At 49.8% G+C, this 70,486-nt stretch overlaps 1 protein-coding gene across 2 annotated transcripts; it reads left to right on the forward strand.

The window, feature by feature from the left end:
- Positions 1-9,475: 9,475 nt before the first annotated feature.
- On the forward strand, positions 9,476-53,931 carry MAPKAPK2 (MAPK activated protein kinase 2). 2 transcript variants are annotated; one of them, XM_028530857.2, is made up of 10 exons: positions 9,477-10,080; positions 48,583-48,722; positions 48,920-48,984; positions 49,289-49,368; positions 49,847-49,973; positions 50,540-50,615; positions 51,025-51,149; positions 51,492-51,577; positions 51,694-51,774; positions 52,311-53,931. In XM_028530857.2, exons 1-10 carry the CDS (start codon positions 9,820-9,822, stop codon positions 52,452-52,454), a joined length of 1,185 nt encoding a protein of 394 aa, XP_028386658.1. In that variant the 5' UTR covers positions 9,477-9,819; the 3' UTR covers positions 52,455-53,931. The 2 variants fall into 2 exon arrangements, with proteins under 2 accessions (XP_035871444.1, XP_028386658.1); XM_036015551.1 differs by lacking the exon at positions 51,694-51,774 and having other exon boundaries at positions 9,476-10,080.
- The last annotated feature ends 16,555 nt before the right edge of the window (positions 53,932-70,486 follow it).

A 70,486-nucleotide genomic window follows, 5' to 3' on the forward strand; every position in this document is an offset into this window, starting at 1 on the left:
TCCCCCCACAGCCCCCTTTGCTACCTTTCCAGCACTCTCTGCCTGAGCTACAGGAGCCTTTGCACCAACCGGCTCTGCAGACGCATGTGAGCAGCCAGATTCAGCCCTCTGATTCACACACTCACAACCAGGGATCATGTGCCCTCATCTCTCCTTTTTTTAAGGATTTGTCACACTGTCTTCCCTATTCATGGATCCAGTTCCCACCCTTGGCTGTCATCCCCGAGTCCCTATTGTTCCAGGAGGAATTATATGCTCTTCTCACCGGTGCCACGGGAAGCGCCACACTCCTGGGAGGACACCTGGATCCCAGGCACTCAAGAGCAAAGGCTGAACTGGAGGTTGGCGCTGGCCAAAGGGCTGCCCAAGCTCTGACTTCCCATGGCCTGGCTGGTCCGGGGCTTTCCTCCTAACAGCATCACTCCTGACTTGAGAATCTGATATCCTGGGATTTGGCGCAAACAAGTCCCTGCTACTTGCTAGGTGAAAGGTTGCACTGACTGGGACACCTCTAGAAGGCTACGTGGGAAACTGGGTGGGAGGCAGCAGTTTACTGGATCTCCTTTCAAGCTATTGCATTTTGTACTGTGTGACTGTATTAAAGGTAAAAAAAAAAGAATTTGTGGCTTTGTAAATCTCCTCTATGTTAAATTAGAGTACAGCCCTTTCCTCCTCCCTTTATGGCGGAAGGGACAGGGAGATGTCCACACTGGGGAGGCCTCACTTGGGCCTGATTTCAGGCTTAGAAGAGGCTGTCAGAGGCAGGTGGCTGCTCAGGGTTGCAATTTCCCCAGAGTTTGGCATCAGAAGGGGACACATTGGTGAGTGTCATGGTCCAGGAGGAGCAGGATGGACCTGACGCCCTCCTGGGGTCCCTCTGGCCTGGATGTTAGGACTCTCCCATGTAATGGACAGCAGGAGGCCTGCCACCCCCACCCTGCCCCAAACACACAGTGAAGAAGTCAACAGGGGCAAGTCACCTGTGCTGTTGGTTACCTGTGCACTTGGGAGCCAAAGGGAAGGAAATGAGCCAGGGTCAGGACCCTGGGGACCCAGCGTCCTCCCTGAGACGTGCCAGAAGCTGCCTCCATTTTCCAGGCATTGTGTATTAGTCTTTAGTACCTTTCTTTCCTTAAAAAACGTTTCTCTCTTTTTTGTTCTAAATTCTTACATTTATCAACTATGTTGAAGCTTGCCAGGCACTTTCACATGCATTACCAATGGCTCCCCATTGCGCAGAGTCCAGAGCCTTGGTGGCATTTCTAGTCCTTACAATCTGCTTCTTGCCTCACATCTTGACACCTTTCTCCACACACCCTGCATTCCTTCCTATGCTGCCTACTCACTGCTTCTAAGCAGGCCATGCAGTTTCTCATCTGTCTCCATTCCATTGCTCAGTGTTACCTCTCTCTCCTATGTTGTTTTCTTCCTCTCTCTGGAGAGTTTGTGTTCATCTTTGGATGCCTAAGTCGAATGTCACCTCTTCAGTGAGGACCAGCCTTTCTGGATGAATCTCCCCTGTTGGTGAGCCCTGGAGCACTGTGCTTAAACCCTCTCAGGGCTACACCCGTTAGGACTATTACCAAAACCAACAAACGTCCAAATTTGGAAATCACAAGTGTGAGCTAAAATTTGGAGAAACTGGAACCCTTGTGCATTGCTGGTGGGAATGTAGAATGATGCAGCTGCTATGGAAGACAGAATGGCAGTCCGTGAAAAAGTTAGACACAGAATTACCATACGATCCAGCAATCTCACTTGTGGGTAGATACCCAAAAGAATTGAAAGTAGTGACTCAACAGATATTTGTACACCCATATCCATAGAAACGTTACTCACAATTGCCAGAGGGCAGAAGTAAACCAAGTATCTATGGAGAGATGATGGGTAAACAAAAGGAGGTATCCACACAGTGTGTACACCTGCACTTCGGCCTTCAACAAAGAAGGATGTTCTGACACATGCTACAACACAGATGAACCCTGAAGACATCACGCTAAGTGCAATAAGCTGGTCACAAAAGAACAAATACTGTATGACTCCCCTTACATGAGTTTTTTAGAGGATTCAAATTTAATATGACAGAAAGTAGAATGGTGGCTGCCAAGGGGTGGGGGTAGGGGTGGGGAGTGGAGGGTGGGAGTGGGGAGTTATTGTTTAATGGGTACAGAGTATCAGTTTGGGAAGATGAAAAGTTCTAGAGTTGGATGGTGGTGGTGTGCTTAATGCCACTGACCTGTATACATTTAAAACATGGTTAAAAAGACAAATTTTACATTATGTATATACATGATTATCATAATCTATACATATACTTTTCAAGGCACTCAAGCCCAGGGAACCTTGGGTATTCCCATACCCAGCACAACACTTGGCACTACCTGGTGCTCAGTTCGTGTTTGTTGATATGAAAGGGGGCACAAAGTTGAAGGTGAAGGGGGGGCATGTGCACATCTCAGGCTGGCCCACATACCAACTTCTCTCTTCCAACACATCCAATTTCCCATATACCTACTGCTCCCCTGGAGGGGGGCTCAAACATTTATCCGTGGGTTGACCCCTCCCTAGCCTCACTGAGTAAGCCTCCAGAAAGACAGGGGCTTGCCTGCAATGTGTGCTATATGGGTCACACAAAAGGAAGAACTTCCTCTTGTGGTTGAGGCACTTGAACTTCTGAGAGTCTCAAGTTTTTAAGGTCACACACCTACCCATATGATGATGTAGCTGTGATCTTTGGAGAAGAGAGCAAGATCAGGTGATTTGCAATATTATCGTTTTCACAACCTAATGAGAAACATAGGGGAGAGATTAGCTCCTACCTCTGTCATGGAAAGGGCAAAAAACAAAAAATGTAGTATATACCACATAGACCTTCTATATTTAGGTCTGTTCCTCAAAAGCTTATGCATGCTAGGATGCCAAAGTTATTAATGCTAAAATAATTTCAGTCATTGCCTTTAACTCCCTTAGAGGGAGAGCCTTTGGAATCTAAGTTGCAGATCCCAGATGGTGTGTCCTTCCCTTCAGCCATGCACACAGGCTGAGGTGGCTTTGTACAAGGGCACTCAGAAATATGGACTCTGATGTGTATGCAAAAAAGCCAGGGTCTGAGTTCTGGCTTGTCCCATTCTAGTGATGACTTCGCCCAGTAATGCAGCCTTTCTGAGCCAGAGTGTTTTCAATGAACAAAATAGCGGAAATAATACTGCTTATAGCCTTGTTGAGAAGATTGAAGAAAACGATTGGTATGAAAGTACCTACTGTATAACAACAGCTCACATTTATAGATGTAAATTACTACATATCATTAACAGTTCAAACTGTTGCATGTGTATTTAATCTAGAGAATATCATCATCCCCTTCATTATAGAAAGAGGCTTCTGAGGTGCAGTTAATATAGTAGTAAGTGGTGGTAGTGGAATTTGAACTCTAGATTTGATTTCAACATGCTTTGCTGCCTCCAAATTTTTTTCTCCTGTGAAGCTATTTATCATTATACCCTTAGGGAATCATTACCCATTCACCACACACCCCCATACACACACACACCCCTTCTCTCCATCTTTCCTATCCTCCCACTTCCATTTACTTAAGTGATGGAGGAAAAAAAAATCCAGGGATCACCAGGCAAAAACCCAATGACACTTCCCCTCAACACACCCTGGTTGTGTGCCTAGAGGCAAATCCCCTTTCGCTTTCTCCCTTCCCCAATTCACTCTCCAGGCTGAATAGAACCTGAGTTGCAATTGACGTGGCAGCTACAGGCTAGACTGGAGGGGCAAAGCTTTTAAACAGGGACAACAGCCTTGTGCTAGCTTGAATATGGGGGAGTACTTACCATTTCCCCTCTATTTCCCAAACTAAGCTGAAGAATTTATAACTATGCATGTTACAGTCTTAACTAGTCCCATTTGTAGTGCCTTTGGACCATGTTATGTCTGTGGATGCGCTGAAGCTAAGTTTTCTGTTCTCCTTTGGGTACTTCCTTCTTTCTCTTTCCATCCCCGTTCTTTCCCACTGCTCCAGCTGTTCCCCGCTGTGGTATGAAACTGTCAAAGGATGGGCTGCAGGAAGGGCACCGAGGACTGGGGAGCAGAGCACTAGTCCTCTGGGTGGTGCACTGCTGCCAGCACCTGAGTTGGGTAGAATTTCTTCCTATGGATCGGACCTGAAATTTTTGTGGCCAATGATTCTGACAGAGCTGTCATTCTTGTTTTAGAGAAGTTCTCATCTTATGAAAGACTTATTAGCCTATGACCTGAAGACTGCTTCTCTCTCCCTGGCTAAAGCCATGTCTCTTTCCAAGAGTGAGTTTTCAGTAGACAGACTTTCCCTGTGACTCATGTTCCCTTCTGCATTGTTTTGTCTGATGTACTAACAGACAACAGATACAAAGGCCACTTTGCGTGTGCATATGCATGTCCAACAGCCAATGGAAGAGCCTGTCTCCTCAAGAGCACATCACCTGAAAACTTCCAAGTTCACCTCAGTAGATTTCTATCCTCTGTCATTCATTTATAATGGCACATCCTAGTTAAACAGAGAATTTTCACTTCCTGATGGTGTGAAGGCAGGGTGGGGGAAGCTTGGAGGATGGACATTGTCATAGATTCATGATTTGTCCTATAACATAACCCAGACATGCAAATTAACACAGGCTTATACTTGAAGATTAGGAAATTGGAATGAAGGAGATTTAAAGTTCATCTAAAATGTAAGCATACCTCATAGCTCTTTAGGCCATTCCTGCCCAGAAATGGCACATATGTATTCCTGACATCAAGAAGAATACGTGGGTATATGCCTGCTCAGGATTCAGAGTGGGGAGTATGAATGGACTTTGGGTCAGAAAGACCTGAGTTCTGTCCTTTGCTAGGTGTGTGACCCTAGGAAAATTATTTAATTTTTCTAAGACTCAGTTTTCTCATTTATGAAATAAATAAGGATAACAGTACATGCTTGGATGGAGCGTGGGCTGGGAACCAAAGTGTCCCAGGTTTGATTCCCAGCCAGGGTACATGCCTGGGTTGCAGGCCATAATCCCTGGCAACCGCACATTGATGTTTCTCTCTCTCTCTCTATCTCTCTCCCTTCCCTCTCTAAAAATAAATAAATAAAATCTTAAAAAAAATTAGTAAATTGAAAAATAAAATTAAAAAATTTATAAAAAAAACAAACAGTACATACTTCATAAGGTTGTGTAATAGTTAGAATAAGGTTTGGCTATGAATGATAGAAAACAGTATATCAGTTACTGTAACAAGGAGAACATTTATTTCTCTTTAAGCCTGGGTAAGTGGTTTAGAGCTGTTAAGATGAATCCCTGCTCTTTGAGAATAGGTTCCTTCTATCATTTTACTCTGTCATCCTCAACTTGTGGCTTCCACTTCATAAACCAAGATAGCTGCTCAAGCTCCAGCCATTAAATTTTCATTCCAGCCATCAGGAAAGAGAAAAGAGGATGTAAAGAAGGAACTAATTCTTCCCTTCAACTACTTTCATTTATAAGCCATTAGCTCAAATTCAATCTCAAGAACACAGCCAGCTGAAATAGAGGCTGGGAAATGTAATTTTTATTCCGGGTAGTCACATGCTTAGCTACATATTGAAGGTTCTTTACTATCACAGAGGGGAAAATGAGTATTGGCCCAAGCAGGTAGCAATCTGCCACAGATCTTTTGAGATGATGCATATGGAGGGCTGAACACAGTTCTGGCTGCAGGGTTAGCACTCAGTGGTCATGGACACCATCACCATCACCGCCACCGTGAGAAGGTGGGGGTATAATGACAAGATACTTCCTTATTTGAACCTCATCTTGCTGATCAAGTCACCCTTATCCTTCTCCCCTTTAAGACACTCTGAGATTTATCTATGTCTCTAATGTGTCCTTACAAAATAAGACTAGATAAAAGGAAGGTAAGGGAATCATTACCCTTGGACTCAGAATAACTGTTATCTTTGGGGAAGCAGGTAGGTTGGAGGAGGATGGAGAGACCACCTAGTTAGATGTATGTTATTGTCAAGGTCGAGTTTTAATTTTGGGTAATGGATTGGTAGACGCTTCTTGCATTATTAAAAATAATAATTAAATAAAAGCAATGATACATGGGTCAATGATCCAATGATGAGGGTGTGTCATGAATCAAGGATTATAATTAATCTAATACTATGCACTTGAGGTCTTTAAGTTGCCTTTCCATGTACAATGTTGCATGACATATGTGTTTGCATGTAAATAATAGACAAAGATAGTACTTCCTATTTTTATAGACTTCACTTTTAAAGGGCTTCTGCACATCCAGAAAAACTGTTTAAGTACTTCATTACAGATGATTAAGTTTGATGTTATGGGACCTCTGACTTCTCTGTCCTAAGGGAAAATATTTTATTTTATCCCTCTTAATTTATCCTTATTTAATTTTTTTACAGATGAGAAAGAGGGAACTGAGTGGGCAAGGGACTTTTGTGAGGTCATATGGCTAGTGAGTACTGGAATGGAACTTAAGACTGCCTCTCTTGCCCAGTGCTTCTGTCTTTAGCCCGTCTCACTCCCCAGTTATTCATCCACGAGGCATTTATTCCGTGTCTGTTGCATGTCAGTAATATTGTGCTTATATGTGTGTTCACATGCGTGTGTGTTTCCTGGGTCTTATGTGCAGTTTATGTAATCTCTATACACTGTGTATAAGCCCTCAGAGAGAGTCCTTGTGTGCCCCCAGGCCTAACGGACATGTAACTCCAGGAGGAATCCCCAGCTGGGTTTCAGCTGTCTCATTTTTCCTGTCCCTGAGCTTCAGCACTTTCCCAGAGCCCCAGCTAGGCGGGCAGGAGGATTTGGTATCAGGACAGATCCCCAGGCAGTGGGCACAAAGAAGAGGGGCAAGCCAGCAATGCCTCAATAATGATAACATTGACTGTTTCATGATAATTTATTCTTTATAATTCATAGTTTTTTAAACGATTTTATTTATTTATATTTAGAGAGGGGAGAAGGGAGGGAGAAAGAGAGGGAGGGAAACATCAATGTGTGAGGAATACATCCATCAGTTGCCTCTCACACACTGCCAACTGGGGACCTGGCCCACAACCCAGGCTTGTGTCCTGACTAGGAATTGAACTGACAACCTTTTGGTTTGCAGGCTGGCACTCAATCCACTGAGCCACACCAGCCAGGGCTGAAGAGTTCTTATAAAACCATCTCATTTAATTCTCACTCAGCCCTGAAAGTAGATTTTATTATTTTTCTCATTTTTTTTCAAGTGCAAAAAGAGGACAAATGGCTTGCTTAAGGCAACTCAATTTGAAGACAGACTTGAATTCAAGTCATTTGTCTCTAAATTCCATTCTCTTTCCATGGTTCCTAGCTACCTCTGAAAGGGCTAACAGAGCTTATTGTCTTTCTAGCCTTGTGGATAGAAGCAGGAGACAGCTCAGTGTCAGGCAGTAGGAAGCCCCCAGTGACACTCTGCAGAGGAAAAAAGACCAACTCAGAGCCCTGAGCAGCCCCAGACCCTGACCTCCTATCACCTGAGAAAGACAATGAGCAGCCAGAGCTTCCCCACCACCCAAACTCCCCACCCTATCACGGACTCCTTATCTCAGTCTGTGGGTATCTCCCACGCATGCCTGAGGAGGTGACAGCAACACTATGGAACTGGTGAGGTAAAGGTGTCTTCGATCTCTGTGGCCTCTGGCAGTCTCTTTGTCTTTGAAGGTCAGGATTTTGGGGAACTGCATTTAGCCTCTAGTGTGGGCAGAAGCTCTGGTTCCTGCTGCCAGCGGTGGATCCCTCTGCCCTGCCTCCCAGACCTGTGTCTGTGCCATTCTCCCAAAGCTGTCCACGTCCACCTGTCTGTCTTCTTCCCCACAGAACAACGCCATCCACCACCACAAGGCTGAGCACGGCACCTTGTACTCAGTGAATGTGTGCACTAAATTCTGCTTGAAAAAAGCAAATATTTGTGTCAGGGGAACTATTTCTCTCTTTGGCCCCTGGACTGAGCCCTGCCCGTCCTGGGAAGGGATGTGCTGGGAGGGTAACTTCCGCTTTTCGTTCTGCCTCCTCACTCCCTACCTGCTCTGCCTCAGTCCCGGAGGGCCCCACCCCTTGGATAGTCTTCTCTCTTTCTTCCTAAGCTGCGTCTCCCTGGACAAGGGGCTCTGCAGTGCTGGGGGGATATATTAGGGGCCATGTGTGGCCATAGGTCATGCCCCATTCTCTAATTTGGCATTATCAGTACTTAAGATGAGGTTTTGTCTTCACCTGTCTGGTTCCTTTGTCTTATTTCTCAATTGCTCTGCTAGTGGGGGAGGGGGGAGCAGGTCAGCAGGGATGTATTTAATGATCATCCCCAAACCCAACAGAAATGTGTATAGAGGACTTCTACAGCATATACTTACGGCCTCTCCAGTCCCCTCCTCTGATGTAGGCTGCCGCTATAGGTCCAGCTAGATCCTTAGTATCTTCTTCAGAGCGGGGCTAACTTGGACTGGAACGCCACCTCTTCAAAAATACCCACTTCTGCGCTGGCTGGTGTGGCTCAGTGGATTGAGCGCCAGCCTGTGAACCAGGGGGTCACTGGTTTGATTCCTGGTCAGGGCACATGCCTGGGTTGTGGGCCAGGTCCCCAGTTGCGGGAGCACAAGAGGCAACCACACATTGATGTTCTCTCCCTCTCTTAATAATAATAATAATAATAATAAAAATACCTATTTCTCCTCATGGCTGCAGGTTCAGGGTCTAACTTCTCCACATTGGAAATCAGAAACTATTCACCAGACCTTCCTGTTTGTTACATTGTCTTACCTAATTCTCTCAGCAACCCTGTGAAAAGGTATTGCTGTTCTTCCACTGAGAGAGAGGCTTGCTCAGGATCACAGGCTCCCCGAATTCAGGCCATCTGAACGTCAATCCATCCTCTTCCCACCCTGTATCCTTTTTGAAAGCTAATTTATGTGAAAAAAATGTTCAAAGGTATAATCACTCAATTGTTCAAAGTTAAACAAGTCTTTACTGAAAGACAATAAATACATGAGAAAAGAAATGCAAACGTCAGGAAAATGCAAAAGAAATGAAAAAGTCGGAGCTAATATTTGCTTCACACCTGTCTAGCTACACCCTGAGGTCTCATTCAGCCCATATTTCCTAGTCATTCATCCTCCTTCAAAATACACCTTCATCTCCCAATGGGTCGCTGCTAAGAACTAGACAATTGGAGAAAAGCGGATTTTCTATCTGAACTATGTAGCTACTTTCATACGCCTCCCCCTTTCCTTTGCGTGGGCCTAATTAAGAACCGGGATTTCTCGGCCTTTCCTCCGGGTCCCCTGCCCCGCCCTCCACGCTCCATTGGCCTCTTGTCCTTCCCTTTAAGGCCAGCCCCTCCCCCACGCCCCCGCCTCCCGCCGGCCCCGCCCCTCCTCCACAAGCCCTGCCCCCTCCGACCCTCCCCTTTAAGGACCAGCCCCGGACGCAGACAAGGCTGTGACGCGGCCGCCGGCCCCGGGGCTGGGTAGTTTGTCGCGCGGCCGCTTCCCCCCCGGCTGGGCCCCCGCCATCCAGCGTTCCACCGAGCGCCAGGCCCCCGGGGGGAGGGTGGAAGGGAGAGAGCAGGGCCGGTGGGCGCCAGCGGCGCACGGCGGGACCCACGGAGCCCCGCGACCCGCCGAGCCTGGAGCCGGGCCCGGCTGGGGAAGCCGGCTCCAGCCCGGAGCAAACTTCGTCGCCGGGCGGGGGGTGGCGGGGACCCCGTCCGGAGCCGGAGGAGGGGGCGGCCGGGGGCCCTCCCACCTCTGCTCCCGCGTCTCCGGGCACCATGCTGTCCAACTCCCAGGGCCAGACCCCGCCGGTGCTATTCCCCACCCCGCCGCCGCCGCCGCAGCCCCCGGCCCCGTCCCAGCCGCCGCCGCAGCCCCCGCAGCAGTTCCCCCAGTTCCATGTCAAGTCAAGCCTACAGATCAAGAAGAACGCCATCATCGACGACTACAAGGTCACCACCCAGGTCCTGGGGCTGGGCATCAACGGGAAAGTTTTGCAGATCTTCAACAAGAGGACCCAGGAAAAATTCGCCCTAAAAGTAGGTTTGGGGGCCGGGGAAGGGATGGACGGGCAGAGGGGAGCACCCAGGGACGAACCCCGGGCGCTCTAGAGCGGCCCGCGCGCACTGTCGTTCGACGACCGCGCCGACCCTTTGGTGGGACCCAGCTCCCGGCCGCGGCGGGGCGGTGGGTCTGAGCTGGGAGGGTGCCTAGTGTGCGGCGGGGGCGGGGGCAGAGGGAAGGTCAGGTAGGAACCGACCACGCCGCGGAGACTGCGTTTCCGGTCACCTCAGGTGTGAGTGGCAGGGACCCGAGAGGACTCCTGGGGACTCTGCCATTTTGGGGTTTGAGCGGGATCCAGCCGAGTCTGAACGGTTGGCTCCGGGACCACTTCTGCTAATTTCACCGCGTCTCAAGGAAGTGATTTTCCGGGGTTGTGGTTCCCCATCCTCTCCTCCCTCCTTCCTTTCTTTCTGTGGGCACAAAAGGCCCATTACTCATTGAGCTGGTTGGTCGGTTGGTTTGGAGAAGTCGGATCTCAGAGGTTTATTTAGCCTCGCTCCTTATTTGGGAGCCGGAATGTGTGATTTCACTTCCCTGGGCCTCGCGAGTGCGGCTGGGCCGCCTAGGCGCGCGCCGGCGCCGGAGGTAGGTGCAAGCCTGGGGATTCCGCGGGGCCACCGCCCCCTCCGGGGGAAGGAGGGATTGTTTTGATCTGAGAGCAGGCGCCCTCCCACCTTCCGTGCTTGTGAGGCTCCAGATGGGAGGGCAGCAGGCTCCGGCGAGGCGTCTGCTGTTTCCATAGCGTCATTGATCTTTGTAAACTGGGTCTGGAAACCACGCTTGCCCCAGCGCTAATTCCGCAGATCGGGGGTGGCCATTTGAGCCTGGACATGGGCCGCTGGTGGACAGTGGGAAGGAGCGTTATCTTTGATTTGAGGAAGTCCCCCTCCCCTTTGTTGTAGGGGGAGAATGGGGATTTCAGTGAGCATACCTACTTCAGAAGTTAAACAGCATAGACTTGGAGGTATGATGAGATGGATGGGTCCCCAGTGCAGTGGGAGCCGGTGTTCAGAATCACAGAAAGGTTTTCCCTTCAGAGGGTTTTCATATCAAACCGTATCTCTAAAGGTGACACATCACCCCTGTTCCCCCTGGGGTGTCTTAATGATTGGAGGATAAAATTACTTCCTGTGTTGTATTTCTTTCTTCTTTCACAGCCCCCACTGCTAGCTGCATTTCAGCTATTAATACAACACTCACATATGTGTAATGGGTGGGACTGTTGGAATATATAATTAGATGTAATAAAACCCTGGTATGTACTTCAGGGTTGTAGAGGGCAAGAATGTCCAATTTCCAGATTTTAGGCCTCCATAAATTACTTTTTCTTGCAGCTTTCATCCTCTCTTTTGGGGGAGAACTTTCAACTCACCCCAACACTGTCAGATGTCTTTGGTTTCTACTTAAAGGTGTTGCTGTGGGCTTTTGATTGTTGTTTAGTGTTGGACTGTTGCAGAGGGAATATATCAGTATCTTGAACACTTTTAATACTTTTTGCACTTTAGATCACTCTTTCCGTACTCATAACTGGGGGCTTAGAGGTGGGGTGGTTGTTTGATCATGGCCCTGACCTTGGGGAGTAGAGTGGAGGGAATACTGTTTGACCACAGTTAACCTTAGCGTTGAGGAAGTGACAGACGTTTCTTTCCAGGAGACTTCTCTGTCTCCTCTGAGACACCATCTGCCTTCATCCATCTGCAGTTTGGGGACACTGGCTGCTCATTTTCTTGAAAAGTTGGAATATTGTGTAAAGACTTAAGAACAAAAGCTCTCAACTTCTGCTCCTTATTCTATTTAACAGGTACACAAAACCACCCTCTAAAATGCTTTTGGGTGGCAATTAAGATGTCTGTTGTAATTAATAGAAGAGAGATTTGGATAATTTCCCCCTTTGAATAGTTCTGAAAGGGAAATCCAGCAGTATTTTAAATAACACTCACAGTTTATCCGTCTCAGGTTAGCAGCAGGCAAAGATTGAAGTCAGAGTCTGCTTTGACAGGCAGCCTTGCTTCCAGATCTTCCAAGTTGACTCAACTGTTAAATTGTAGATTTCCCACACATTTTTGTGTGAAAAGGAAATAATAGGGGAAGTAAGAAGGGATGAGGCATTCAGAGACTGACGGCAGTGTGAATAGCTCTTCCACGTCCAAAATATTGGCTAACACGTAATTACAGCCGTGGGGGGAGTCTGCTTCAAAGAATCTTGTTCCAGACATACACCAAAGAGTTGCTAGATCTTGAATCTTGATTAACTTGACCTTAGGTGCTGAGTAGTGAAGTGATTTTCAAAATCTGGAGTGTTCGGATTATAAAGCAAGGGAGGAAGCTGAGGGTGGAGTAGGAGGGGTCGACCCATCATGAAGTTGCCTGGAGAAAAAGGGAAAACTCTCTCCCCTGCACAGTGTGTCTTGCTGTTCCTGGGGCCTTGGGGCAGAGACCAGGACCCTGATGGGGGTTCTGATATACCTGCTGTTTCACAGCTCGGAGCACTGATGGGAGGTGGAGGCTGCCCAGATGCCCTACTCCCTGTTAATGGTCTGGGACCTCTTAGCCTATAAGGTAAAATCAGTGCTTAAAAAAACAATCTCACCTTGCTCTCTCTGCTGCTTCTCTACCTCCACTGAGATCTCGACCATGTAAATGCTTTTGGTAGGTGCTCTGACCTCACCTTACCATTTCTCCTGGCTGCTTCTGTTGGTTTCTGAGTCACTTTCATACTTCAGTCAGAAGGGACTTCAGAGTTCATCTCATCTAACGCCCTCATTTTGCAGATGAGAAAAGTAAGGCCCAGAGCAAAGACTTGCTTGCAGCAACATAGCCATGCACTTGGCAGAGGCAGGATTAGAACCCAGGACACCCGACTTTGGGTCTCAGGCCTCTTCACATTTCGTAGCTGCAGTGTCATCAGCAGGCTGCTGCTTGGGACTGGCTGCTGCTCCAGAACCCCTCAAGCCCAATGAGGAGCGACACTGTCTCGCCACAGGCCCTTCTGGACTTGGGTGAGGGGTGCTGGGTGGGTATTTATCAGCATTTCAGCAGTAATCCCTGAAGTTGGAGGGGCAGTTTATGAACCAACTCAGCCGCTCAATGAGTTTCGAATCTATGGTAACAAGCTTTTTTTCCTTTTTTTTTTTTAACCATTCCCCCTTTCCCATTAGGAAGTGTTTGATAGAAATCTTATCTGTTATTAGTTTTTGTACAAGAATATGGGAATTCTATTAACTATTTCTTTGACAGGGATGCCTAGTCTCAACCCACTTGAGTAGTAATTGGTTATATTCCCTGTGGGTTCCTCAGCTGCTTCCTGCTTCACTGTGACATGGTGACTCTTCGGTATTGGCTGAACAAATCTAATTAAAGCTGGCATCGTTGTCCGTCTCTGCTGTGCGACTCTCATTAGGTGAAACATGTTACTGCTTTCAAAAAAATACAGAATGTGATCTTCACTTACCTCTGTTTATTTTTCCAGTGCATGGATTAGAGAAAACAAGGTCCTGTGCATTCTTCTGCTTTCCTTTCTCCAGCGGTCCTTTCTCCCCAGATCACACCGTGTCCCTGCAGTGTGCCTTCCTTTGGTGTTCTGAAGAGGATCTGATTGGAACCTCTCATGGCTCATCTGGACACTGTCAGAGGGAATGCCAGAGCTCCCACATTCCCATAGTACAAGCAGCATGTTATCCAGCACACCCCATGTGTACCTGTTGGGGAGCGAGATTGGTAGTGTGGCTGAGTGACAGGCCGTGTTCCAGATTGGGGTTTGCTGGACGGAGCCACATGGTGAGGAAAGTTTCGCTGACCGAACCAGCCTCTTTATATCCACTGTGGTTACAGGTGGTTAATAGTTTGCCGAGGATCCTGCCATATGTTGTTGTGTGGAGGATGCACACACATAAAGTTTGGCCTTAAAATTTGGGAGGGGTGTCAAGAAACTGATTTGGAGGTGAAATTATCAAATGTAGTCTAGGGCTGCACTGTGCAGTGTGGTAACCAATAGCCATGCATGGTTCTTTAAATTAAAATTAATTGAATTAAACTAAATTAAAAATCAGTTGCTAGCAACATTTCATGTATTCAGTAGCTGCATGTGGCTAATGGCTACTGAAATGAACCATGCAGAAGAACAGTTTCATCCTTGTAGAAAGTTCTATGGAACTTTGCTGGATTAGGGGGTTAAATCGTGTGCTTGGGAATAGAGGAGCTTTGAGACGGGAAAATCTGTGAGGATTGCAGGAGCTGAGAACAGCTCCTTGCTGGGCCTCTGAGGAGCAAGCTGATCTGCAGGAGGCGATGGTGCTGTTGGCCCTGGGCAGCAGAGAGGAGGGCAGAGCAAGAGATCAGTGGGTAGGGAGCAAGTGGGGCTGGTGGCTCAGAATCGAGCCTAAGCCATCTTTGTACTAAAGGCAGCTTTTCAAGTGTTTGAGGGTCGTGAAGTAAGTGAACAGGATGTTGTAAAGAAAGGTTATAAATTGCTGAGGTCGGGGCTTACGGTTTTTGAGGGAAGGCAGCAGAGACCCTGTCCCTCTCCTGGGGCCCTGGCCCCTGTGTCCTGCAGCAGGGCTGTTGCGTCCATTGCGGCAGGATCAAAGCCGGGCTGGCTTGCGGTCCCTTTCCACTTGTGAATTCTGGGACTTCGATAGAGCTTGAAAAAAATCTCTAAGATCTGGGATCAGTGGCTTACAGGAGGTAGGGGTGGAGAAAAGCAGCCCCAGGCCTTGGGACCAGATAGGGGTGGGTGTCTGGGAAATGAGGGGGCTCTTCTTCAGGAGGGTGAAGGTGCTGGTATCCCTGATAACAGTGTTTTGACTGTTTGGGACCTGAGAAGTTGGGTCATCATCAGTTGGTGGTTTTACTTAAGAACTAGGTGCAGGGGATTCAGGTTGATGCCTGGAGGAGCCACGCTTCAGGGCTGCTGGAGGCTAACTGGCCAAATCTTGGGGTTCGGGAGGGGGCTGAGGCTTCTGTCACCCACTTGCTGTGGAGCCTGTGCCAGGAGGAATGTCATCCACAACAGGAGGGACAGGGCATGGGTATCTGCTTCTGAGCCATTTAACAGTTCCCAGGTGACCCTCCGGTGCTCTGATTCAGGATTCTCCCCTGTGGTTTGATGTCTGTGGCACTGGATTCGTGCTTTTCTGCTTCCTCTCCTCTATTTCAGGCCCTTCCAAGGGTCACGTGAGCTCTCTTTTCCCCTCACCCCTATGCTGCGTCTTTCCGGGTGTCCCAGAGAGAGGGGGACAGGCAGGCAGAATTGTTCTTTGTGTTTGAAGGGGCTGCCGTTGCTCTTAGCAGTGATTTAAGGCCTGGTGGTAAAGGGACCATGCCTCATAGCACCTCAGAGCTGACCATTCTCCCTGTCATCTTTCTTGACTCCTTTCATCTCGCCGAGGAAAAGGCTGGGCCGGTGCAGAAGGGTTGAGTGGTATGTCCAGGGTCTTACCAGGTGCCAGCATAAGAGCCACGCCTTGGGACCTGCTTCCTCTCGGCCTGGGATCCTTTGGCTGTTTGGTTGCTGGAGGTGGTAGCACTGGGGCTGCAGACCTGACAGTGCAGACTGAGCTGCACGAACTGGTCACTGGGATTTTTCTTATAAATGGGGATGCTGGTAAAGAGAAGGGACCACGCCACTGTGACCGGCATGTAACCCAAATCAGATTTTTCTAGTTTTTAGGGGAGTGCTGAAATTTTGTATTTTAAGATATGTATGGCTAGAAATATCTAGAGGTGAGCCTGTTGCAATGGGTTATGTGCTAGATTAGAAAGAAAAAAAAAGGTTTGATATTTGTGCCCTGCTAGCCAGCGTGTGACCTTGAGCAGGTCAGTTACACCTCCCAGGCCTTAGTGCACACATCAGAGTGTCCAGCGGTCAGTGGCTCCTTGAGCTCCGGCAGTGTGGGACAGTGGAAGGCTGCCCTGGAAGCAAGAGGCCGAGGACGGGATAGCATGTCCACTTGCTCTGTGTCTGACCGTCAGCAGTATCTGGGCCAGCATGGATGCCCTTTTTTTTTTTTTTTTTTTTTTTTTGATGGGCTTACTGCTGGGCTCCAGGGCAGCATGTGTCCAGTTAGCTGTCATCACTGCCCAGCCGGTGAAGGGACCCATACCTTGCAGCATGAACACTCAGGAAGTGTTTCCATTAGCAGAGAGGGTGGGCTGTGTCACTCCATGGGCTGTGGATCTACGTCCCTTGAAATCTGAAGGATCTTATCTTAGTGCAGCGGTGGCTCAAGGTAGAGATGGGGAATTCTTTATCTTCCCGTCCGAAATGCTTTTCCCATTTGAAGTCATGGGTCAAACATGGCCCCTGTGATTGGCGGTGCAGGCTGTGCCCTGCACAGGGCGCCTGCTGAGCGAGGAAGCGAGGGAGTGAGGGCTGCCAGGTTGTCAGGTTGTCAGGCTTTGCCTCGGTGTGTGGCCGCGTCCATCCACGGGGGTGTCTTCTTCTGTTTCACTCACAGATGCAGCATGGGCCAGGGCCTGTTCTGAGGTGAGAGTTGGAGACTGATTCCCAGAGCTGACGGGAGATTAGGGCTTCCATCCAGGCGCCGCTTCTTTCCTGTAGGACTGGGTACGAGGGATCTCAGGAGTCTGAAGAAGCAAGAGAAGGTGGGATGCCTGGTGATGTGGGTCCTCTTTTCTCTTACTCCTGCCCATTCAAGGCAAAAGCCTTGGAGCTCTGAACTTTCGAGCCCTGTGTGCCGGGCCATCAGACCTGATTGGCAGTGTAGAGTTCTCGGGGTCTTGATTCTCTGTGCCATCCAGCAGGTCAGTCCCTATCTGTGATGAATGTCCCCTCCAAGACCAGCCAGGCTGTGTGTTTATTCTGGCAGGAACCTGAGCTGTCCCAAAGAGTCATAAGAAAGGGCATCTTACTCTTAAGGGATATTTCCAGCAATCTCCATGGCCAGTGTTCCTCTGGGAGTTGCCTGGGAGGTGAGGAGTGGTGACCAAAGGCGTAAGCTTCGTGGCCACCTCGGCAGCCTTTTCATCTCAGAGAACACGAGGAGGACAAAGGGCACCGTTCTGTCCAGGCCTTCTCTCTGTTTGGCTTTTCTCTATGAAGATTCTTTTCTTTTAATTAAAATCTGGTTTTAATTTATTGATTGATTTTTTAGGAAGAGGGAAGGAGGGAGGGAAGGAGGATGGGAGAGAGACAGACAGACAGACAGACAGACATCAGTTTGTTGTTCCACTTATTTATGCATTCATTGGTTGATTCTTGCGTGTGCCCTGACTGGGGATCAAGTCTGCATCCCTGGGGTATTGGGTCGATGCTCTGACCAACTGAGCTACCCAGCCAGGGCTGAAGATTCTTCTTTTGAACCAGAAGCAAAGGTGAAATCTTTGCAGCCCCGGGTAGGGGAGGGGACTAAGAGGAGACCTACTGACAGTACACCCTCCAGCTCTTCCACCCTCGTGCTCCGCCTGACCTCCAGCAGCACCTCCACAGGCAGATGACTGCGTCAGTCACTTTGTTACCGTTGTGATTATCCATATTGTTCCAAGGCTGCCAGCCCACCCTAGGCACTTGCAACCTGGTCTCCTGCCCAGGGTCCTGAACTGTTACTCAGCCCCTGTCCCAACAGCTAAAAATAAACCTGCCACTGCTGAAGTCTCACCTCACTGCCTGGCCCTGGTATCTGTCCCTGGCCTTCCCGCCACACCGCTGAACTTCTCTCTTTTTCCTCCCCATTTGCCCTTTGCTTCCAGCCTGAGCTTGGTAGGTGTTTTGGGACCAGTTTGTTTTCTGGGTGCTGGGAGTGAGCTGTGGCAGGTGCTTGTCCAGGTAGCAAGCTGCATGTGCACAAAGGCTCTGGGGAGCTGCTTTGTGGATTCCCCACTGGGGAACGGGGAGACAGGGAGGAGGGTGAACAGTTCATCCGAGTTTTCTAGACTTTCTTGGCTGTGCTTGCTCCAGCTGCCTCCAGTCTCCATCTGCAAGTGGGCCTTCCTGCCAGAAAGTGTGGGGACAAGGAGGAGAGCCCTGCCTGCTGCTGTCCCAGGCCCTCACCCCAGCTGCCCTGTGACTGAGCATGCTACCTGCCCTAGGACTCCTGCCCCTGTTGCCAAGCAATACTCTCCACCTCTGCAGCACGGGGCTTCGGGTTACCACATTCACCAGCGTGACCTCATCTCGTTGGCTTCCAAGAATAACTGGGCCCTGGCTGGGCCTCCTTCCTGAGTCAGGCCATGGCCCCTCTGGCCCTCCCAGCTCAGCTACCTGCAGGGTGTCACAGACAGCATGGGTCTGATCTACCTCCTGGCTGTGGGGACAGGGTGATTGGTGATCTGTGTCCATTGAGGTCCATTAAGGTGACCTCTTCCCTTGCCAGCCATGGATCTTGGGGACCTAGAGAAGAAGGTGAGGAAAGGGGCTCAGGTAGCTGGGACACCTGCTCAATGGGTGATTCTGGGCAGAATATTTTTTTTTTAGTTTGACTGGCATTCTCTTTTTTTTTTTGCTTTTTCCAATCCTTGGACAGGTGTTGGTACTAACCACAACCCAGGAGGGGAGGGTTCTGTGTCGGTGTTCTGGGACGAGGGTTTGTTTGGGAGGAGCAGCGTGTGGGGAGAGTGATAGAAGCCAAGGGGGGACCTGAGAGCTCCTTTGTCTCTGCTGGAGTTACATACCCAGACCATGTCTCCCCGCCTGCCTTCTCCCGTCTGTCCTCCTTTCCTCTGCAGGGGGGGATTTATTTGCCAAGGCCCATTGGCCTCTGTAGGGAGGAGTTGGGTGTAAATTGCTAAGAGTTTATTTTTAACTCTAACAGAAGGAGCTCCTGTCCTTGGGTAGCCATGCTCTTCCTCGTCTGCCCCTACCCTGGGCCTCCTTCCCTGGCATCTGTAATTCTTCGAGGAGGGCTGGTAGGATTCTGAAGGCCAGGCTTCACAGGAGCCGGGAAGGGAAGCTTCTCTAAGTGAAGAATCTGCAGATGGGTTGTCAAACCTGACTTCTGCAGAGCTCAAGGGGTCATGGCGGCTGGGGAGGGAGAGGGGTAGCCCCGTGCATTTGAGGCCATGTGCGGAACTTCGAGTATTCTAGGAATGCGGGTGGGCTGATGAAGAGACCGTGTCTTAGAGCATGGGGCTCTCTGCTTGCCGGTGTTGGGGAGGGCAGCAGTGGGTCGTCCTACTTCTCTCTTTACAGGCTCCCAGATCTAAAGGCAGAAGGCCACAGGCACTAAATGAGCTTGCATTGTAACCTGCTTTGTAAATGCTCCTGCTTATAGAAATGCTGAGTTTTAGTATTCCCTTTGGCTGCCAGGCTCGCAAGCATCATGTTCTCTCCACAGGTCCTATGGGGTTCTCAGGGACTTCATGCCCTTGTGTTCCCTACCTTTGCACTTTTAGGGAGGAGGAGCAAGAGGAGCATGGGTGCCCCTTTGCATGTGTCTCCTGATTTCATGTAATTGTTTTGGTTACCTTACCTTGCCTTAGGTGTTTTCAAAAGAGCATAAAATTGGGTTTGAGCCATAACTAGAGAAAGAAGGAATACAGAATAGGAGTGGGGGCCTGGGAAGCAGAAATGTGTTGCTGACTCTGAGACTCTCAGCCACAGAGGGAAGGTTTCAGCCCTCAATTGCTTGGAGTACATGGGGGGTTAGTTTGCTGAAATTCTGCCTCTGATTATGTGACTTACCAGCTTAAACCCTTCAGTGCGTTCCCTCTGCCTGCGGAATACAAGAGAATTCCAAACCATTCCCTGATTTGACCTCTTTTATTTATTTTTTTTAATCCTCACACAAGGACATACTTACTGACTTTAGGGAGATGAAGTGGGGAGTTGTGGGGGGAGAGAGAAAGAGAGACAGATATCGAGAAGCATCAGTTGGTTGCCTATTGTTCACACCCTGTCCAGGGGCTGAACCCGAAACTTAGGCATGTGCCCTGACTCGAATTGAACCCACGACCTCTGTTTATGGCACAGTGCTCCAACCAACTGAGCCACACTGGCCAGGGCTGACCTCAATTAAAAAAAAATGCATGCTATGTTTCATTTTAAGTGGTTTAACTGTACCGTTTCCTTAACAGGACTCCACTTTCCCAGCCCCTCACCTTTGCCATGGCATGCATCTCACCTGCCCATCTGTAGCTTCTTTGACTCTGCACCCCAGCTCTGTCTGTACCTACCTGTTCTACCTGTGCAAATGCTGCTGCTTTCATGAAGCCTTTCACACCAGAAGCTGGTTCCGCATTCCCTCCCTGTCAAACTTGCCGAGACACTGCCACCTTTTATTCCACATTTTAAATGTCTTTCTCCATGTGCAAGGTGCTCCCCTAGATATTGGAGTCTGAGTTCCTGGAGTCCGCCGTGTTTATTACTTTTGTATCCTCTATGAAATTTGTGGAGTACTTTGGCACTGTGCACTATACCTAGCTGCCTAAAAAAAGGTGTGATATTGCAACTGACTAATCGTGGATGCTCCCCACATAAATATTATAGAGTACTAGCAGTGATCCTCAGGGTTGAGGGGGAGGTTCTGGGAGATGGACAATAGTGAGCTGGACTCTCTGTGACTGACCCAGGTGTATATGAAGTGTCTGCCCTCTAAGTGTCTATCCTTGTTATTCCTCCTTTCTGCTAAAAAGCCATTCTCAGAAGAATCTTTTGGGCATTTCTCTCCTCCACCATTCATTTGGATCTGCTGACTCAAGCTGGTACCTTCTGTTTCTGCTAACGGAGTTCTCTTTCTTATAAGGGCCTTGACCACAGTTTCCCATTGATGCCTCTTCTTCTCCTCCCTGTTCCAGAGCCCCTCCTTTACCTGTTCTGCTATGGAGATGACCCTTCTGCCTCTCGGAAAACTTTGAGGGAGGGACAGATGTGGCACTTGCCAGCTTTCCTACAGCTCTTGGCAACGTCTAGTTAGTTCCAGAAACGTCAGAGACACACGGATGCTCTCCAAGGTGATCTGTCTGCTGGCCTTTCTCCTGTGTGTTGCAAGAGGACCAGTGTTGCACACCAACTTGCTAGGAATGAGGTCAGAGGTTTGAAGCTCAGGGGGCCACTTAACTCCTTACCACAGATATCCATGGGAAACAGAACTGAGACCTGGCTGTGGGGTCCTCAGCAAGTGCTGGAACCTGTCTGGGCCTCCCTCAGTTCCTCATTTGTAAGTCAGAGGGCTTAGACTTGATCTAGAAGGACTGCAAATGGAAGGGCTTTCTTTTTTTTATTTTGTTGCAACCCCACCTTTGGAAAACAACCAGATGCTGGGAAAGAGGTGGTCAGCCCGGGTTCCAGGGAGCCTGGGGACTGGGAGCCATCCTCTCTGTCTTCACTGTGTGCAGGTCAGTGTTCTTTCACCCTCCTAGCAGTACTATTTTTATCCATTCAGCCATTCAACCAATGTTTATAAATGTTTATTCTCCTCCATGCCTGCCTCCTTTCTTCCCTGCTGGCTGGCTATCAGGAGCTCAGATGGCAGGATTGGCCTAGGATGATCGCCTAAGCCTGATCTGGGCCATCCCCTTGGGTTTAGGCCCCTTGAATGCTTCTGCTACATGCCCTGAGAGGAATTTCGAACAATGAGGGTTGATTTCTAGCAGTTTAGGCTAGACCCCTGCCTTTATAAATAGGATTTGCCTTAAGGTGCTTTCTGTCCCTTGGAGATCCAAAGCAACTTATTACTCAAGAAAATCAATTAAGTAGAGCCAAGACTGACTTCTGCATCCTCCCTAAGGATAAAATCAGAACAGCAGATTGAATTTGATACATACAGCAATCTTCTATCTTCTGCCTCATTCAGATCACTGTTGAAAGTTTAGCAACACTGTGAAGGTTTCCTAAATTAATAACAAGTCTTCATTGATCAGATACTATGTATCAGGCATTGTGCTAGGTGTTTTACTTACTCTCCTTTTTAATCCTTAAAATAATACTGCAGAATAAAAGTCCTCATGTTATGGAAGAGGAAACACGTTCAGACATGTTCAGAATAATTCATTCATTAACAATTATTTGCTGAGCATCTACTAAGTACTAAGTATTATTTTTGGCTCTGGAGACGCAGCATTATACAAAACAGACCAGAAAAACAAAACAAAACAAATCCTGCCTGCATGGAATTTATCTTGTAGCAGAGAGAGATGACAAAACGTAGTTAGTGCAGTGGTACAGTTTATTGGATGGCGGTAGGTATAAAGGAGAAGATAGAGCAGAGGAGGCCCTGGAATGCTGTGTGTATGTGTGTGTGGTGCGTGGTGCTGACATTTTAAATAGGGGCTCACTCAGGGCTCCACTACAAAACTCACATTTGGGTGACCCTTGGAAATGTTTGGAGGGGGAGGGGCAGCAGGCTGACAATAGCGAGTGCAGAGCCTGAGGCTGTGACTGATGGGAATACAGGAACTCGGAAACCTGGGCTCCTTACAGCTTGCAATACTGCCTCTCTCATAGTTCTTCTGTGACTGCATTATAATTCAGTACTTAGATGACCTAGCAATTTAGGTTTTATCATCAAGTATTTATGGAATGCTGATTTTGTGTAAATTGCTACAGTGGTAAGATGTAGGCCCTCTCTTTGCACACTTAAAGTTTAGAGGAGGCGTGAACACCTGTGTGTGTCTAAACAGTGAAAGGAATGAGAAAAGACGGCCTCCTAAATCCGGACTGTGCCCTTTCACACATATTCCCACTTGACACTCTGAGAGGTAGGACAGCGGGTGCTTGAGTAGCAGTGCCGGTTCATTGTAACACTGACGAGATGCTGCTGTGGGAATTTGGCCTAGGGTAAAACTGGTTTCATGACGCAGTGTTTCACTGAAAGTCACAGAACCTAACCTATTGACAGTGTTAAGTGAGGACTTACTGTACCTCTCTGACCGGCGGGCCAGGTGGTTTGCTCCCTGGTTTTACACACGAAGAGCAAGTTCAGGGAGGTGGTGCTGGGTAATGAGGGGGTCAGGCAAGAGAGTGGCCACCAAGGATACAGAGGCATGGGATGGGCTCCCTAGGGCCGGAGGGGGCTAGGGGTTGTGATCACTTTTGCCTGGCACTGACAGGGACATTTCATGGGCTCAACCCTGTACTGACACACCCAGGGGACCGTGCAGACAAAAGTTGGGTGGACAGAGGAACTTCACTGGGTGTTCTCACCTTCTGTGTGGCCAAGGGGAACGAGGCAGTGTCTCTCCTGTGGATCTTTCCGGTTATAGGAAGTGCTGGGGTGGGGTGTTGCCTGGCCATCGCACAGAGCCGGGGTGGAAGGGGGTGATGAAAAGGAAATGGCTAGGCCGATGCTGCAGCGGAGGTTATTTTTGTCCCTCTTCGGACCCTCACAGGGCTTCTCTCTTGCTCTGAAGAATCACGTCTTTCATGTGTTCAGCCTCCCAGGTGGAGGAGTGGCAGGCGGCGGGCAGGGTGACAGGGAGGCCGTCTGCCCCCAGCACGGGCCACCTCTGCTCCCCGCCTCTCAGGAGCTGGGGGAGCAGAAGTCGGCTGGGGCAGAGCCGGCGGACTGACCGTTAGTGCAGATGGGAAAGTGAAGCAATGGGTCGGGTCTTTTTCCTGAGCGTGTGCTGTGACAAAGGAAGTTGCAACAGGTTTGTTTTTTCTTTTTCTTTTTATAGAGCAAGAAGGGGGAAAGATATATTCCAGTAAACTTGAGAAAAAGCATCTAGTCTTTGATGGATGGCTATTGCTCCTCTCCCCCACGATGCCCTTTGTCGGTAGCCTTTCTTCCACCCTTCCTCCCCCACATGTACCTTCCAGTGTCGCTCTGAGGGACTGTGTCTCTGCTGCAGGCTTGCTACCTCTCCGCAGAGAAAGTGTCCATGACCTGGGCTGAGGGAGCCTTGAGAAAGCACCTTGTCTGTTGTCCTCCAGGCAAGTGACCGACTACAGCAGCCCATGCCTGCAGGTTGGCGGGGAGGCCTCTCCTTGACAGTGAAAGCTGTTTAGCACACAGACGGTTCCTGGTCCCCCCCGGCCTCACGTGCTCCTGCGTTGGTCTGTGTTCATTTGGCGTCTCTGCCAGGGCGAGGCAATGCTGGCTTCGCATCTTAGATGCCCACACTTTCTGGTAGACACTTCAGAGCACGTGCCTTGGCGGGCTCTGGGAAAAGGGGCCTGAAATGTGGGAGGCCGAAGTCCGGGCTGGAAGACCACACATGTGAGTCTGGAGTCCTCGGTCAGGTTTGAATTTGGCCTTTGTGCTGTACCTGGGCAGGGATCCAGTTGTGTTTGGAAGTGTTCAGATGATATATTTTCCTGACGAAAAGTTTTGAGGTCTGGAAAGTCGTGGAACTTTTTTTGTGTGTGAGATTCATTTCCTCTCTCTGCATTTCTGTACTCCAGTCCAGCCAAAAAATTTCCAGGACAACCCTGCTTTGAGACTTGAGCTTGAGCCCACTATGGGGCGAGGTCAGCCCTGAGAGCCAGGCCCGCTCGCTCTGAGGAAGCTGCCTGTCGGGATGGTGGTGGCTGCGGGTGCTGCGGGTGCGGCTGCTTTACCTGCCTCCGCGCGGGGCCAGGTCCTCAGGGCTGAGGGTTTTTGTGCAGGCTCTTGGTTCTCTGTACCTGGTTTGTCTGGGACAGCCGGCACACTGCTTGTCCTGCCATTTGCTTTGCATTTCATCCCCTGTCATCAGATGAGTCTCTTCAGCCCAGAGATGAGCTCCAAGCCCTGTTTGGGGAGGGCAGGGAGTTAGCATTGGCTCATTTTGCCTGGATTTCACAGTGAATATGGATGCTCTTTCCCGGGAGGCTGTGCTGGCCAATATGGTAGCTACTAGCCACATGTGGCTATTTAAATCTGAATGAATTAAAGGAAAAATTAGTTCCTTGGTAGCACTAGCCACCTTTCAAGTACTCACTAGTTGCCGTTTTGGGCAGCACAGATGGAGAGCATCCTGTCGTCACACAGAGTTCTTTAAGGTAGTGCCGACTCTGAATTAGTCATTCTGCTCTCCAGCAAAGGTTTGCCTGAGCTGGAAGGGGATTTGGGCAAAAGCCTGAGGGGAGGTTTTGAGGTCCAGGCCAGGGGTAAAGAGAAGGTAATCATTTAGAAGGGGATCTTAAGTAGTGCGGTTGTTCAGTTTGTCTTGTTTAGGGCTGCATCTGAGGAGATGGTCATCTAGCCCAGTGACTCCCAAACCAAGTGGATCGTCAGAGTCATCTTAGGTAATGTTTGTAAATACAGATTCCTGGGCCCCACTCTTCGAGTGTTACTGTGTTCAAGACCCTTCCGGGGGTGGTATTCATTGTGTGTTTTTATCTGGTAATTATCTGGGTTTGGCCACCACCGACCTGTGGAACCTATGCTTCAATTCCTCCAATCTGGAGAGCTTCCTCCTTTTCAGAAGCTTAGGGATAAAAAAATTGCTCTTGTTAAAGTTCTGTGTTTATTTGGTTTCCTGCACTTGTAATAATGCATAATGCTAGTCGTGTGTTCCTGAGCCTCACGGAACACATCAGGGCCACCTCCTGGAGGTGCTCGAGCACAGGTGCGGTGTGCCCCCCGCCGCCCAGTGGCACGGCGCATTGTCAGAGTGTGTGCCCCCTGCCGCCCAGCGGGTCGGCACATTGTCAGAGTGCACAGCCTGCTGAGGGCTCTCGGGTGCAGAGACGTGACGCCCAGCCTTGCCCGGGCCTTCTCGGGAGGTTGAGGAGAGGTGCACATCTTGGTGGGCCCTGACAGTGGGCTCCCAAGGGTGGTCCATCTGGTGTGGACCACGTGTCCTTCCACCTCGCTGTGTGCTTCTCCCTGGGAAAGAGTCTCTGATTCTCTTCATGGTTCATACTTGCTTTTCGAGGGCACTGGCCTGGTTTTCTTCAGAGGCATCGAGGGACTCAGCCTTCATTCATGGTCAGACAGGACCATAAACACCACTTCTGTTTAGAGACCTCAGTAGCCTCCCCTCCTCTTCAGCGTAAGGCTCAGACTTCTAAACGCTGTCTCTGAGTATGCTGGCTTTAACCTTCCATTCCACCCCCTCAACCCCCACAAGAACACAAACACTCGCCCTGCAGGGAGATGTCCCTCCACACTCTGCAGGGCTGCCTTATGCTTCCATAGTTTCTCTTGGGCCTTCCATTTATTCATCCTTTTATATCCTGGTAGAATTGTACTTAATCCCTCCAGGCTTACGTTTTACCTGCCTCCACCCCCCATCCCAGGCAGGATAACTACCTTTTTTTTTTTTTTTTTTAATCAGTGGTAGTTGATACAACCTGAATGACTGCCATGGATTAGAACAATGGTCCCTCCCATGGCTTCCCCTGCTCAGCCCTGTGCCCCTTGAGGACAAGCACAGTGTGCCTGCACTGTATCTGTCTCCCAGTGCGGGCAGTGCCGAGTGCCTGCCTGCAGGAGTGGTTAGTGACTTGCCTGTGTGTCTTCTTTTGGGTCTGATGAGACTGCCACACGGGGAGTTGGAGCCGCTCTCCCCCCTCTCCCAGCATCCGCCTTGGTTCTCCAGTGGCCTCAGGCCTCATCAGCACTGATGAGCAAGTGATGAGAAAAGTGCCGTGTTCAGCAACTGATAATTAGCAAGTAGGCATAGAGCCTCAGCTGCCTGCGAGGCAAACCAGTATTTAAACAATAAAGTTTTTAAAATCAAGAATTAAAGTGTCAGCTTCAGAAGCAGCTACATCTAAACACAACCCCTATCAACCCCCCCCCCCCCCCCCACTTTCTCCCAGTTACAGAGATAAGTGGAATAGTGAGTGAAACAGAATTCTCTCTAGCCTTGAGGGAGTCCTGGGGCCAGAGGCCTGGGCAGGTGGGGAACTGGCAGGGTCTCTGTTCTCTGGGGTGGGCCTGGGGCTGCGTGGGGAACGGGGAGGGGCTTCACTAGAAAGGACTCTCAGTGTGCCTTTCACTCCCAGTTTCTATAGGCTGACTGATCTTGCCAGGTGGACAAGAAGAGACATTTAGAAAAATAGGGTAGGAATAAAGTCTGGGCTTTTTCCTAAGGTGACAAAACACCCATATTTTGTGTGTTTGATGATCAGTAAACCACTAGGCAGTACTGCCGCAGTACTGCCTAGTGGTTTGTCATCTTGTTTTCTTCCGATGATGCTGCAGGCGGGGAGCGGGGGAGCTGGCGGTAGGGCCTCCTCCCTCCTAGGTCAGAACCAGAGTGCCAGGAATTCCCCAGCCCCTGATGGGGCCCGGATGCTAACCACAGCCTCCATCTCTGCTGGAGGTGTTCTAAGAAGTGTGCATGTATGCCAGGAACAGTCCGGGGCTTCAGAGCGAGGGCAGCTGCTCAAGAGGAAATGACTTCCTGTGTGAGGGGTGGGGGCATGAGAGTGCCCTGCAGCCTGTCACAGGGGACACCTGCTGCTGTCCTCACAGCAGAGGTCAGTAGGAGACACCCTTTCAGAATCTGCTTCGTTTGAATGAGGCAGAAAGCCCGCGGTAGGAAAAAAGGGTCTTTCCCCCAAGTTCATCCTGTGGTTCATGGGCTCAGTTTTTCCAGCCCAGAGTAAGGTCTGTCTGAAAAAGTTGTTTTCTGGTGTGTGTGGGAGGGTCTACTGTCACATCTAAGAGACAATCTGAGATACATAGTTTGAATATGAAGATGCTGGGCTCCCTGGGAAATGCTGACGATTGATGCCATATCTGAGTGTCATTGTTGCCTGTCCATTGGGACCTGGCCCTGATGGGAGGAGGGGTGGGTGGGAACCCTTGCTGGTGCAGCTTGGCCAGCCTGCTCTTCCTTTCCGGCTTCTCTGTTGGAGTTAGTGGTGTCGGTGCCTAAGCTCACATAGCAGACCTCGTGTGGCTCTTACAGTTGTGACCTCTCACCGACCACAGGCGTGTCCATTGACTGCGGTCACTCAGTTGCCCTCGTGGCCACATGCAAAACAGCTGGGGAGGTCTAGGGGGAGACTTGAGGGAGTAAAACCAGCTGGCTTCTCTGGGCTCGAACCCTTGTCCTTGGCGACGTAGCAGAGATGATTCACAGCCAAGGTTGGCTTGAGTGTGTACAAAGGTTTAATCTCGTTGACGCAGTTCCGATGGTCCTTGCAGAAGCTTCATCACCAGATGAATTGAGTGGTGACGAAACCTCGAGTGTGTGTGTGCTCACTAGTTCTTCATTCACCTGTTTACTGGAAGTATTTCTTGCATGCTCCAAGCAGTAGAAGACTGTAGAAGCACCAGCACTGGGTGAACACGGAGGAGAGAGGCCCACACTTCTCCAAACACTACAGCCTTGGAACGTGCTGGTGGAGTGCCTGTTCTCAGGTGCTCTCTGATCGCATAAACCCAGGGAACATTAACATTTTAAAGGCTCTGAACAGCTCTGTAGTAACAGATTCTGTTTGATTTTTTATAACCTAGTGTTTTTGTCATATATGGGACCCTTTTTTACTTATCATTTACTAACATCCTACAGAATGTATTTGAGAAATGGCAGTACAGTCTCCCTGCTCTAGAACTGTCCAGTGGTTCAAAGAATTCACCTAACTCTAGGTCAACACAAGTTTGAGAGGCATAGAGGTGGTGCGTGTGTGTGTGTGTGTGTGTGTGTGTGAGAGAGAGAGAGAGAGAGAGAGAGAGAGAGGGAGAATGAGTGCTGGGGGGTGTGGCAGAGAAGGGCCCCTGGCAGGTGGCTTCTATTGAAGTTGGCCCTGTCTGCATCCGTGCTGGCTTTGTGCTTCTGGAGGCCTTTGTCCTGGCTTGAAAATACTGAATAGCAGCTACATCTGTCATGCCTGGGAAGCGTGGGCTTGCAGCGTGGGGGGCGAACCAGCAGTAAGCAGGCTCTGCTGCTTGAGGCCCAGGGTACTGGGAGAGCTCCCCAGTGTCAGAGCAGGGAGGGGTCGGTGATCCCAGGGCAGCTGCTTGCTAATCCTGGAAGTGGAGGGAAGCAAGAATTAGCTCCCTTATCTCTCTGCTTTCTCCTGTCTGATGGGGAGATTGTGTTGAACTTGGAGGTGGCTGCCAGGAAGAAACAGGTGGGCTGGGTGTTTTTTCCCCTGTTCATCAGCCAAAGGGCATCTGGAGGGGGGACCAAGGTAGAAGGGCACTTGGCTGTCCATCACTCAGGGAAGGGAGAGCAAGGCATTTCAGTTTAAATTGAAGGAAGAGTTCAGAATTGTGACGTGTTTACCAAAGGTTGTGGGGTTTTAAAATTGGAGAGTCCTGCATAGAATTGTTTTCAGAACACTGGTGATGGGAGGTGGATATGAATGATGGCCCTTCAGGTGGCCAGCTCCCTGAGAATGGCCTGGGAGGCCCTACTGGATTCTTCACTCGGAGTGAACACAGGCCCAGGGAATTCCTGAGCCTGTGGCAGGCCTCAGCGCCCCCTGGGACAGCTTTGCCAGGCAGCTATGGTGATTTCTAAGGAAATCAGCAACTGGGGAGAAATGGGAATGTGGGTGGGAATCGGCCCCTCTTGCTGGGGAACAGACTCTTCCAATGTGAGTAGACCTTGGTCTCATTAAGACAGGACCAGGATCTCCTATCTTAGTACGTGTTGCGTACGTATGTTTTATTTTATGCTGCTTTTCCTTGATTTGACCTGCCCAAAGAGAGGGGAGTTAGTCTGCCCTTAGGAAACGGGGTGAGGTGTCTGTCACCTCCCAGCTCCTGTGGCCTTCTCCCTCCCTTTCCTTAGCCACAACCGCAGCCACAGTGACTGGTGCCACTCAGATGGGAGAGGAGCACACCCAATCCCTCTGACTGTTGCCTGGGTTAGTAGAAGGGCAGATGCTGTCCTTCAGTTTCCCCTGCACAGGAAGTCTGGGTGGGCCAGACTTTGGTTTGGGAAGCAGGAGTATTAGCTGCCGCTGCCAACTGGGGCTGCGTTGGCAGACTCCCAGGCTCCAGCGTCCCTGGAGGGACCAGTGGTTCTGACCCTGTGGACTTGCTGCGGCCCCCAGAGCGGGGAGCCCTTGCCAGGAAGCTCTGAGCTCACTGAGGTGGGTCTTGTAAGGGTGGAGGAGGACCGGGGAGTAGGGGAGTAGTAGGGATGACTCCTTCTTTCCCCATCAGCTGGGGATGCATCACCACAGCTGGGAATGGACTCAGGCTACTTCTAGACGTGTTGGTCATTACGGAAATCCTTTAGGACCCCAGATTTCCCCGAGGTGATTTGCCATGGTTACTCCAGGGGAGCAGTGAGATTCCCCCATTCCAGGCACTCCAGAGGTTTCCTCCAGGCTCCTGGGCTCCCATTTCTGAGTCCCGACATCTAAGCAGTCTGTGCAGCAATGCCACCTGGCCCTCCCCCACCTCCCGCCGCCAGCCCCAACCTCACTCCCAGGAGAATGGCTGGAAGGAAGTTCTGCCAGAGGTTGTTTTTGGTTTTCGAGGTAACAGTCTTTGGTTTGAGAAACACACACACATTCTGCCCCCCTTAAGATCTGAAGACAGGAGCACTAGGCTCTTGAGTGGGTAAGGCAGAGAAAAGAGGGGATGTTATAGGTACTGAAATCTAGGAGGGGTTTCCCAGGGTCCCCAGCGCTTTTCGGAGAAGTTGGTGTAGTCTACTCTGGCCCCTGGGCTTAGCCCTCACTCCGCCACTAACCAGCTGTGGGACCTTGGCAAGTGTCTGAAACTCTCGGAACCTTTCTTTCTGGATGCCTAAGGTGAGGATCGTATTGGATCCACTGAGACTGCAACTTTAAAGGTCATCTCATATATGGGAGGGCTATAGAATATATACAAACTAAACACATTTTTAAATTAAATTTATTGAGATAACATTGGTTAATAACATTATATAAATTTCAGGTGTGCAACCTTATAGTTCAAGATGCCATATGTCGGGTAAAGGGGTTTACTCACATCACCCTGTCTCAGCCCCTCCTCTCTGGTAGCCACCATTCCAGTGTCTGTATCTAGGAGTTTGTTCTTGAAAATAAACTAATTTCAAGGTTACATTACTTACCTAGGGAGAGAGAATAATGCCAAAGAATTTAGAGTTGGAAGAAACCTTAGACCTCAGGTAGGCTAGGCCTATGTTAGATTTTCTAGAGGAAGAGACGGTGAAAATGCCTTGCCTCCCAGCTTTCTGTCATGCCCTGCCACCACTCGGTGTGCCCCAGGGCGCGTGTCCTCAGGGCAGAGAGCTACAGAGCAGACAGAACAAAACAGAGGAGTCCGACAGTCTTGTGTGTGATTCCGTTTAAAGTATCCATGCCACTGGGGGTGAGGGAGGGAGAGATAGTAGGGTAGATAACCTAAAAATTATTGAAATTGGACTTCTGAAAATGTCAGTGAATTTTTTTCTCTCTGGCAAATGTATCTCCTTAATTCTCTTGGGTTCTGTAAGGTTTGTGTCCCAGAAACCCTCTGTGTGTTGGTGGGCGGGGTGGGGAACCAATGGCTCCTACTCATTGGTCCCGGGTTTGCTGTGGCTGATCTACAGGGTGGATAATCTACACGCAGACAGTCGAGAGCTAGTGTCCCCAGTCCCTTTCTTTGAAGACGTAGTGACACAATAGCAAGCTCCATGCCTCTTGTGTGTAGGAAACGGGCAGGAGCTCGCTGAAGCTGTAATTGCATCTCCGCATCCTTTGGCTCTTGTCTAGAAACATGGTTTGCACAGACTGTCGGAGCTGGAAAGCACTTTGAGGATCCTCTAATCTGCTCCCTTCAGTCCAGGGGAAGGTATCAAGGCCAGAGAGGGGCAGAGACTTGTCCTGGACTCAGAGCAGGATAGCAATGGAGCTGGTCTCTTGGGAACAAGAACTACGACAACAAAGGTCTGAGCACTATCCTCACCATGTTCTCCATCTCGGCTGAGGTCACCTGCCCACAGGTCAGCCAGGCCCCAGGCACTTCTGCCCTGGAGAGGCCACTCTCTGGGCTGCAACAGCCCCTCTTCTTCCCCTTTGCCACCTCTTCTTTTCTTTGTGCTCCCAGTGGACTGTTACTTCTCCCTTTTGATTATGAAACACGTCAGATGCGCAGCAAACTTGAAAGAGGTGTGCAGTAAACATTTAAATACCCAACCACCTAGATTCTGTCATTGACATTTTACTCTCCTTGCTTTGTCACGTCTTTCTCCATCTTTCCATCTATCTATCAGCATATCTTATTTGGGGGGTACATTTTAATAGTAAGTTGCAGGCATCAGTACACTTCACCTCTAAACATTTCAGTGTGCATAAGTGTTAATTCGAGTTCAATATTTGTTCATGTTTTTATTTTGTTTTGGTGGTAAAACTGATATAAATGGAAATGTATATCAATTTCAAAATGCTCAAAATTTTAAGTGCCTCATTTTTTTGAATTTTGATAAATGCCTCCCTCCATCCATGCAACACAAACCTCTGTCAAGATATAGAATAAAAAGTTTTTATTACCTCGTAAGTTCCCTCATGCTCCTTCCCAGGCAATCTCATTTCTTGGTGATTCCCCCCATGGCTTAGCTTTACCTGTTCTGGGACATCATATAAATGGAGTAATCAGTATGAACTCTTCTATGTAAGGGTCATCCACTTGGTTCCCTGTATTGGTAGTTTGTTTCTTTTTATACTGAGTAGTATTCTGTTGTGTGGATGTGATAAAATTTTCTTGTACGTTTTGCTGTTGATGGACACGTGGAGTATTTCCAGTTTTTGACTGCGATGACCAAAGCTTCTGTGAACATCATGTTTTTATTTCTTATGGGTCAGTTCCTAGGAGAGGCATTGCGGGGCCGAAGGAGACTGTCATTCTTGTTCCTGACTCCCTCTGCCCGCTCCTCTCTCATATTCCGCACCCAGGGCTGTGCTAGGAAGAGCCTTACTGCTCATCTAGATTATCGTCTTACTCTGTGGGCGTCCCTTGAAATCCCATCCGACAGCCTCTGCTGGAATGTTTCCAGGGAGAGGGAGCTTACTGCCCTCCAGGCCCCTACTTTTGTGGGACAGCTCCTTGTCCCTTCTACCTTGGGGAGCCACACAGGGCAATTCGGAGTTCGCTCTCACCCTGCGACAGCCCTCTAGAATTTCAGGACTGGTATCACATCTCATTCCCGAATTGCTCCCTCAGGGGTTTCTCTGCTTCAGGCTAATTGTCCTGGGCACCCTTTCTCATGTGCCATGGGTCTCAGACATTCTACGTCCTGGTTGTCACCTTTGGGAGTTTTTCAAATGTGTTGCCCAGAAATGAGCACTGGATTCTTTCTACTGGCGGTCTGTGGGGTGGAGTGGGGTGGGCTGGGTCTGGACTCCTGTCTCAGTCTAGGCGCTCGGATCAGTCAGTGAGCTGACGGAGACGTCAACTCCTTGACAGCCACGTCATGGCACCAGTGAGTTAACATTTGTAAAAAAATACCACAAGTCTAAGGTGGCATGAAGGTACTCCTACAGCTTGAAGTCATCTAGAGTGTCTGACATCAATAACCTTTATTGCATTAATTCATAAATCATAGCTGTATTATTTATTCTGCTTGTCATGATCTCATAATCTTTGCCATCACCTAACGAGAAAGGTACTATTAAAAATAACTTAATAATGCCCTGGCTGGCGTAGCTCAGTGGACTGAGTGCAGGCTGCGAACCAAAGTGTCGCAGGTTCGATTCCCAGTCAGGGTACATGCCTGGGTTGCAGGCCATGACCCCCAGCAACCACACATTGATGTTTGTCTCTCTCTCTCTATCTCCTTCCCTTCCCTCTCTAAAAGTAAATAAATAAAATCTTAAAAAAAATAACTTAATAAACACTGTTTGGATTAAAGCATCGTTTATCAACTTCTGCACTGTTGACATTCTGGACCAGATAATTCTTTTGTTGTGGGGTATGGTCTTGTGCTTCTTAGGAATTAGCAGCATCCCTAGCCTCTCCCTAACAGATCCTAGTTACTACCCTCTCTAGGCCCCCCAAGTTGTGGCAATCAAAAATATCTCCAGACATTTTCAAATGTCCCCTGTGGGGGAAGTCAGGTTGAGACCATTCTTAAGGTGTAGAGCTTAGTCACTGAAAAACATTTAAATAATATAGCTCTTCCCAAAGGGTAGCCTCTGTTACTCTTTAGTGGATATACTTGTGTATTACATCCTTTGTGCAGATAGTACTGGCTTCTCATGGTTCTAGTGTGCATGAATTTCAGTCGCCACAGCTTAGCTAAATAACACTAGGCTCCCGACATCAGGTGTCGTGTGGATGGACTCCCGAGTAATTGCATGGAGCACAGGCCTTGCTACTGGCCCTTCAGTGCACACATCGCTGTGCACACAGCAGGTGTTCATTAGGACCAGTGACCACTCACGCCCCCTCTTTCAGAGGGTCCCTCCTTCCAGAGTGTGTCGGTGGGTCACGGCCCATCTGTTGGTGGGTTCACATGGACACAGGAAAGTCGTGCAGAGCTGTCTGACCTCCTTGTCTCCTAATGATAACTTGTGACATTTTATCAAGAGATAGTCAAGAGTGGGAGTTTTTCAGCCAAGAAATGAAAAGTTGGAGCCGAGCGTGAAACAACCATCGAGTGAACCCCTGACTGTGTGGCTGTCGCCACTGCCCCGGTTGGAGACCACGGGTGCGGCCAGAGGAGCTTGGCGAGGGCGAACTCACCGACATGAGTGGTTGCGCCGAGAAGGATGAAGTAATTCCAGAGGAAGTGACACTGGAAAAAGCTTCACATTGCGGGCGCTCTTGGAGGTTATTTTGCAACATTGAAAGTGCAAAGGATGAAGTGTTGGAAACTGGCCCAAACTTAGAAAGGAGCGCGACAGTTTGCACAAGTGGAGAAGATGCTCGATCTGTGTCCTCTGTGACCAGGCAGGCGCAGTGCAGACTACTTCGCATAAGTGCTTTGCAAAGAAATAAAATGCTCATTCTCAGTGTCTCTAGTACTTTCTATTACAGTATACTAAATAAATACTAGTTTTACTATTTTTTTCATTTCTCTTCATTTATAACTAAGGTTTTAATGTTTTGGCAAAAATTTCTCAAGGTGATAGAACAATCTTGCTTTTTTCATTGATGATTAAGACTGGTTTGCACAGTCATTTCTATGATTCCATGTTACTACATAGAGCAAAGACTGTCTGTATTTACAAAACTTGGGGTGAGTATGCTCACCTTCCTTTTGCTTTTTGAAACATTTTACAGAAATAGAATCATTACATGCATCAATCTGCATCTTGTTTTTTCATGGGAGAATACCTTTTTTGGAGAAATTTTGATCTCAGTATATATCTAGATCTACCTCATTCTTGATAATTGCACATTGTTTTATGTACCATTATAAGTGTACCATAATGTATTTGACCAGTTTCCTAGTAATGGGCGTTTAGTTTATCTCCATTTCTGTTCCACTTGAACAAATGCTGAAGTGAATGTAGCTGACAGATACTATCAGTAGCCCCACTTAATGCATGAAGACAATGATGAGAAAGTGAAATAACTGCTTGAGGTTAGGCAGTTACTAAGCTTGGAGCTGATGTTTAAACTTGAGACCATCTAATTCCAGGGCCCTTGCTTTTATGTACAATACTTTATAGCTTCTCCTTTCTTAGAAGTATCTGTTAACAGTAAAACAAGAGCAGCAAAAAATAATGGTTTAAGTTTTTAGCTAGGCACAATTCTAAGTGCAAATACATTATTAGTATTACTAATTGAACAACTCCCCTAGGAGGTAGATATTGTTACCTCTGTGTTATCCTGAAGGAAACTGGAGGCCTAAGAAGGTGAGGACACTCTGGGGCCCCACGAAGAGTTCAAGTTAAGTGGGGCGGCCGGGACCCACCCAGGCAGCCTGGCTCCGGAGGCCTGTGCTCACTCCCTGTGTGTCGTGGCTCTGACTGGAGGAAGGTCTCTTTCATCACAAGCTGGTTGGATGGTCTTTGTGAACCTTAACATACAGCTTTGTTTTGGGTTAGTTTTAGCCCATGTTTTCACTCGTGGTAGTCTTTTTAAATCTTGGCACACTTCCAGTGTTCAGTCACTTGCAAGTTTGATTAGCTGTCTTGAGTCAACTTGCCGGTAAAACACCAGGCAAAGCAAAAGTGGCATTCCTTGGTTTGTCACTGGAGGTGTCCTCTGGGTTCAGCCCACAAGTATACATTGAGTATGTCCATAATGCCGTGCACTGGGCCTAGGATTTGGAATCAAAGGTGAACGAGGTGTCGTCCCAGCCTCCTGGGGCCGAGGCCGTACAGCAGGAGGAGGATCGGTGTCGGGAGTGTACTAGTCGGTGCTGAAGTTGGTGTTGAACAATGGTGGGAGCAGGGAGGACAGAGGGGCTCACTCTGCTTGGGAGTCCTCGGGGAGGCTTCGCAGGAGGTGATGATGCACTTGTTTGTGAAGGATGCAAAGGCGTGGCTTGTTGGAGAGCCCTGAAGTTCAGTGTAGGTTAAGAAAGACGGGATGTGTTGGGAGGTGAGGGCAGAGGTCTCCCAGGTAGGAGCGGAGAAGGACCATGGGAAGGAATTTGGGTTTTGTCACGCTAGCCTTAAGGAAGCAATTGTCCTGCTCAGATTTGCCCTCCACCAGTTGGCCCACCAGCAGGTTAAATACCATCTAGAAGCTGGTTAGAAGGCACGCAAGAGCAAAGGGAACCAAGCAAGTGGCAGCAAGGCTGGAAAAGGGAAGATGAATTTGTGAGATTTTTCCAAGACAAAATTGGATTGCCTTGGTTGGGGGGGGGGGGGAGGGAGAGAGGCTGAGGATGACTACTTCAAGATTTATATCTGAGAGTCTGGCGAGATGGTGATGTCATTGTCATTAACCGAGGCTGGGGGCCAAGTGAGAGGGAGCAGGGTGTTCAGTTTGGTGCATGTTCAGCCTGTCCTAGACCCATTAAATGACACTTTATTATTGGTCATTTGTAACAATTGCAAGTATTATTGAAACGCTTTGTCATCTTATCCCCCCTTTGTCATCCCAAAGGTCTGCCTGGAGACTTTGTATGCTTTTATAGAAGTCAAAGCCCCGTGTATCTGACCTTTGCTCTATAATTTAGTAGCCCTGCTAAAAATGGTAATCAGACTAGTTGGCATGGCTTCTCAGGGAGCCCAGGCTGGGTTGTGATGGTCCAGTTCGTGATCTGTTCTAGAGCTTTGCCGGAGACATAGGAAGTTGAGCAGTCTTTCTTGCCAACAGTTCTGTTTACATATTGTTTCTGTTCGTTTACTAGACCGTCATCTCCTTGAATGCCCAAGTGTTTAGTCTGGTGCCTGGCGCATAGTGGGTGCTGAGGGGAAGTGTGTTGCCCCAAAGCAGGACATTGCCCATCTCAGGACTTGCAGATTCTTTCTGTATCCTGGGTGTGATTCTTCTAAGACTGGCCTCTCTTAACTCACTCACCCTTGGGTGATTATAAGTTGGCTCTTGGTCTCGCTTGGGTTTGAGGTTTCCCTTGAAAGCCTGTACCTGTGGAGCTCATTCCGATCTGAAGAACGTTCTCCTTCCTAGGTTATGATGGACCACAGTGGAGATGAACATTCCCCCATATCTGTTACTTTTGTAGACTATAGCCTCTGTCCCCATGATGGGCCCACTTCCTCCCTGGTTCTTCTCACAGCTTTGCATGTAGGTTCAAGGCATACTTCTCATAGTTCTTGCATTTTTACAAACTCTGCTCGTTCTGTTTCATGAGCCACTCTCTTTGGGTCTGTCCTGGTTATAGGCAGTTGCTCGTATCTTTGGACACATCCTTTAACATCCAAGCTCATCAGAGTTGGCCCTGCGGTGGCCTTGACATCTGTGGCTGTCTGCTTCTTGTTTCTCTTTCCAGATCATTGTGCTTTAGATGATCACAGTCTGCTTGTTAGAGAGCAGGGCATGGTTTTCAGAATGCGTTCCCTTTGGGGCTCTCCGCTCCTCTGCTCCTTTGTGTCAGCATCTAAATCCTGGTTTTCTGGAAGTCAAAGTTAAATGACAGTTTCTGTCCTCAGGTTTTTTCTTCTGTTATTTAAAATTTAAAATCTTAAATGACAAGATTACTTCCCAATGTGGTGTTCTTGTTATTACTGTTTTTGTTAACTAAGTTGTTTTTGAGTGTGTGTGTGTGTGTGTGTTTCTTCTTTAAACATGATTTATGAGACTTGGCTCCCTGGTCAGAATTGGGTTTAGGGTTTTAGTTCTCTTCCTTGCATCCTCGGCTGTATGAGAGGCAGACTGTTAGTAAAGCAAGACAGGAATTTATCAGGTGCCCTACTCTTAGCAGGAGAACACTGGCATCTCTTTCTCAGATGTCCTTATGCCCATAGTGGGTCCCTCAAAATCTGTCCTGCATCTGAGCTGTTTTTGCTAATAGTGTAGGAAAGAGTGGTCTGTGTCCTCTGCCTGACCACATCTTCTCCCACATGTGACCATATATGGTTCTTTCTCCTTCTTTCCTTGCTCGGTTGTCCTCCACTCTTAGGCAAGTGGATTGTGAAATTGCAGTCCGGGTGCTGTGTACGTGTGGACACACGTGTGTGTGTACACTGCCCCTAGGTTTAGATGACCCTTCTCTTCTTCTACCTTCTCTCTCACCTCCTGCTAGATCTGTTGATTAAGGTGCACTTGCCAGGGGTCTTCTGCCTTAAATTGGAGTGATGAAGGTGAAATGGCATTTGTGACTTCCAATTAAAAACGGAAAATTGCTTTGTCAGTAGTATGGGATACAACTGAGGGAGACTGGGTAGGCCAGAGGCAGCGTTGCTTACCCCTCCCGCCTGTATTTCTCTTGGTCATTTCTCCATCTCTGTGGATTTTCAGACATGGCATTTTTTTCCCCTGACACTCATATTTAGCTTAAAGCCAACTTGGAGAGTTCAGCGTGTTTTCTTCCTACCCCCACCTCTGTGTCCCGGGGAAAGATGCCATGTATCTTGTTGTGGGCCACAGCCCCCAGTATTGTTCCGATATACAGCCTGCCCTTTAATCTTCTGCACTGAGCTGTGTGCTGGGCCTGGCGGGTTCAGAGATAACTGGGTAGAGGCCTGTGAACGGAGCGGGGAAGGGAGGTGTTTAGGAACAGTGAGACAGGGCGACAGTAGACCAGTGTTAGAAGCTCAGGGTTTTGCAAAGCCTCCCTTGTCGTGGGGGAAGAACAGCAGAACTTGAAGGCTAGAGTCTGAACTGGGTCTGAGTCTTGTCTCTGTCACTTTCCAGCAGGTGGCTCTGGGCAGGTTACCTCCCTGGGCCTTGGCAACCACACCTGTCGTGGAGTCAGCAGTTGACTCTGAGAGGGCTCTTGGGAGGCTGGTGTGTGGCTTATTTTCTATTTATAAAGTGCACCTGACACATGTTGGTGCAGCACATGTGAGAATTTCTTTCTCTTTCAGAGTCATAATCATCTACTGGCAGAAGCAGAAATATCTGTGTCTTCCACTGTTTCAGTTTCCTGCCCCAGACTGGGGGTGTCGGACGCCCCGGCTGTGTGCGGTGCTCACGTCCACGTGCGTCACCAGTGGCCAGCAGTGGTGCTTCGGGGCTTTGGCCTGCTTTTGGCTGTATTTTGGTTACGTTCTCCAGGGAGATGCCAGGCCTTTACATCAACTCAGTTTCCCTCATCCTTAGAAGTTACACCGAGTCCTTCTTCCTGTGGCCAGCGTGGGACTATCTCTGCTCACCTCCCTCCCTAGCGGGAGGCTTGGCTTGCTTTGGGGCACATACGAGGGAATAGAATTCCCCCAAAGCGGAATTATCTTGTAGAGGTACAGGCGTCCCTTGCTAGGTGAGTGTTCTAGGAACCCATCTGTAGCAGTGTACTAACTGGTGTTGTGAGAGGCTGTGTTGGGCTTCAGTGCATTTTTTGAAGATCCTTTCAGTGTATTTGCCCATTTCATGGTAATTTACAAGCGCACCTGTCCACAGTGCCCTGAGTGTTCAGTGCTTTTTGACCAAAAATGGCCTGACCCCTGTTCCCCACTCTCCCTGCTCACCCAGTCTCCTCCCCTGTCCCCCACCCTGAGTGAGTTTGTTTCTGTTTCCCTGGATGAAGAAAGCCCTCAAGGGGAAGTTTTGCTGATGTGGAGGAGGTGAAACAAAAGGCAGGAGCACTAAAAGGCATCAAAATCAACAAGTTCAGAAACTGTTTTAAGCAGTGGAAAAAACATCTCAATAGGTGCATTGCATCAAATGGAGAAGAGTACTTTGAAGGTGACTGAACTTTAAACATGTAAGAAAAAATACGCAATTTTTTATAAATAAATTCCGTTTTAGGGTACCTCCTCATACAGCTGTCACTGTCCAGTCAGGGGACAAATTAAGGCCGAGGCAAACTACACTTTAGAGTGTAAACACCTTGACTGAAGGAAGAAAATACATATAGATGGTAAATAATTCAACAATAGAAAGATGTAAAATAAAAAGGAAAAATGAAAGAAAAACGCAGCCCTCTTTCTCGTACTTACTGTACCTTAGTGGTTAACATTGTTAACATATTTTGGGGGGTAAATTTCTCTAGAACAATTTGAAGCATCCACAAATCCATATATCTTCTCCCTCTGCCTTAAAAAACGAACAAAACAAAAATGACAACAAAAACACCCAAATGGGGTATTATTTTACATTCTGGTTGGTATTTTATTTTAGAAATTAAAAACCATAGCATTTATTAACTTTTTGGTGTGTTTGCTTCTTGTCTTTCTGATTATACTTTAAAAGTTAGTTACGGCCCTGACTGGTGTGGCTCAGTTGGCTGGGCGTTGTTCCGCAGAGCAAAAGGTCACCGGTTTGATTCCTGGTCAGGGCACAGGCCTGGGTTGTGGGTTCGGTCCTCGGTCAGGGCACATACAGGAGGCAACTGATCCATGTTTCTCTTTCACATGGATGTTTCTCTTCCTTTCTTTCTCCTTCCCTTCCCTCTAAAAATAAATAAATAAAATCTTTTAAAAAATTCCTTCTTAAAAAAAAGTTACATAATGTGAATGCAGTTCCATTTAAAAATGAGATCATTAATGGTGCAGCCAAAGTGTCAGCCTGTTCTTTGTCTTCGTGCCCATTTGGTAACGTCCCCTCCTGCCCACGGCAGTGGGTGTGGCTGCAGCCCGCAGGGCTCTGCGGCTCTGGTGCTGGTCGCTGCTGCCTCTGTGACCAGCACCTGAGGAGCAGGCATTCTGGTTGTTACCAGCTTTTTTTCTTTTTCTTTTTCTTTTTTTGCCATTAAAATGATTTAGGAACACATTTATAGGTTGATTTCCTATCTGGGTAGTTGGTGGGTCCAAGGTTTGGACATTTACAATTTTGACAGATATGACCAAATTCCTCTAAAAATATATCCCTACTGGTTATATGATAGGGTGCCTTTTCCTCCCCAAATCTTTGCATAAACCCAAAAGTTTTATTTTGTTATGTTTTTGGTCAGGCATTAAAAGAGTTTTGCCATTCTGGTGAAATTATTATTATAGTTTTACAAACATTTCTGTTTTAATGAGTTGCATCGAGTATCTCCTGCTTGGCCATCTGTGTTTCTTCGTCTTTGAACGGCCTGTTCTTATGCTTTGCTCAGTTTTATATTGGGTTGTTAATCTTTTACAGTTGATATGCTAGAGTTAAGTTAGCCTTTTATCCATCATGTGTTGTAAATATTTAAAAAATACTGTCATTTACAGTGTGGCTTTTAGGTCTCCTGCCTTTTCGTGGAACCTTGGTCCTCTGGCTGCCCCGGGAAGGTCCTGGATGGAGGTTGGGTTGGGGGGTGGGGGCACAAGAAAGGTTGTGCTCCCCTTCTGGGCAGTGTGGCCTGGTTGTTTTACAGCTTTTGGAACTGGATTTCCCATTGTAAGCTTTGGCTTTGTTTTGGGTGGGGATTTCCTCCCATCCCGTAAATGAAAGTCAGTAACGAATAGAGGCTTTTACCTTCCAAATGTCTGGGAATGTGTGCGCTAACACGAGGGGCCTCAGTGATGTACTTCTGTGTGTCTTTCATTACAGTGACCTTCTGAGGTTAAACAAATCTGTTGCAAGGTTCATGTTTAGATCAGCTTCTGGGGGAGGACCTTCAGTTGCTCCTCACTGAGCTCTGCGAAGGTTCTGGCGTGGGGGCGCACTCCCCACCCCCACCAGATGCAGAGGAAAGTCCTCATTTCATCAGGGCTTATCTGTTGGTCATCGCTCGTGCCCCTGAGCTGGGCTGGGTGACCAGAGGCCTGTACCGTGTCTCCCCAGCCTTTAAACATCTCTCGGCGACTTGGGGGATGAGAGAGTCCCTTCACCACCAGGGCTGTTTTTGTGGCAGCTCCCAGTTTATTTCCTTCGCAGCACAAATCAATGCACGATTAAAAATTAAAACCACCTGGCTGGCGTAGCTCAGTGGATTGAGCATGGGCTGCGAACCAAAGCATCGCAGGTTCGATTCCCAGCCAGGGCACATGCCTGGGTTGCAGGCCATGGCCCCCAGCAACCACACATTGATGTTTCTCTCCCTCTCTTTCTCCCTCCCTTCCCTCTCTAAAAATAAATACATAAATCTTTAAAAAAACAAATAAAACCAACCAACCTACCTACCTTGTTTATTATGTGCCTTGTGCACTAAACTGTAAGTCTCATGGGGCAGGCCTTCCTTGTCACGTTCTTTGTTAGATATCCCACAGCCTTGGAGACCTTGGGGTCTTTGCTGAGTGATGGCATTCTGGGAAGGTGACATCCAGTACTGCCTGTGCTGTGTGTCTCCTCCCCACACCCCTCCCTCCCTGGCTGCAGATCCAGGGGTGGAGGCTTTGGATGGACCTGTAGAGATAGTAGATGATGTAAGGACATTGTGTCCTGGTCCTGCAGCCTTGTGACCTCCTCACACCTCCCTTTTTCACTCGTACAGGGCTTTGGGAGGCCCAGGTCCCCAGGTTGCAGGCTGAAAGGAGAGGGCCAAAGACCTTTGAGCCAGACATGATGCCCCAGCCCTAGCTGGGGGGCTCTGGAGGGCTAGGTTGGGGCCAGCGAATGATTGAACAGCTGCGTTGCAATTCTCCTTATCTTCTCTCCTGGGCATGAGCTGCTTTCTTGCTCAAGACTCCATGGACTTCGGCTGGCTGAGTCGCCTGGCAGAGCTGCCTATAAGTCACAAGCTGCTGTTCCCTGGCCATGTAGGGGTATGGATGACAGCCTCCAATTAAAATTTGGAGAGCTAAGCTTCTTGGCCTCTTTAAAAAGTATATATGCTAATTAGAAATCACGTAGAAAGTAAAGATATAGTAAAGAAAATTAAGTCACCTGTAATCCTATCTTTAAGATACAATTACTATTAACATTTACTGAGTACAAATGCCCTTCCTGTCACAGATGTACACACACGTTATGTGTATCTATGTGTAGATGTACATATAGAACTGTACTGTACATAGGCTTTGTAAATTGCTTTTTCACTTACTATCAGATACTTTCTGATAAATATATTTAAGGAAACTACACGTTGGGATTTGTGCTGCCAAAAAAAAAAGTAGACAATGACAGTGATGGTGACTAAGAAGCTAATAGGAATCCATTTCCTGTAAATGTTATTCTGAAACATCATTTTAAAGACTCTAGATTATATAGACAAGTCTCTTGCTGTAACTGGGCACTCACTCAGCTTGTTAGCCGTTTCTAGTTAAGGTAAACAATTATTGGGAGATATATATATAAAAATATATATCTCCTTAAAGCTCCATCTATGATTAGTACCTTAGGGTAAGATTCTAAGAGGAATTTCAAGGTCAAAGGGTTTGCACTTTAGGGCACATGTGCATTTTCAGCCCCCACCTTTGACTCTTGGCACCACAGCCTTGGGCAGATTTTGTCCCCTTGGCCCTGCCACGGGTGGTGGACCAGAGGCTTTGGGAGCGGTGGAGATGGAGTTACTGTTCCTGCCCTGCCACGCACAACTGGCTGACGGGCCTTGGCCTAGTTGCTTACCATCTCTGAGCCTGTTTTGTTATTTATAAAATAGGAGACTTCCTCCTGGGGAGGGTGTGAGGAAGGGTGTGAGGGTTCCCCATCCCTGTTACTTGTCACCCCAGCAGCACAGCACGCTCCAGGCAGTGGCGGGGCCCCTCTCCCCTGCTTCTCGGGATCTGAGGCTGCCTGCTGCTTGGTGGGCTACATGGGAGGGTTTGCTCAGACGCCAGTCCAGGCAGCGACCCTCCTTCCCAAGTCCCCCTCTTCTCTTCTGCCGGGAAGGCCTGCAGGTCAGCCCCAGCCCTCTGTGTGTGCTACCGGCTGGGGGCTGGCGCGTGACCTGCGCCCCTGCTGGGAGTGCAGGGCTGTCCTGTTTAACAAGGAGACACACCGCACACTGACAGCACAGAGTCTGATTCAGGTTTCCACATCCTCTTGCCACAGGGTCCTTCCTGGGAAGGGCTGGCTTCTTCTCTCATTACATGGCAGCCCTGCGACCAGCTGCCCGGTTTAGGTGGCATAGGCAAGGGGCTGGACTGCTCAGGGCCTAGGACGCCAAAACTGCTTCCCTTCCAGCGCTCTGCATCCCCCTCGGCCCAGTGCTAACACCTTAAATGAGATGGGCAGGAGTGGGGTCCAGCTCCCTACCCCAGTGGGACTCTCACACTGCTGGGGGCAGGGGTGTTGGGGGGAGCAGAACAGTCAGCAAACACTAATGCAGTGCTTACTGTGTGCCAAGTGCCACTCTTAGTCATTTACATAATGTACGTGTTAATTCATTTAGCACAGATAGGTACTGTTATCATCCTATGTAACAGATAGGAGATGGAGGCACAAAGGGATTAGAAACTCCTTGGTGAGTGGTGGTGGAGCTTGGGCAGGGGATGCTCCACTGGGGCCTGAGCTTGTTCTCTCCTGTCCTCATGCCTACTTTGCTGGTGAGCACAGCCTCAGGCCTGGGCTCTATTTCTTCCTTTTCTCTGGCTCTGCTCAGCCAGGCTTGGGATGCTGACTATTTTCCAGTCTTTTCATGTGAGCCCATGATGGGAGATTGGGGGGGAGATAAGTGGGACCATCTTGCTTCCCGCCAGGTTCCAGCAAAGACAGAGAGGCAGGAACAGCATGTTGGGAGCCTTGGGAGTCCCCCGCAGGCAGTGGACTCCGTGGCTTAGTGCCTGGCCCCTGCCACACTGGGAGGTGGGCTGGCTTATTGCATTGCAGTCTAGCACAATACAGCACGTGCTGCCGTCTCTTCTACAGCGCAAGAGAATTTCAGACGCAAGCTTGGAGGGAGGAGGGAAGTCACAGTATCTGTTCCAGGCTTAGCATGGGTTTAAAATATTTCACAGTCCCTGACAGGCAGACATTCCTTGCCCAAGAACCTGTGTGGCTTTTTAGTAGGAAGACGCTTCCCCCTTCAGATTCAGGCCCTTGGGCGTCTGCTGCCTTTTTCCATGCCAGAGAGGTGGAACCTTTCCTAGGTGACTCTCTTGGCTTCTGGTTGAACTTTCCACCGCATCTCTGCTGGTTGCCCCTGTCAACACCCTGGGAATCCCGTTTTCTCTCCTTGTCTCTTCTCTCTGGCTTGGAGCTCAGGCACCTCCCCTGCTGTTCTTTACTTAGCCGTGTACTCCAGATTAGCACATTCTTGGTTTCCTCTCTCCAGGCTCTCTGCACGCCACAGCTGTCTGCAAAGCCTCTTTGGCTCTTCCTGGCTCTGCCCCATGACGTCAGCCAGCCTGCCCTCCTGACTGATTTGAAGGTCTTGCTTTCATTGCTTGCGTTGGTTTTCATATCCATTCAGGGACTTTTGATAAACATGTCCCTGAATGTCAGCTACCAGTCTTCATGGGAAATTTTTATTCTATTTCTCTTAGAATTAAAGAATATCATTCCTTACAATTGCTTGTTTTGTTTAATGGAATCCAGTATAAAGGATGAGGAAACCCTTTTCAGAAATGTGAAGTGGCCTCGTCGGCACAAGAGGGGAAGTGCAGAACTGGGAGTGAGATGCGTGTGCTTCCCAAGGCCAGGTGTGTTGTACTGGATCCAGCGACCCCCTCTGCTGGCGGAGAGTTGTGTGCGAGCCTGGAGGGAGATGCGACCCCAGACTTTCTGGCTGCAGTTTTTGTTTGCCTGATGCCACATGCTGACATGCCTAAGGCAGAGGACAGAGCTTCGAGTGTGTGCTGTCTTTCAGAAGGGGCGTGCACTTGGGTTTGGGCCTTGGTGCTTCTTCACTCAGTACAGCTGTGGTTGGTTAGAGCTTGGAGCTGGTTCCCAGGCAGTGGTCACCAGGGTGCAGACAGGAACCCAGCCTACGGTCCTGCAGATGACTTGTGCTGGCTGTACTCCAGCCTCCGCACAGATATGACGGAGAGACAGTTATGCTTCAGGTTCGGTGATGAGTGCCTGTCTGGTGACATAGTACAATTAGAGGTGTTATTTTATTAGATGTTTACAGTGGCTCTAAGAGGGAGGGGCCCAGGTAGGTATTTGATCCATGATTTCATATTGCCTCTGAGTAAATTTGATAACTTTCTTCTTCTCAGGGACTCAGTTCCTGTGTGCCCATAGGGGGCGATAGAGGTCTTTCCTGTTTGGCTGCTCTGAAAACCATTGCTCCTGAATCCTTTGAACTTATCAGTCTTACAGCCCATTATCTCAGTGGGTTATAAGTATTTCCAATGTGTATTCCTAGTGCACCCCCAGCCCCCCAGCCCCAGCCCGAGTTCTTTCAGATCAGAACCCTTCTATTTGATCTTGAAGTCCTATGCAATGTAAAGCCCATAGTAGGAGCTCAATAAATGCTTGTGGAATTAAATGACATGCACATGAAATCACTCAGTGCCGCCTTCTACTCATAGAGCTTGAGGAAGGAAAATAAATTTCCTGGTGCACCCAAATGCATGAAGTTGAGGCTGGCTGAACCCAGGACCTGTGCGGTGTCCTCATTTGGCCACTAGGTGGCAGTGTGACCCCATGGGGACCTTCCTCTTGTCCGCTCCTTGGGAGACTGAATTAACTGGGCATCTGTTTGGGGATCAGCTCTGCAAAGTCAGTCTGCATTTGGCAGTCTGAGACTAACAAGCCTCTGCCTCCATTCCGTGGAGTGGAAAAGGCCTGGGCTTTGCAGCCCACCAGTCCTGGATTCCAGCCCTGGCTCTGTCTTTCTCCAAATCTGAGCCTGGCACACACTACTTTTCTGAGCCTCAGTTTTCTCACCCTGTAAAATGGCAATTACTGTAAAATTAGAAAAGGTCAGGCACATCATGGGCTATAGCATAAATGAGTGCTAGTTTTACTGTTGGAAATTGTCATGTTTGCCTTTCATTGCCCTTGGTAATCTGGCTCCATCTTGGCCATCTGATCTTACTACTAAGTACCAAGCCTCATGTACTTCCCAGCAGGTTCCTTATTAGCTCACCCACCCACCCCAACCCCGCTCCCTCTGAGTCAGCCCTGATTTCCGCCATTTTTCCCTGCCCCCGTCAGCCGTCCCTTCCGCCTGTGCCTTTCCTTCTCAGTCTGGCTGCCTGCCTCATACCCAGTCCTCTCCTGTCCACGGCAGTTGGGGTGTGTCCTGTGTGGTGCTAATCTTGACTTCCCACAGAGTCGGTAAGTCTGTGAGGGTCCTTGTCTTAATGACTGTGGCATCTGCACTGGGCACTTAGCAAACATTCTGTAATGAGAATGACAGCTCTGCTTACTGAGCACATGCCAGGCACTCTGCTAGGCATTTTGCAGAATTCTTTCATTTAATCCTTATAACAAATTTATACCCATTTACAAAGGGGAGTATTAGGGTGCTTTTTGGCTCTTGCCAAAAAGAAGCCATAAAGGATGTGTGGTGGTATCAGCAAGGATCCAGGTAGTGGCCCCCTCTCCTGGTTGCCTTCCTCAGTGTGTGGGTTCATCCTCTTAGGCTGGTTCCTCTCATGGCACCAAGGTGACTGTCACGGTCCCAGGTGTCATATGCAGGAGAGTTGATGTATGGTCCTCGTGCTCCCTTTAAGAGGCCTCTGAGCCAATTTCCTACCAAGTTCTCCTTGGCCAATGTTGGTCTTAGCTGACTTCCAAGCCAGTCACTAGTAAAGCGCCTGGACTTAATGAGGCTTGCTTGGGCTAGTCATGAGTGAGCCGCTGAGACTCATGATGGATTCAGGCTCTTTTAATGCCCCTGGCCACCTGGCCCAGGAGAGATGAGGGGATGGGAAGGAGGCTTGGTGAGTTAAAGAACTTGCTTAAGGTGGCACATCTCACAAGAATCAGGATTTGAACTCCCGTGGGCCAACTCCGCGGCCATCGGTGGTTGAATGAGGTAAACCACAGAAGGGGAAAGAACGTTGCTCGGCATTCGGCGTGCTGGGTTGGCGGGATCTCGGAAGTGCCTTTTCTTATGAATCCTTGGGTCTCTGCTCCCCCCAGACCCCTCTCCATTATCGGATTGGTTTTCCTTGGTCTGTCTTTCTCCCGTGCCTCCTTCTCCCTGTCTTCTGGTGCTGCCTGCTGCCTGCCTTGTAGAATGGACTTGGTGCTCTTCGCTGCATAGACTGTCAAGACCCCAAGGGGTCACACTGGGGTTTCTGTCAGAAGAGCTAAGGGAGCTGTAACGCTCTGAGTCACGGTTTAGGAGAAGGAGCTGCCAAGGGAAAATGCCAAGGGGGCTGGCTTGATAGCGGATTGGTGGTGGAAGGAGTTTATGGTGCATCAGTGGGGATGTCAGCAGGCAGCTGTCCCCCTCCAGAGAAGGTGCCATTATTCAGGAGGCTGTTTGGCTTGTAGATGCTTCAGGACTGCCCCAAGGCCCGGCGCGAGGTGGAGCTGCACTGGCGGGCCTCCCAGTGCCCACACATCGTGCGGATCGTGGACGTCTATGAGAACCTGTATGCGGGGCGGAAGTGCCTGCTCATCGTGATGGAATGGTAAGCAGCCTCGTCGGTTCTGCTCCTGGCCCGCCCTCCGTACTCCCCTCCCCGCCCAGGTCCCTCACTTTCTGAGGACTGGCCAGATGTGCCCCGAAGCTTAGAATGTGAATGCTTGAATTTTGGGGGGAAAGGGGATGATGGAGAGTGGTGGTGGGGTATTGTGTTCCCCAGGTCTAACCGTGGCTTTTTTTCAGTTTGGATGGTGGAGAACTCTTCAGCCGAATCCAGGACCGAGGAGACCAGGCGTTCACAGAAAGAGGTAGAAAGGGTCGGTGTGGGACACGCCTTGGGCAGGCAGGGCAGCGGGGTTTCTGAAGGGGACCCTCTGCAGTGCCTGCCCTCTGGGAAGATGCTCAGGACTGCTGCCTCCTCTGGCTCGCTGCCCGGGCTGGGGTCCTCAGCTGTGCCTAGGTAGCCCTTTGTGTCTTGGTTTCTGGGGTGGGCAGTAGATGTAGGGAGCCTTAGGCTGCATGGGGGCAGGGGTGGGGGTGGGCGGTGGGTTACTATACTGAGTTTTCAAACCTAATGACAACCTTGTGACTTTCTTTCCCTCTCCTCTATAGAAGCATCGGAAATCATGAAGAGCATTGGTGAGGCCATTCAGTATTTGCACTCAATCAACATTGCTCATCGGGATGTCAAGGTACCAGCTGTTCATCACTCACCCCTCCCCACACTGCTCCCCAACTCAGGTGCTGCAGAGGGCTCTGCCAGAGTCGTCCTGCCTCCTTGCTGCCTGGTTCCTGAGGGCAGAGGGGGGCAGGGTACCATTCTCTGCTCTGCAGTGTCTGCCCTCTCTAGGCAAACCTCCAAACCAGCAGGGAGGCCTCTGTGGCCACACTCAGCCCTGTAGTCCTCAGTCGGCAGCACACAGTTGTACCTTTGGTTTCCCTGCCTGTGGTATTTATTGCTGGCTCTGTGCATCAGTCTCTTACTTCCCAGCACACCGTCAGCTCTTGGAAGGCCAGGAGCTAGCTGATCACATGCAGCCGATGGTGTGCAGATCATAGGGGCTAGACAAGTGGCTGTTGACGGAGGAAGGAAGGAAGTTAGCTGTACCCTTTTGATTTTCCAGAGCAACCTACGGCAGGATTGTTACTTCTCTGTGTCTCTTTCTGTAGCCCGAGAACCTCCTGTACACCTCTAAAAGGCCCAACGCCATTCTGAAACTCACTGATTTTGGCTTTGCCAAGGAAACCACCAGCCACAACTCGCTGACCACTCCTTGTTATACGCCATACTATGTGGGTAAGTCCAGAGGAACCCGGACATTGTCCTTCCCCAGAGCCTTCTCAGACCCTCTTCTGATCTTGGAACCACAGGTCCTAGGAGAGCCGTGTCCGCAGCGCTCTCTGGCGCCGGTTCTGGTGTGGCCTGGCCTGGAGCGGGGCTCTCCAGAGCCAAGCTGGGGTTGAAGTGTCACAGGAAATTGTCTGCCTGAGGTTGCGGGCAGGGCTTTGGGCACACAGGCACTTCTCCCCAGAAGAGCCGTCATGTCCAGCAGGTTCCTAGTGGCGTCTGGTACGCAAGTTCGGCTCTGGACCCCTGCTGATGGCTCAGGGTCAGCTCGCAATGTGTCTGTCAAGCTCAGTGGACATTGTGGGTCTGAAGGCCCTTGTCAAGAATTTTTTTTCTTAAGATTCGAGCCCTTGGTTCCACCTGGAGGAAGGCCTTTGCTTTGTTCCCCTCCCACCCCAAGTTATGGTCCCCTCCTGACTGGCTGGAGGGCTGGGGGGGAGCGTCATCCACAGAGAAACTGTGGTAGGTCACCGTGCCTGAGCGCCAGCCTGCCCACACTGCCTTTCGGTTTGCAGCTCCAGAAGTGCTGGGCCCAGAGAAGTATGACAAGTCCTGCGATATGTGGTCCTTGGGTGTCATCATGTACATCCTGTGAGTGTGCCGGGGAGGGAGTGGGAGGGAGGGGACTGGGACCAGGCCGGGCCGGGCCAGCAGAGGTGGGAGGAAGCCTGATCTCTCTGGGATGAGAGGAGGAGGCAAAGGTTAGCATTCCCCTTCTGGGTGGGGAATGCTCCGAGAATCTCCTGCATGTCCCCTTGCTTAGTGGGTTCTAATAGCTAAGTGATGGGTGTAAACTAGCTAATGGGCAGGGAAACCTGTGGTTTGGGTTCTTGGTATATAGGAATCCTGGGTCCTGTCCTTGGCTTTCTGTGTTGTGCCTGGGTCACCGAGTCCCAGTTTCTCTGTGACCTTTACAAGAAGTGTGTTTCTCAGCCTGTTCCTGGTGCAGTTACCCCAAATAACACCAACTCTTCCTCTTTCCCTGCTTCCCCTGGCTCAGGCTGTGTGGGTATCCGCCCTTCTATTCCAACCATGGCCTTGCCATCTCTCCGGGCATGAAGAGTCGCATCCGAATGGGCCAGTATGAATTTCCCAACCCAGAGTGGTCGGAAGTATCAGAGGAAGGTGAAGAGCCCACGTGTTTGTGTGTGCGTGTGTGTGCATGTGCATGTGGGCGTGTGTGTGCGTGTGCATGTGCGTGTGCATGTGCGTGTACACGCGGCCGTGTCGGGGGTGTAGATGTGGACTGCGCACAGCAGCTGGGTGTGTCCTGCCTGGGTGAAGGGTCTGCCACAGGCCCGGGCAGTCCCTCTGGGGGGGTATCCGTGAGAGTCTCCAGGCAGTCCGCCCCCATGTGGCACCCTGCCCCCATGCGGCACCCCCAGGTTTCTCCCTGAAGACGGTGGGAAGGAGCAGGAGCGGGAGAGTGGCCCCTGAGCTGGCTCTGTCCCCTATGTCATCCCACAGTGAAGATGCTCATCCGGAACCTGCTGAAAACGGAGCCCACTCAGAGGATGACCATCACGGAGTTTATGAACCACCCCTGGATCATGGTAAGCCTGGTGGCCAGAGGGACCTGGGTCCTTGGGGACTACCCCTTGGGATGAGGCCTTAGCCAGGACTCTGCCCTGCCCAGGCTTTCACTTGGACCCCTTTTCTCTCCCCTCAGCAATCAACAAAGGTCCCTCAGACGCCCCTGCACACCAGCCGAGTCCTGAAGGAGGACAAGGAGCGGTGGGAGGATGTCAAGGTGAGGGACCCACTGGCCTAGAGAGGCTTGGGGCGCAGCTCCGAGGAGCGCCTGGTGGTGCTGGCCGGGGAGGATTTGGTTCTGTGTTCTCTGCCCCGGGGATGCCTGTTCCAGTGAGAACAGCGACTCTGAGCCACTTGCTGACCGGGCTGGGGCAGAGGAGCCTGTGTGCAGTCTAAACTCAGCTGCCCGTTTCCCACAACTCTCTACTCCCGGGGTCTCTGTAAGGGCCTGAGAGGCCATTTGCAGATGAGGAAATGGAGGCCCAGGGAGGGGAATGACCCGTTCCAGGTCACTCAAGTGATGAGTGGCTGGGGCAGACCAGAGCTCAGGTCTCCTGACTCCTTGGCCGGTGCTCTCCCTGCCTCCCTGTGCGGTCACTGGAGGGCTCTGGGAGAGTGGCGGCAGCGGTGGCCAACTCTGTCAGCCCCGCCTGGGGCTGAGGCTGCTGTCGGTCCTAGACCCACCGCCCGGCCCGCCCGTCCTCATCCTACCTTTACTTACGACTCTGTGTTGTTGGAACCCCTTCACCCCAGGAGGAGATGACCAGTGCCTTGGCCACAATGCGCGTTGACTACGAGCAGATCAAGATAAAAAAGATCGAAGATGCCTCCAACCCCCTGCTTCTGAAGAGGCGGAAGAAAGCTCGGGCCCTGGAGGCCGCAGCCCTCGCTCACTGAGCCGCTCGGCCCGTCCTCCCCAGAGGACAAGCAATAACTCTCGACCTGGAAGTACTTTTTACATGAAGAGACAGAACTGTTGCAGCCGCCTCCCCTCCTCCTCGGCTGCACGGAGCCTGGAGCCTCACGAGAGGCTGAATTCTGCCTTCAGTTCTGGCCACCCCAGAGAGGGAGAGGCTCGGAGGGCACGGAGAGAAGGGAGCAAGATGCTCTTGAACCTGTGCTCACTTTGCAGTTTTATCAGTAATTTGACTTAGAATTTTTATGAAACTTCTTTTATTGTTCTTTTCCCTCCCCACTCCTCTCCCCCAAACCCCTTCCTCTCGTTAAAGGGTATTTGTGGAAACTGTTATAGAGAGTGTCCCTGTGTGTTGTCCCGCCTGCCCCAGTCCCTGCCACAGCCTGAGCTTCGCCGCTGGCTGAGGCGTCCTGGAGCTGAAGGCCATGGAGGGCTAGGGCCAGGGTACCGCCCATGTCCTCTGCTGGAGCCCTGGGACGACATCACTCACGTGCCAGGCAGATAGGAGTGTGATCGAGTGTGTGTGTGAGCCCATGCATGTGTGCCTGGGACTGTGTGCTTGTGGGGCCAGGGCAGGCAGGGAGGGGCCCTGCTGGGGTTCCAGAACCTTTCCTGTATGGGCCGGCCCTGCCTGTGTTGGGCCTGCCACAGTGCCCGGAGCCTGTCTGGACTCCGAGCCGGGCCCTCCATGCCTGTCTCTGCTGGCCAGTCTGGGAGGTGGAGAGGAGCAACTGGGCACTGGCACGGAATCAGGAAGACTGGACCGCCCACCCCTAGGACCCCGACTCCCCATTTAGTGCTGGTCCTAGTCCTCAGGGGTGCTGATCTGCCGAGTAACCTCTGCTTCCCTTCCTGCCGTTATTGACCCATTCTTGTCTGTTTTTCTTACATTTTTAGCCATTTCTCAACAGGCCTCTCCTCAGCTCACATGGGTGAGCCTGGGCACTTTATGAGTGACACAGAGCTTCTGTATTTTGCCCTGGGCTTGCCAGCTACCCGTTATGGGCAAAGGCAACACCATCCCACACATTTCCTCCCACACATTTCCATTGTGTGGCCTAGTGGGTTTGGGGGGCGGTCTTCACACCAAAGATGTCCCGACTCTGCCCCTTCCCCATTAGCCACGTCACCCCCACCCGAAACAACTTGGCTTCGTGTGTCCAGGCCAGTGAGGGGAGGGTGGGGGCCTCCCCCAGTATTACTGAGGTGCAGCACGGGAGAGGTCCTCAGGGCCGTGGTCCCTTTGGGGTAGGGGTGGGGGGGTCAGTGGTACTGCAGTTTTCATCTCCCTCAGGGCAGGGTGGTAGAGGGGCACCCAGGGTCTTTTCTGTCGTGGGGGAAGGGCTCTGGGTGCCTGCACTGCCTCCCGTGTCTGGTGGTGTGTCCAGCACCCAGAGTGTTGTAAACTTGTTTTGTATGAGCGAAATTGTCTTTACTAAATGGATTTAATAGTTGAAAGGTTTTGTTTCTCTTTTTTCATGGAGCTAAGCCCTCGACCCCTCCATCTCTCCTCTCACACGTGGAGAGTGGTTCTGTCTGTTGGGAGGACAGAGGCTGGGTGCCCTGGAAGAGAAGAGGAGAGGACAGGAGGGGTGGGGACAGGATGGGTGGGGAGGGGAGGGGAGGGGACCTGAGGGTCTGGAGGGAAGGAGAAGGTACAGGAGGGCATGAGAGGAGGGGAGGGCCTCCTGGGCAAGCAGCAGCCAGTGCCTGCTCTGTGGGCCTGGCCCGTGTGTCTGGTGTAGGGGCTTTAATGCTGCTCTCCTTTGGAGCAGGGTGGAGGTGCCAGGAAAGGCCTGGGAGCTGGTGCTCTTGCCAAATATGAATCAGGAGCCAAGTTGCTTCTTGGCACATGATTCTTTCACCCATTTAGCCATAGTCAGACACTGGTACCCTCAGCCTGGCCTGGCCAACTGGCATGGGGTGGGGGGGGGCGTTTAGGGAGAAATAGGGTAGTGGTTAATTGAATTCAAATCCTGAGAAAGAGACCAGGGAAGCAGGTTGGTGTAGTTCCTGAAGTTTCCAGGAGGGGGCGGTAGGGGCTAGGCAGAAACCAAAAAACAGCAGAGCTAGAAGAGACCTCAGGGTTCATGTGACCCATCCCCCTTCATTCCCAGGTAGAAAGACCGAGGCCCCGAGGGGGATGTGTGAGATCACATGGCTTGGTTTGCTGTAGGGCCAAAGGTAGAAATTGGTCTACTGACCCCACTGCTCTCTCCACCAGTTAGACAGTAAAATCCACATTTTCTCACAGGAGCCTCAGAGCTGTCGGGGGAGAAAGGTGAGGCAGGGTGGATACCCCTGTCTTATGAGTGAGGAAGCCGATGGAGAGGGTGAAGGCATGTGCTGTGGGCCACACCGCTCACCGGGCAGGACTAGAACTCAGGACCCTGAGGCCTGCGGAACCTCCTCCTCAGACCGTGTCTCCTGCCCGGGCGCCAGGCCTCCTCGTGTCCTTAGTCGTTGGTGGGTCACATCCCTTCCATTCAGGCTCATGGGCTCAGGCAGGGTGGTCCCTGCATAAGTCTTAAAAGGACAGCTGTGGTTGGGTCTTATGTTGAAACTCTAGTCATCACTCTAGAAACCACTGCTCGGATGAGCCAGCGTACGGTTTTGCTTTCAGAGAAACCGTCAGGCTGTGTGAGCTTACGAAGGTGTCGGTGGTGAAGGCCTGGGGAGGAGGAGGCCAGGGTGGTGGGAAGGGGCCTGAGGTGAGAGAAGGGAGTCGTCAGCACTCTGCTGTCTGGGGAGGCTGTGTTAGTTTTCCATTGCTGTCATGATGCATTTTGTGACTTAGCACAAATTCAGCATCTCCCAGTTCTGTAGGTCAGCAGTCTGATAGGGTATAACTGGGCTAAAATCCAGGTCCAGCAGGGCTGTGTTCGTTTTTGGAGGCTCTGGGAGAGTCTGTTGCCTTGCCTTTCCATCTTCTAGAGGTTTCCTCATTCCTGGGCTTATGACCCTCCTCCCCCTCCTTGAAGCCAGCAGCAGCACCCTTTGTGCACCCTCCTGTTAGCACACTCCCCCCCCCCCCCCAACCAGGAAGGAGTCTCCACTTGTAAGGCCTCATGTGATTAGATTGGGGCCTATCCAGGTAAATCAGGAGGTTCTTGACCTGACCTCCTGCAGAGCCCAGGTTGCCATGTGAGGTGACATGTTCACTGGTCCAGGGGTTAGGAGGTGGCATCTGGGGATCGCCGCTCCCCCAGAGGTCTGTCTCACAGCCTTATCCTCTTGCCCCACACACTTGCCTCTCCCTCTGGGTGAGCCCAGCTCAGGACATCTTTGTGGCAGAGGGTGGGCCTGGAATTGGCATTCGGGGAGGATGGCCACAGCGAAGGGCTGAGAGGAGCCTGGCTCGGTGAGCGGGGCCTTTCCACTCTCCCTGGTGCCCTGGCCGAGCCTGCTGGCCTGGCTCCATGATGCCCCCTCTGTGTCTGGGGGCAACTTAACCTCTTCCCAGATAGGTGGCCACGGCACTGTTACACCTAAACACAGATGCTGGCTTGCATGGGTGCCACAGGATGGGATCCTCCAGCACCCTGAAGTGGTGTGAGATGCAGAGGACTGAGGACACTCACGGTGCCTGCTGAGCACCAGTACCGTGCTGGGTGACCCAGTACCCTGATTTCTTCAGTCACAAAAGCCCTCTGAGGTAGTGGGTCGGTCTGGCCTCCAGCGGACCTGTGGGGAAACAGCCTCAGAGAAGAAAATGGCCCTCCCGAGGGAGGCCTCCACAGCGAAGCAGAGGCGAAGCTGACTTGGGCGAAGCTGACTTGGATCTCGTGCTTCCACAGGCAGAGCTCCTCAGGCACGCTGCAGTCCTCCTGATAAGGAAGCCGGTGGGGGAAGGCAGCAACAGGCCAGATTCCTCTCGCTGAGTAGAGTTCAGTTTTCTTGGAAACGGGGGTGTTACTGTGAGAAATTCAAGGAGATGGTCTAAATTCTTTGTAAGGTGTCTGGTGGCCTTTATCACTACTGCAGTCCCACGCTCAGGTGGCCCCCCCCCCGGCCCCCCAGAGGCCACAGGGAACCCCAGGTTTGGAGTGGGGCCCCTGGTCTAGGTTGGGTCTGTGCTCCTGCCCTCACCCTGAGGCCCTGTCTCGGGGCTGTGGTGTGAGGAGACAGGTTGGTAAACAATAACAGTAAATTTGGGGTTTTCCTTTGACTGGGTTAGAGACAGGAAATGCGGAGGGCTATGAGTGATGAGTGGGTAGGATGGGTAGGTCTGTCTGCTCTGGGTGTGAAGGAAACTCAGTTATTTAAGGGAGGCGGGTGGGGTTGGTGAGGCTGGGGAAAGTGTCCCATCCACTGGTGAGTGTAAACAAAGCTGTGGGGCACTCCCCAGGGGGGGCACTCCCCAGGGGGGCCAGAGGGGCATGCGGCAGGCTTTAGGGGTGCCCTCAGCCCAGGAAATACAGCCCCTCCCTGGCTCTTTCTCTGGAAAGTTAGGGACCTCAGCCACCGCAGGGGGAGTCTGGCTAGGGGTGGGAGTAGCCAGTTGTTTGGAAGGGACACCAGGCTCCAGCTCTGAGGGGGCCTGTTGGTGAATTCATCTACCTCTCCCTGCATTCAGTCAATCAGACCAGTGTGAAGAGACCACCCAACAAACCAAATCACTAAATACCCTGGCACTTAGTACCTGCAGGATGCTTTGGAAAAAACGAATTAGCATAAGACCTGGTTCCTGCTTGGTTCCCTGTCAGCGGGCCACAAAACATGCGCCACAGTGACAGGCCTTGTGCTGTCTTGCTCCGCATCCTCAGGATGGTCCTCTGTGGTCGGAATCGACCTGTTCCAAATGGCTCCGTACAGTGAGGGCTGTGTCATCTGGGCCCCGGTGGCCCAGGGCAGCCTCCTAGGGCCCTAGAAGTTCTGAGACTGGAGAGATGAGTGAGGTCGAAAGGAGTGTGACCTGGGCCCTCATTTTATGGAAGCCGTCAAGTCCTTGTCTTGGGGATAATATCAATGGCCCCCCCGCCCCACCCCAGGCATGTGAGGGTTACACTCAGCCACAGGGGGACTTGGAGAGGCAGGCAGCACAGCTGGTGCGTGTGCAATGGAACAACAGGGCTGGTGACCTGACTTGACCCCTTCGAGGCCACCCTTCCAGCAGGGTTGGTGCTTTGGCCTCAGTCCCGAGCTGCTCTTTGAGAAGACTTTCCCCCTCTCCAGGAGTAAAGAAAGACGCCAGGGTCTCATTCAGCTCACCTTGAGCACCCGCTATGTGCAACGCCCAGCGCCGGGGACGTTGGGGTGAGGTGGATGAGCACGGGTGGGTCGAGCCCTCCGGTGGCTCCTAGGGGAGCAGGCAGATGTTGGCATGACAGGAGGCGGGGAGAGTCAGCCCTTCATGAAGCGGCAGGGCAGGTGTCTGGGCCGGAAGGGGGCACTCTTCGGCCAGACCCAGGGGCACCTCGGGTTGGCGCTCAGGACAGTCTGGATGGTAGAAAATGAGGGAACTTTGTGGTGGAGATTTTCCCACCAGGGCCACTGTCCTCTTCTGCGAGTCTCGCTTCACCCTGCTTGCCTCCAATCTGAACTACTTGCTGCTCTTCAGCTTGACCTTTGACTCCATCACCTCTGTCTGTGGGAAATTCGATTTACCCTGTTGGGGGTGTCCTTGGTGTTTTCTGCCCATATTCCCCTTTCAGCCTCTCTAACCTGGGTTCCCCTCATTCACCGTGTTTGCTTCCCCATAACCAAAAATTGGGAACACAGGGGTTTCCCCCACTACTCTTCAGTTCGTTACTTTTTCAGGAAGCCTGTGAAGAAGTCATTCCTTAAACTTAGATCATGTTTTGTTACTCCTTTTACAAATCAGTGTGGAAGAGGACATCACGTGCAATTGGAGCCAGCCCTTTGGAAAACCGGGGGGAATGGTTGTCAAGGCTGTTGAGCGCCTCTGCCCTCTGAGCCCCACGGAGCAGCCAGAGCTCTCACGCCAGGTCACGGCGCTTCCACCGCTCAGTGTCTCAAACACAAAGCCCTTGGGAGCTTCCCTGTTACAAATGCTCATTTTAATGTACTCAAGCTTCCACGCTTCATTTTTTGCACACTAACATCTCAGACCTGGGGTTCCCTCGGAGTGTACATCCGTCCACTGGAGAGAATAGCAATTGCTCTGAAGAGAAGTTTCTGCTCAAAGCCTCTGGCCAAGGAAACCTTAGCTGTCAGGTCTGCAGGCTTCTAGGTGGTGGTGTGGTACTTGTGTGGGGTGGGGGTGGGGTGCTGAGAGGCCCGGGGACCTGAGGGCCATTGAACTGCTATGCAAATGCACTTGTTTGCATACTTTTCTTGCTCTTAGGGACTGTGAAGTTTCCTACCCCATCCAACAGCCATGCCAGGATTTGCAAGTGAAATCTGGGAGTGGCTTTTCCCCTTTGCCATCCCCACCCTCTTCTCAAGCCCTCTTCTCCCTCTGTGTTCCTTTCTGTCCTTCAGGCTCTGTGTGACCAAATTCTGGACTTAACCTCTCTGATCCTAGGGGAGCAGTGTTCCTGGGACCCTGCGATGCAAAGCATCTGCAAAGGTTCTGCAAAGGTTATGCAAATGAGCCCCCAGTCTGGGTGGCTCTGGCCGAGCCCAGGCCAGCTGCTAGCACAGGCCACTACTGTCTGAGACCATGTGAACGTGATTTTGGTCCTTTCTCAATCCTGGCAGCTGTGGGCCTCTTGTTCATCCAAGAGCTTCAGCTTCCTCCCTTGGGCGAGGAGGCCTCAAGTTTCAGAATGAGCAGAGTTCTCCCAGCCCTTTTCTCTGATTTGGAGACCTGTGGTTCTCCAAACCACCAGCTGGAGGTTTGCTTTTCAAAGAAACCACGATCTCATATGAGTCCAACCAAACCGTGATTAGCTGCGACTGGAGCCTGCTGAGTCCGACCCAGACCTTGGTTAGCTGTGACTAGAGCCTATGGTGCATGGGGAGCTGGTGTTTAGAGTAAGACCTGGAGGGGACTGTGGGTTTCTGGCACTCGGCTATCTCCTTTTCTGGTCAGAAACCTGTTCTAAGGAAAAGGCCCTCATAGTGAGACTATAGCTTTACCTCTCACCCCATTCACCCACTCACACACGGGGGACCAAAGCAGGCCATTCTCTAGCGGGTCTGCACAAACAAAGAGAACAGAGAGAAATCCAGTCTGGTCTGTAGGTTCTGAAAATGACAGCTGACCCAATGTTGGTGCTCAGTAGCTCTTGGATGGTGAATATATCTAAAGAACAATTAACACAAACAATTTCATGAACTCAAACATGAAAGTAAATATATACACACAGTTATATACGCACACGGTGTGAAATGTGAAAGCTCTTTATAACTTCACCCAGCTGTGCCAACTCCCTAAATAATGTCTTTTAATAGCTTGATTGGATTTTATCCAGCTTAAATATTTTTTATTAATTTATCTACACACATATATCCTTATAAACATGGTAGAAATTTAATTGAAGGTTATAAGTGTAAGCGCAATTATTAGGCCTGGTGTTCTGCAACGTGCATTTTTAAAAAGTTGTGGTAAAATACACATAAAATTTACCATCTTAATCATTTCTTTAAAGATTTTATTTTATTTTTTTAGAGGGGAAGGAAGGAGGGAGGGAAAGGGGGGAAGAAACATTGATCAGTGGCTTCTCACACACCCCCAATGGGGAGCCTGGCCTGCAACCCAGCCATGTACCTTGACTGGGAATTTGAACCCATGATCTCTCGGTTGACAGGACAGTGCTCAATCCAATGAGCCACACCAGCCTGGGATCTTAATCATTTTTAAGTGTAGAGTTCAGTAATGTTAAGTATATTTATTTTCACATTGTTGTGCAAACTCCAGACTTTTTATTCCTGTCAACATGTAACTCGCTTTTTAAACTTAGCATATCTCACAGGGTGTTCATGGCAGGCCTCAGAACCACCATGTCCTTTTTTTTAAAAATGGATGCAGAGTATTTCACAGTATGGATGCACCATAATTTATTTCTTTAACTCTCTGCTCTGTATAGATGTTTCATTTATCTCCATTTGTTTATGATTAGAACAAATGTTGAGAACATCTTGTACAATATCTTTGTGCACATGTGTGAGCATTCCTGTAGGACAGATTCCTAGAAGTGGAATATTTAGATCAAAGGTTATATATGTTTTTGGTAGGCCCTGCCAGAAAAGAAAGTATCACGTTACGGATGAATACACTTTGCATGTTGCTTTCTGAATGAGAGGTCAGTGAAAGGATTTGCTGTCAGCAGTGGGGCAAACCGGGGATAGAGTAAGAGGACATTTGAAGTTCCCCAAACTGACAGTGCATATGCCCTTGGTCGAATTGTGGGTGACTGGAAAAATCAGACCTGGAGGAGACAAGGGGATTCCTTCAATCTCTCCCCACGTCAGCAGCTTTGCTCACCAAATTATGGTTATTTGCATGTATTTTGGGCGTGTAGGCAGGATGGCTCAGAGACAAATCTGAGATTCAGCCTCGTTCAGTGCCCTCTTGAGCAGGTTACCTGAGCCGCTTCTCAAACTGGGAAGTGAGTGCCCCTCATGGGAACACCGAGGAGATGACTGTGCAAATGACATAGATGAAAGGCAGACTGGCAGGTGCTGTAAGAGAAGCCCAGAGTGAGGGGGAGGGGTCCCCTCTGATTAGGGAGTTCAGGGAAAGCAAGGCACATGGCAGAGGAGGTGGCTCTGACTCAGGGTCCTAGGTGTTATGGGGGACATAGGAGACGTGCCAGGATTTTTTTCTTACTACACAGGAGCTCAAACACATTCTCCTCCAAAACCCTTGGGATGCTGATGGTGTGCCCAACCCTCTGCTGATTACTGAGTCTGAGAAATCAGGCCTGTGATGTGTCAGTAGCTCAGACGCACACTGCACAGGAGAAAGCTTTCGAGTTGTATTAAACTTGGGTTCAGACTATGGGCAGGCAACTTAACCTCGCTGAGCTTGAGTTTATCAACAAGTACAGCAGGGATAATAATTGTGGAATCCCACAATTATTAATTATCCAATTTATTATAGTATGATATATACTTATAATACAAATATAATTATAAATAATTGCACTTTATATGATTTATAATTATTAATATGTGTGGTGTTCATTAATTATTAATTATGAGGAGATGCCTCACAGACCTCTAATTCCAGCACAGTCATCCCAGGGCCCCAGCTGCCGTGCTCTGAAGTCCATTGCTGCTTCTGCACCGAGGCCACGCTTCTCTCACCTGCTCTCTACCAGTGACTGGGAACAGCAGGGACACCAGGGCACGAAAGTTCCTGAGGAAACAAAGACTCTAGTGACAGCTGACTTTGGCTAGAGGATTCCCTGGCAATTCTGTAAACCTTCCTGAGACTACATAGTAGTCCAGCACACTTGCACACTCCTGTCCTCATTCCTCACAGCAAGGGTTGGGCATGGTCTGGTGGCTTCCCCATGCCCCCCCCCCCCCCACCCCGCCCGCACCGCTGGCCTGGCCTGGCCCAGTTCCCTCCCTCTTTCATAAGGACCTTTCTCCTACCAGACTTCTAGTCAAGATGGAAGCATAGGCAGACATGGCCCGCCTTTTCACACAACCACCTCAAAATTACAGCTAAAATATAGAACAACCATCACTCAGAACGGTCAGAAACTGAATTAAATGGAAGTCTGACAATTATGGAATTAAACCACATCCATCCATCCAGACTAGTAGGAGGAGTACAGACACAGAATGGGCTGGTCCGATACCCATGTGTGGTGGGTAGAAATTCGGGAGGGATATCTTGGGAGTGAGGAGTCCCAGTCCCACATCAGGCCCCCAAGCCTAGGGTTCCAGTGCTCAGAAGACATATCCCCAGCTCCCAGAAGATAACTTCTGGCTGCAAAAACCAGTGGGGATTGAGTTGGCAGAAGAATCTTCTGGAGCACCAAGCAGTTCCTCTTAACCCACACATGGACTCAGCTACTCAGACTCACTTGCTCTGAGCTCCAGCACTGTGGTAGCAGCTTAAAAGGCACCAGTGGCATAAGGGGAGGAAATGAAGTGTCTGGTATCAAAGCGAACAGAGGTCATTGGCTCTGCTAAACTCTCCCCCCACAGAGCCAGTAAACTGGTGCCATATGTGAGACTCCATTAACTTGGGTAACACTGTTTGACCCACCATGGAGATGCCCAAGAGACTCTGCCCCACCCAACTATGGGCCCTCTCAAGATGCTTTTCCATATGAATGGCTGGTTTTGGCTCATGCTTCACAACTTCTTACATCTTATCAAACAAGCAATAGCTGGCTTCAGTGAGCCTCCTGCAGGCCCTACACTAGCAGCAGCCAGTTTAGATTCATAGCTCGGCTTCACTTGGGAATCTCTAAGCCCAGCACAGGTAGCAGCTATCTCAGACTGCTTCAAAGCTGAGTCAGGGTGCCCCAGGCAAAACACAGGGGGGGACTAACATTGGCCTGTACCACCCTGGAAACACCAAGGCCTGCACACCCAGTAGACAGCTACAGACCACATCAGAGCACCACCACCCTCTCCCTGCACAGCTGAGCCTCCATGGAGAGCAGAATTTGGTGGTCAGTGGTCATAGCCAGGCCTTGCAGCTGACTGGCCTGGGTAAATCCCTCCCATTGATCTGCCAACAGCAACCAAGCCTCAACTACAAGAGGAGGGTGTACTCAGCCCACATGAAGGATACACCTCGAGTACCCAGCTTGGGTGATAGGGGAGGCTGTGCCTGCCACTGGACCCTTCAGGATGTCTATTACATTAGGCCACACTACCAAGACACCGAGTCAAAGTAACTGTACCTAACACACAGAAACAAACAAACACAGGGAACCTGTCAAAACAAGGAGACAACAAAACTTGGCTCAAATGAAAAAACAGATCAAAATTCCAGAAAAAGAGCAAAACAAAATGGAGATAAGCAATCTATCAGATGCAGAGTTCAAAACACTGGTTATAAAGATGTTCAAGGAACTTAGTGAGGACTTTAGCAGCATAAAGAAATCCATCCAGCCAGAAATGAAGGATACATTAATTGAAATAAAGGACAATTTAACAGGGAAACAACAGCAGAGTGGATGAAGCTGAGAATCAAATCAGTGATTTGGAATATAAGGAACCAAAAAACAACCAATCAGAACAACAGGAAGAAAAAAATAAGAGGCTAGTATAAGCAGCCTCTGGGACAACTTCAAGAGGCCCAACATTCATATCACAGGAGTGCCAGAAGGAGAAGAGAAAGAGCAAGAAGTTAGAAATCTATTTGAAAAAACCATGAAAGAAAACTTCCCTAATTTGGTGAAGGAAATAGACATGCACATCCAGGAAGCTCAGTGAGTTCCAAAGAAGAGGCCCATGCCAAGACACATCATAAGTAAAATGCCAAAGGTTAAAAATAAAAAAGAGAATCTTAAAAGCAGCAAGAGAAAAGAAGTTAGTTACCTACAGGGGAGTTCCCATAAGACTGTCAGCCGATTTCTCAAAAGAAACTTTGCAGGCTAGAAGGGATTGGCAAGAAATATTCAGTCATGAAAAGCAGGAACCTACAGCCAAGATCGCTCTACTCAGCAAGGGTATCATTTATAATTGAAGGGCAGATAAGGAGCTTCTCAGACAAGAAAAAAACTAAAGGAGTTCATTGTCACCAAACCATTATTATATGAAATGTTGAAGGGACTTATTTAAGAAAAAGAAGACCAAAACTATGGACAATAAAATGGCAAAAAATACACATCTATCAAAAACTGAATGTAAAAAACAAAATAAACAAATAAGAAGAACAGAGAATCATGGATACCGAGAACGTTTTGATGGTTGCTAGATGGGAGGGGAGTAGGAGAGAATGAGTGAAGAGGTGAGGGGATTAAGAAGTAAAAATAGGTAGTTACAGAACAGCCACGGGGATGTACTGTACAGTATAGGAAATGGAGTAGCCAAGGGAACTTCTACACGTGACCCATGGACATGAATAATGGTGGGGGAATTGCCTGAGGGAGAGGAAGGTGCTGGGTGGAGGCGGGGAAAGAGGGAAAAATCAGGACAACTTTAATAGGATAATCAATAAAGTATAACTTTTAAAAACGATTTTATTTATTTATTTTTTAGAGAGGGAAGGGAGGGAGACAGAGAGAGAGAGAGAGAGAGAGAAACATCAATGTGCGGTTGCTGGGGGCCGTGGCCTGCAATCCAGGCATGTGCCCTGACTGGGAATCGAACCTGCGACACTTTGGTTCGCAGCCCGCGCTCAGTCCACTGAGCTACACCAGCCAGGGGGATAATCAATAAAGTATAATTTTAAAAAAAGACATTTCTTCTAACAAGACCCCTGCATGTCATTTTGGCATCTGCTTCTCCAAGGACTCAGACTAACATACTGTCTCCTACCTCTTAGCGTTGTAAAGAACAAATGAAAAGTGATACCAAAGCTTGAGCATTAATCCCTGGCACATAGTGAGCACTCATGGTCATACACCAGAGTGAGTAGTCTGATAACTGTAGTGGTGTGTGCAGTTATCAAAAAAGGAGAGTTTCGGTTTGGGAATTAAGAAATGTGTCTTCTGCCCTGGCTGGTGTGTCTCAGTGGATTGAGTACTGGCCTGCGAATGGAAAGGTTGCCAGTTCAATTCCCAGTCAGGGCACATGCCTGGGTTGTGGGCCAGGTCTCCAACTGGGGGTGTGCGAGGGGCAACTGATCGATGTTATCTCTTGCCTGTTGATGTTTATCTCCCTTACTTCCCCTCCCTCTAAAAAAATATAAGTAAAATCTTAAAAAAAAAAAGAAAGAAATTTGTCTTTCTACTGCTTCCCTGCTCCATTTCCTCCTGAGTTCTCTATTCCCCCCCACCCACTTCCTCACACGTGTGCTTTTGTAACGGTGGCAGCCATCCGTGCTGGCAGCCTGGTGGGCCCCTGCTCACTCTGCTTAGAGTACCCCCCGCCCCATGCTGAGATGTGGACTTGCTAGGAGGCCATGTGAATAGCTTGGGTGGGTCACTGGGTGGGTGTCAGCAGCCAGACAGAGCTGGGGGCCAGGAGAGGATGGTGGGAAGACAGAGTGCTTTTGAGTAAAACAGGGGTCATGAGAAGTGAGGGTGAGTCACAGGGTTTTTCTCAAAACCCCCATGCCCCTGTTGTTTAGAATGAGCTGAGACAGGAGCCCGCCAGCCCCAGCCTCAGCCCCAATTCTGAGAATGCATCCCCTTTCCTCCCCTCCCACAGTTGCCGAAATTAATCAGGCCCCTCACTTCGGAGGTATCGTTCTCTTCTCTCAGAAGAATCTGGCAGAGAAAACCACTGGTTTGTATCCCAGCAAAGGAGGCCACAGACCAGGGCTGATTGGGAGGAAATGTGAAGTAGCTGTGTCTAGTTTGGGTTTTAGCTAATTCGTGCAAACCTTCCAGCCCAGTTCCAGGCACAGGTGAACGAACACCCAGTGAAGGGACCCTGCAGCCCTGTGCAGAGGCCCTGGCCCCCTTTGTGACCTTCTTTTCTATCTTGGATTTTGACCCCCAACGACCCTCTGAGGTAGTGGAATTACTATCCCCATTTGACAGATTTGTACACTGAGGCTCAGCTTAAGTACCTATTAAGCAATCTTTTATAGTGCAGGACCCTAATGTTCAGCAGAAGTTTATAGCCAAAGGCACAGAGCGGGCAGCCAAAGCCCCTGAAGCTCAAGTGGCCAAGCCACAGTTTCGGGGCATGTAGCAGTCACAGGCCCAAAGGGCTGGAAGGGCCCAACATTGGCCATTTTATAACCACCCCCGAAGACGGAACGTTCCATCTTGACATATCTGCACAACTCATTTCCTTTTTGTTCATGGGTCACTTTTTCAATGACATTTACCGTATTGCTCTGTTTAGAACTGCATCATACTGCCTACCCCTAACTCCCCACTCTAAGCACTCTGTTCCCCTCCATGGCTTTGTTTTTAAAATTAGTTTTATTGAAATATAATGTCCATACAAAAGTTACCCTACTGAATTTTTCCCTATAGATCTGATCATCTTCTAAAAATCGGTATAATTTATTTATTATAAGGACTAGAATAGGTGGTCCACGGGGCAAGAATTTATGTCTGCTTTATTTGCCGTTACATCTCCAGTATCTGGCACATAGTAGGCCCTCAAATACTTGCTGAGTGCTGGTGGAAACTTAGGAGCATCTGGTACTCTTTGTAGAGGATAAAAGTGCACTTGGCAGTTCTGTGGAGGAGAACACAAGGCACGCCCTGAGCACGTGTCGAAGGGTGTGGCAGAGACAGCGCAGGCCTGGAGCCACAGCAGCCCCCATGGCTCTGTGACCCCCAGGAAAGCCTCCTGGAGGAGGTTGGCTGGCTCCCCAGAACTCCAGGCTCGCCTGCCACCTGAGATAGCACCTCCTTCCTTCAGTCAGTCCCCAGTACCTCCACTGCTTTCACCCCATTTCCTCTGGTTCTGCCCTCGGTGGGTCCTGTGGCAGCGACCACACAAACTATGCCCACCCACCTCCTTCCTCACGCCCACATCCCAGCGGGCAGAGCTGAGCCTGTCGCAGACAAACTGCCCGCAGACCTGTGCAGCCAGGAGGGGCAAGCAGAAAACTCTCGTCCTTGGAGTGGGGTGGACTCTGGAGGCGCTCTCGCGGCACCCGGTGGGGAGCAGACCCACAGAGAGCGCCCAGTGGGGGCTGGCTGAGCAGGTGGTGAAGCTGAGGATTACCAGATGCCCTGAGAAGTCCTAACCACCTGGCTTCTGTCCACACTCGGTGGGACACCATTTCAACTAAATTTTAGTTATTTCACTTTCCTATTGATTTGCTTTAGTTTTATGTATGCCATTTTTTCCAAACATGCCGAATAGAAGTTTCCAAAATTATAGCCAGTGTGGTACAATATAGCTGGCCACAAAGAAATAAGAAAATCAAGGGGAAAAAGTGGGATGGAAAGGGGAGCAGTATTTGCCCTAAGAGTTCGTACTAGGAATCCAAAGCCCAGACATGTGAAGGCGGCTGGTGTCCGAGCGCTCATCCGACTGCCTCATAACGCACCATTCCAAGGGCAACGCTGGGTCCCGGGCCTCTCACGGGCCTGGGCACATGTCCCTTGCTCCTGGGCCTACAGGATAAGTGCAGTGTCCCAATTCTCAAGGGGTCCTGGCTCCCTCTGGCTTGTGTCACACGCCCTGCCAGGCACACCAGAGAGCAGGTAAGTGAGGCACATGTTGGAGGCCTCCCTGGATCACGGACTCCCAGGGCGAGCGGCCCGCAAAGGGGTCCTGATGTTTGCCAAGCTTGCCACACTCATCAAACACCAAATAATACTTTACCTGCTCCACCCCATAAACTTTTTTTGAGTATCCCTGCCCCAAACCACTGAAGAGCTACACATAGAGCAAAACCAAAGGAGATGTAATTTCTTTAGGTATCCTGGTCACAAGAGTAGCATTTTATCTGTTTTTACTAACAGAAAATATGTAACAATATTACTTTTCCCCATAGCACACTTACCATTGTTTTTATAAAATCTGGACTAGACTTCCATGAACACTGTAGCTTAATTCACCAAACCCCAGTGTTTCCCCCTCCCCAGAAGGAGTTCCGTAGCCATGTTGGAACCCACAACTTCTCCTCCTCGTTTGCCCCTGGTGACGCTGAAGAGTGGGGCGTGGGGGGTCCTCTGCAGAAGTGTCCTGGGATGGTTGCAGCAGAGGCTGCAGAGCCCTCATGTGCACAGACTCTTTTCTAACTTGGACTCTATAACTTAGTTATTTTTTCTTAGATCCATTGCTGCTTGCTTTCCACTGTGGCAGAAAAGGCTGCCTGCCCTGGCTGGTGTGGCTCAGTGGACTGAGCGTGGGCCTGCAAACCAAAAGGTCACTGGTTCAATTCCCAGTCGGGTCACATGCCTGGGTTGTGGGCCACAACCCAGGGGGACACGTGAGAGGCAACCAGTCGATGTTTCTCTGGCACATCGATGTTTCTCTCCCTTTCTCCTCCCCTGCTCTCTCTCTAAAAGTAAATAAATAAAATCTTTTTGAAAAAAAAGAAAAGAAAAGGCTGGCCGTTCACGAAAGATTCCTGCTCCATCCATAGTTGTTGCTGGAAAGTGGGAAATGTAACACAGGAACTTCCCCACCTACTCCCTTCTTTACAAATTCAAGATTTCAGGGACTTCCGGCAAGATGGAGGAATAGGTGGTCGCACCGTACCTCCTCGTACAACCAAGGTTAGAAAACCAATAATTTACAACAATAATTTACTATCAGAATAACACCCAGATCCGGCAGAGGATTTATCTGAATGAAAGTCGGGCAGCCAAGAAGTTGAAGTAGACGCGTTCATCCGGACTGGTAGGAGAAGACGAGCCGGCGGGCGCAGGGCTGACTCGGGTCGGCGGCGCGCGGAGGTCGGGGGAAGGTTTGGCACGAAATCGGCGCAAAAGCCATCCGGGGGCACAAGAAGGCAGCGGTGATCCCTGAGTACGCAAGCTGCGGCTGGCAGACCCAGAGGAGTAGCGATTGTGGACCAGGGCAGAACTCGCGGCCCAGAAGCCCAGACAAGGGTCTGAGTCCAGGGGAACGGAACTACCGCCATTGTTTTCTCCCACCCTGCTCCCGCTCCCGCCCCGCCCCCACATATAACGTCACAATCTAGCGACTGGGGTGCCCAGCCCCGGTGAGCACCTAAGGCTCCGCCCCCCCCCACTGTAACAAGAGCAACCAGACGGGGGGGGGGGGGGAGGAGAGAAAGGGGGAAAAAAACCCCCCATGTTTTCAACAGAGCAAATCAGTCCCCCAGGACTCATCCTTTTGAGTGACCAAGAATTAGCCAATCTATCAGATGCGCAGTTCAAAACACTGGTGATCAGAAAGCTCACGGAACTGGTGGATTTTGGACGAAATTTAGATGAAAGAATGCAGATTACCATAAAACAGATGCAGGAAGACACGCGGAGGAGAGCCAATAGTGAAAGGAAGGAATATGAGTCTCAAAACAATACAGTGGACCAGAAGGAAGATAGAATCAATCAAGCAGGAAAGCATGGTGAAATAAGAATTCAAAAAATTGAGGAAAAGATTAAGAGCATCCAAGACACCTTTAAACGTTCCAATATCCGAATTATAGGGGTACCAGAATCGGAAGGGGAAAAGCAACAGATTGAGCACGTATTTGAACAAATAATAAAGGAGAACTTCCCCAATCTGGCAAAGGGAACAGTCTTCCAAGAAATCCAAGAAGCTCAGAGAGCCCCAAAGAAGTTGGACCCAAGAAGAAACACACCAAGGCACATCATCATTACATTAGCCAAGGTAAAAACGAAGGAGAGAATCCTAGAAGCAGCAAGAGGTAAGGGGACAGTCACCTACAAAGGAGTTCCCATCAGACTGTCAGCTGATTTCTCCAAAGAGACCTTCCAGGCAAGAAGGGGCTGGAAAGAAATATTCCAAGTCATGAAAGACAAGGACCTACATCCCAGATTGCTCTATCCAGCAAAGCTCTCAATTAGAATGGAAGGGCAGATAAAGTGCTTCTCAGATAAGGTCAAGTTAAAGGAGTTCATCATCACCAAGCCCTTATTTTATGAAATGCTAAAGGGACTTATCTAAGAAAAGGAGATAAAGAAAAGACATGTATAGTAAAAGGACAGCAAACTCACAAATATCAACAACCACACCTAAAGCAAAACCAAAAGAAACTAAGTAAACAATTAGAAGAGGAACAGAACCACAGAAATGGAGGGCACATGGAGGGTTAGCAGCAGGAGGGTGGAAGGAGGAGAGAGGGGGAAAAGGTATAGAGAATAAGTAGCATAAAATGTAGGTTGAAATTAGATAGGGGGAGGGCAAGAATAGTATGGGAAATGTAGAAACTAAAGAACTCATAAATATGACACATGGACATGAACTATAGGGGGAAATGTGGGTGGGAGGGGTACAGGGTGGAGGGGAGAGAAGGGGGGAAATGGGACAACTGTAATAGCATAATCAATAAAATATATATAAAAAAAAGAAAAAAAAAACCAAATTCAAGATTTCACACAAAGCTCTGCTGTCTGGT

Source organism: Phyllostomus discolor, chromosome 14, assembly GCF_004126475.2.
Source record: "Phyllostomus discolor isolate MPI-MPIP mPhyDis1 chromosome 14, mPhyDis1.pri.v3, whole genome shotgun sequence".
Classification (NCBI taxonomy): domain Eukaryota; kingdom Metazoa; phylum Chordata; class Mammalia; order Chiroptera; family Phyllostomidae; genus Phyllostomus; species Phyllostomus discolor.

Excerpts from the sequence above, each read along its gene's own strand:
- MAPKAPK2 (XM_028530857.2), top strand. The coding sequence starts at position 9,820 with ATGCTGTCCAACTCCCAGGGCCAGACCCCGCCGGTGCTATTCCCCACC. Across the intron at positions 48,985-49,288 it reads CCAGGCGTTCACAGAAAGAG|AAGCATCGGAAATCATGAAG; the intron begins GTAGAAAGGGTC and ends TCTCCTCTATAG. Across the intron at positions 50,616-51,024 it reads GGTGTCATCATGTACATCCT|GCTGTGTGGGTATCCGCCCT; the intron begins GTGAGTGTGCCG and ends CCCCTGGCTCAG.